At 44.3% G+C, this 72,089-nt stretch overlaps 3 long non-coding RNA genes across 3 annotated transcripts in view; all 3 read left to right on the top strand.

Moving 5' to 3' along the window:
- Window positions 1–8,350, top strand: part of LOC146058838 (uncharacterized) — a 19,170-nt gene extending 10,820 nt beyond the window's left edge. The window contains exon 3 of the long non-coding RNA XR_014469992.1: window positions 8,235–8,350. This is a non-coding gene — a long non-coding RNA (uncharacterized LOC146058838). The remainder of the gene's footprint in view (window positions 1–8,234) is intronic.
- A 39,596-nt stretch (window positions 8,351–47,946) lies between these two features.
- Window positions 47,947–51,517, top strand: LOC146058837 (uncharacterized). The gene is made up of 4 exons (XR_014469991.1): window positions 47,947–48,384; window positions 48,761–48,830; window positions 49,601–49,750; window positions 50,238–51,517. It is a non-coding gene; the product is annotated as an uncharacterized LOC146058837 (long non-coding RNA).
- Window positions 51,518–57,631: 6,114 nt separating this feature from the next.
- LOC146058836 (uncharacterized) lies at window positions 57,632–69,822 on the top strand. Its single transcript, XR_014469990.1, has 3 exons — window positions 57,632–57,660; window positions 61,135–61,228; window positions 69,681–69,822. It is a non-coding gene; the product is annotated as an uncharacterized LOC146058836 (long non-coding RNA).
- The last annotated feature ends 2,267 nt before the right edge of the window (window positions 69,823–72,089 follow it).

The following is a 72,089-nucleotide window of genomic DNA, read 5'->3' as shown; positions in this document are numbered from 1 at the left end:
CACTCATCTCCCGCCTTAATGCGGATGAGATTATAAGCTCCGCGTAAATCAATCTTCGAAAAAACCACAGCTGTACGCAACTGGTCAAAAAGAACGGAAATCAATGGCAACGGATAAGAATTTTTTACCGTGATATCGTTTAACTGACGAAAATCAATGCAGGGACGTAAGGTCCCATCTTTTTTTTTAACAAAAAAAAAACCTGCTCCAACTGGAGATTTGGAGGCTCTGATGAAGCCTTTTTCTAGGCTCTCCTCCACGTACTCCTGCATAGCCTTCTCTTCAGGCAAAGACAAAGAGTACAATCTACCCTTGGGTAATTTAGAGTCGGGTAACAAATTAATGGCGCAGTCATACGGGCGATGCGGAGGAAGAGAGTCCGCCTCTTTCTTAGAAAAAACATCCGCGAATTCCGCATACTGGGTAGGTAACCCAGCAGGGATGGGAGTGGTGAGAAGAGCTGGAAAACTGATACAATGCTCAAAGCACTCCTTACCCCACCGTATCAATTCCCCAGACCGCCAATCAAAGACCGGATTGTGTCTTTTGAGCCAGGGAAGGCCAAGCACAATAGGTGTAATGGGACACTGAAGAACAAAAAACTTTATGCTCTCCGAATGGGAGAGTCCAACTCGGAAATCAAATAATTCAACAAAATAAGTGATTGCTCCGCCGAGCAGGGTATTACCGTCTAATCCGCAAACGGTGAGCTGGGACGTCAACGGTTGCAGCGGTAATCCCATATCATTGACAATTTTACTGTCCAGAAAATTGGCTGCGGCGCCAGAATCCACTAACGCCTTACCCTCCCAGGAACGGAAACTAACTGGGATAAACAACGAATCAGATGGGGAAAACAATGAAAGGCCCGAGAAGATACTCCCCATTACTTCTGGGCTCTGCCGTTTCCCTGTAACAGGGGACATTTGTTCAGGATATGATCCTTAGATCCACAGTACATACATAGCCCCAGGGAACGTCGTCGGGCCTTCTCCTTGGGAGTGAGCCTAGAAAATAACCTGGTAGCCCCAAGCTGCATAGGTTCACCCAGGTCTGGGGGAGCCTCCTCTGGGAGCTCAAAACTGGGTAACGCTTGAGCCTCTCTTTCGCACCGCCTCTCCCTAATCCTCCGATCGATACGTATGGCTAGAAGGATTAATTTATCCAAAGAAGGAGGAGAGGGATATTGTACCAAGCCATCCTTAACGTTATCCGCCAGACCTAGACGAAACTGACTCCGTAGGGCTGGATCATTCCACCCAGAGTCGGCGGCATAACGTCTAAACTTGGCACTGTACTCTTCGGCAGACAGATGACCCTGTTTCAGGGCTCTAAGGTAAGCCTCAGCGGAGGCTGATCTGTCAGGATCGTCGTAAAGGACTCCTAATGCCTGAAAAAAGGCATCTACCGAGCGGAGAGCAGGATCGTCTGGAGCCAGACTAAAGGCCCAAGACTGGGGGTCCCCCTGGAGAAGGGAAATCACAAGACCCACTTTCTGTTGCTCGGAACCTGAGGAGTGTGGCTTTAACTGAAAAAACAACCTACAACTCTCTCTAAAGTTTATGAAATGGGGCCTATGACCTGAAAACCTATCAGGGAAGTTAACCTTGGGTTCCTGGTGAGAAACCACTGGTGGCGGAGCTGAGAATCTGGTCTCTACCTTAATCGATAACTCCTGTAACTGTTTGGTCAGGAGCGAAACCTGATTGGCCAGAGCTTGGGCCGCGTTGGGATCCATGACGACCAAGCAATAAAAAATGAAAAAATAGCGGTATGGGAATATGGACCGTTCACTGCGGGGGTGAATGGGCCCACAAAACTATAGGCTGGCTATACTGTTAGGCGCGTGGCGCCGTATACTCCAGGTGGTGGTGTCGACACGGCTCAGGCAGGCTAGGAACCCATGTAAGCTAGGAAGCCGAATGGTTCTAGCTGATAATCATAGCCGTTCGACAGATGTTATACCGACAAGAGTATGAGGGGTAAGTGCCGCGTAGCACGGGACACTGACGTGGACCGGTTACTGACCCGAAGGTGGGAGAGGTCAGCACCGGAGGGGATGATACTGTCCCAGCCCCTAACTCCGTTGCCACCCTGTATGTCCACCGGTAGGTGCAGAGGCCCTAGATCTTCTCGCACGGCAGCCACGTTTGAAGCACGGGTTAAGCCTGTGCAACTCCGGTGCCCTCCAAAGCGTTTTAGGTGGTGGCGACAACCTACCGACGGAGAAACAAGATGGACAAGGGGAGAGCTAAATGGGACCCCGGTGGCTGGGACAGGGGACACCTAAGAGACCTGGACAGGGACCCTAGAACAACCCCTGAACTAGGCAAGCTAGAGTAACCACAGAAAATAATAAACTACGGTACAGCAAATGAAATGATAAAAGAGATAATGCGTAAATAACGATACCACTCCAGTGAAGGGGAATGGGCAGGAATGGTCTCGAGGAGAAGGGAGAATGCAGGAAGCTGGGAAGCACTGCAGGTCTCTGAGCCAGAGGATCCACGAGCGGGAGCAGGGAAGAAACTGCAGCACTGAGAAGGGAATCCACGGTGAGCAGGCTGGAGACAAAATGCAGCGTTGGAGAGGACACAGTGAAGAGCACCACAGAGTCCAACGAGGACTATAGCCAGCGTCTGCCTGGCATCACTGGCCCCATTATAAAGGCAGAACGTGCGCCCAGCACGCTGAGGGGACGCGTCATGATGACGCGGACGCCGGGGCCTGCCGGGCGGCAGCGGGGATGTCGTTGCTAGGCAACGCCCCGCCGCCCGGCCGCCGGACGTGACGTCGCGGACGCTCGGGACGTTGCCTAGCAACGTTCCGATAGTCAGAGAGCCGCCCGCCGCGTACCCCGGAGGACGGGGAGACATATGCGCGGCGGCGGCTTCTGACACATGGGCATTGCGGAGTGTTATATAGTATGTAATGGGCATCATGTGTGGGCTTATGTGTAATTGGAATTACAGAGTTCACTAAAATGTCCAATGGGCATTACGGTGTGTGGTATAATGTTGGTCCCTGCCCACTTTTCACTGTGCAGGAGCCTCACCTACTACAAATTGGGGGGGAGGGGGGGGCGCGAAACATGCCTTTGCTCCGGGCGCCGTGGCACCTAGCTACACCACTGGTTGGAGGTGGCGAAGTCCTTAGCTCACTCAATGTAACTATTTGTTAGAGGGTGAAAACTAGCTTTGTTAATAAAAGCAGTTTCTCACAGTGCCTTGGTAGAGTTATTATTAGTCATTTTGACTGATGTATTTTGCAGTCAGCTTTCCGGGTAAGTAAATAGTTGGTTAGTTGTTAAATCTATTTCCTTTATGATGCACAATACAATATCTCTAAAGGTAAATGATCTTACCCGACTTCACTCCATGTTTGATCTTCCCCAATGCAATCACACAGGCCTGTGGGTTAATATTAAGAGATGTTGCTATCCATGTCCAGCATATAGGGGTGGACAATAAACAATACTTCTCTCTATGAAGCTAAATATACTTCTTTATCCTAATTGCTGCAGCACTTCTAGTTAAAACTATGAAAAATATATTTCTCAATTACTTTAATACACTGTACTCTATACACATATTCTCATTAAGGGCGGAATGTACTAAGGGGAAAATGCGGTAAAACCCCTGTTTTACCGCATTTTCCTATGTATTAAAACTCCGCCGCCACGATACCGCATTGTAGGGTATCGTCACCTTTTGGTGGCGATACCCTATAGAAGCCTATGGGCTTCTTTTCGCCGTCCGATGCCTCCGCCACAAACCCGCCGACCCCCCTCTCCCCCTCCCTTTGGCTTACCTTAGGCCAGGTCCTCCAGGACCTGGAAGGTAAGCCCTTCCTTCCCCTAGTAAAGCAGCCGGACGTCCTTCCAGCTGCAGGGGGGAGGAGGAGGAGGCGCCGGGGACAGCTTGTTTAGCTGTCCCCGGCATAAGGGGAGAAGCAGGCGGCAGGGAGATGACGGAGACCCCCCACACACCACAGTACAGGTATCGCGGGGGGTCATTGCACCGCGATGTTAGTACATATGCGCTGGCATCGCGGTGGGCGGCAATGTATTTTAATACGTCTCGCCCTAACACTTAAATGATGAAATAGCAAAGAAAGATAATTTCTCCAAATACCAGCAAAACCCCAGACTGATCAGTCATATAAAAATGTGTCCAATTATGTTGTTGCTGCAATGCATACTTATTGCGGTATACAACACCTGGCATAGTTGAGTATACTCTATTCATATGCTCCTGCTATGCATTCACATTAATCAAGCCAGAGGGGATATGCCTATTGATTACTATGGGACCTTGCACTAATGCGAACATGCAAAGCATACCATGCTGTGTTCGCATCACAGTCCTGGTATCAGTGGCGGTTCCTCACTTAAAGTGATGCCAGAAAACACACCTGCCCCTTACCACCGCTGCTCTCAACCAGTCCCTGATGCTACTGTGGCCCCGGCATCTGTACTATAATGACAAGCACCCAGACTGGCACATGCCTAGTACTGACCTTGATACTGCACATGCACATGCCCACCAGCAGGGCCGGTGCTAGGATGTCCGGTGCCCTCCTGCAAACCATACATTTTGCGCCCTTTCACATTGCCATTGCAACAAGCTGCAGCCCGATTGTGGGAATGTATGCAACCATGCGATCCTATGGAGGATCTCGGGTGCATGTCATGTATGCATACACCATGTCCGTGCTGTGTCCGCAAAATGTTGCAGGCACTAAATGTGCTCATACACGTGCGAGAATCGTGTACGTTATGGGCTAGATTGCATCGCATCACATCGCACGGCATGCATGCAATGTGTGTGCGATGCGATTCAAAAGCAGTACAAAAAGTATGTGCAGCACTCGTGACTAAGGGGGAAAGGAGGGGAGAGAAGGAGGAGATGGAAGAAGAGGGGAGGAGATAGAGGGGGCAGAGTGTTGAGGACTGGCAGCGGCACTGGCACAGCACACTGAGAAGAAGGAAGGGGAGGCAATGGGTCGGGGGCGGATCCTGACATGACATGTCATCCAGGCATTCACAGACAGCGCTACATGCCTCAGCGCAAGTGTCCGTGAGGAAGAGGGAGCAGGTCGCAGGAGGAGGACAGTGTGTGCGCGGTGCAGGGAGCTGCTCAGCCTCTCCATACTGCCGCCCACTGTTAGACAGGCGCTGTGGGCGGCATGCCGGAGGCAGTGACAGTAAGGGCTGAGGCAGCTTTAGCAGAGCAGGGAGGGAGACAGCGCCTTTTCAGCTAGTGCCTTCCTGCTTTGCAGGAGCTGCTGAGTGGGTATCGCCGGCCCTGCCCACCAGCTTCTATGGAGTTGCTCGGTAGCAGTTAAATCAAGGTCACCATGCCTATACAATACAGATGACATGAACAGGAATAGCGCATGCACAATACCGACCTACTGTAGGTGCTGCACATGAGCATGCCCCTGGTTCTATGGGCTGCTTTGGCTGCAGTAAAATGTAAATTGGCACATCATAACTTTCAGATTTGAAACATAGAATTCAGTTATAAGTTGCTGCAATCTTCTTTAAATGTGCCATTATAGAGGCTTAATATGTGTATGCTTTAGTTTGAGAACTTCCATATATACATACATATACTATATATATATAATATGTGTGGTGCACTAAGTGCTGCAACCTTTAAACAGTGACACGTAGTGAATTGAATAATATTGATAACTGAAATTACATATAAATAAAATTAATAACACTCAAAGAAGATACAAGTGGCTGCAAAATGTCTCAAATGATCACGTTTTTCCGACGTGACCGGTTCAAAAGTCAGTGGTAGACAAGTGCGCCTTCAGTGTTAAATGTAAAAGGAGGATATCCTTAAACAATAAAGTGATATGCATACCATAGCAGCGCACCTTATTACTATAGAAGCTTTTATATTTTGTTTAAATTGTACGAGTCCATTACATATGTCTTTTTTATTATTAAAACCTTTTAAAACGTTATCACACCACCTACTTCTTACCCCCGTTTATGGGAGGGTCTCTCTGTTTAAGGTACCTTAAGCTGGAAAGGTCTACAGCTGTCTCTGTCGGTATCAGACCCCTGTCTAGTGTGAGTCAGTCATTTATATATATTTTTTTAAACAGTAAGATACACTGGGTGAATTATAAGTTTTGACCACAAGGTGGCAGTAAACCATCACTAATCACCAGTTATACAGATGGAGCTGGGCTCCCTCTTGCTGGCGAATCGCCAGACTGTCACTGCTGGCGATCCGCCAGCAGCCCAGTTCTCCATCTGACTGAGACGCGCGTCTCAGTTTCCGTGCGGCGGGGCGACGGGACCCTATCCGTCTCTGCTTTAGGGAGACGGACAGGGTTAGGGGGAGTGCGGGGAGGCGGTAGGGACCCCGGGTGACCGCTGACAAGTCAGCGGGGACCCGGTGGAACCGTGCGAAAGGGGACGCGAGCGCATCTCGTGCGCGTGCGTATCCTTTCGCAGATACAGATGGCGGGGGATGGCGGCTGGCGTCACCATCGCCATCCCCTGCAAAGACGAGCCCGGTTCCATCTGTACCAAGCATTTCTGGATTCTTAACACAAATATATCCTCTCCTTTGGGCTCGTATACTCCATCCGAGTTCTGCACTGGCAGACGAGGAAGACCAATCAGGAGGCGGTCACAAAAAAGACACTGCTACAAGTGATCTTTTTCTTTTCTTCTGGTACGCATATCACTTTATTTTTTAAGGATATCCTCCTTTTATGTTTAACACTGAAGGCGCACTTGTCTACCACTGATATATATATATATATATATATATGTTGCAGGGTGGCACTCCAAGCATTTCAAAATAATGACCGGACATAGCAGTGTCAATCGCCAATGTTTCAAATCTTTACTAGATTTTTCTTCAGGGATGAAAAGCTAGTAAAGATTTGAAACGTTGGCAATCGACACTACTATGTCCGGTCATTATTTTGAAATCCTTGGAGTGCCGCCCTGCAACATTGTATTCTACAGCGGAACAATTTGTTTGGCTGAGGGAAGGCAACAGGTCCAATTATTGCTGGCACTCAGGCGACTTGGAGTAAGGAAGGCAGAGACCTGGCTATAATACAGGACTCGGTCTTCCTTACTCCAAGTCGCCTGAGTGCTGCACATCCATCTGCTGTGTGTGGGGAACCACCTAATCTTGGTCTGTCAGGGAGGGCACCTGGTGCTATATTAAATCACAGAGCAGCAGAGTGCAGGCTTACATCATCTATCTATCTCAGCTAAAAAATATGCAACACCTCAACCTGGTCTCCAGCTCTGCAACTCAGTATCTTGCTGTCTCCACTGAGTAGAGGCAACCATAAAAACCCTTTTTATTTACCAACTCTAATTAATGGAAATTAGAGGTAATGGGACAGTAAAGTAATATGCAGTAAGAGAATGTAAGGAAGAAAAACGGCAAATAATCCAAGGTGAATTAATCAGGAATAAATTTATCGTTTAAATGAAGGGGGTGCTAAATTGTTATTTTACATGATGTCTAAACTCACCTCTGACTTTAAGGGTCCCCAGATTTTGATAAATTACTGAATTGATTGCAGGTGGGTGCAGGGAAGTTAAGATTCTGTGCACCCATTCAGCTTTTCTAAAATGCATTGACTACAGTATATTGGTCAGCCATGACAACCCATTCAGACCACATGACTTGGCTGGTCATATCCAATGTCATGGATGAAAGGTCTGCAATTATAATACTTTCAACAATTTATAATGTGTATTCCTGGCAGCAATGTGTTTTTCTGTCAATGTTGGCAATACATATTTGAGACAAATACAAAATAAAGTGTCAAGTGTGAGACATACAGGTATAATTACTTATCTCCATTGTGCTACTAAGCCATGGGGGTAAATTTAGTAAACCATGCCTTGTAAATAATTGACCCTTTATAAAAATAGAGATTGGCAGCAATCCCACAGGGATGATTTAGGTCAGTTTAATGTTGAATATTTAGTAAATGTATCCCTCTTATGACAATGGGAGTGTCCTCTATACTTTTGTTGTCAATTCAAGTTTCTTCAAACATAATTTGTCATTTTAATTGATCCTATACTACTTACAAATACAAGTGTTACTTCACCAACAATTAGTCTCTATCTAACCTGCTGCTCGGAATTAGACAGAAATTACTAATCATGATGGTTTACATTACAATTAACTAATACTATACTTGCTGACAATAACATTTTCTCACTGGTGTAGGGAAGAAGAAGGCAACAATGAGAATGAAAAAAGGGAGCTACAACAGGACCGGGAAGAAATGAGAGATGAGAGGGGATTCGGTAGAGCTTTTGGCAAACTTGCTAAATTTGCAAAAAAGATGCATCAAGTTCATTCAGCTTTAACATCACAAAGTTAAATAAAATCTATCATTTTTACTAATGATATACATACATTTCTATATAATTATTGTATAACATCACTGGAAATGTTTTTACTTTGTGATAAATTGATCTATTAAAACATGAGCATAACTAACATGGCAATGTGTGTGGTTTTCATGTATTTGTTGAAAAGATATTGGGCATTAGGACCCAGGGAAGTCTTTCCTCCAGTATATTGTACTGCTGCAAATATTTTTCAGTACAGTGAGAGACTTTGGGGTGTATTCAATGCCGTGGGCGAGCGGTGACAACGAGCAGGGATTCCTGCTCGCTGTCACCACTCACCCTGTCAGTATTCAATGAACCCCCCTCATATGCCAATTCCCCCTCGCTCCATTTTTTGAGCGAGGGGGAATTGATGTATGCGGCTCCAGTAGCAGCGAGACTCGCGGCTAAAAACAGCGAGTTTTTTGCATTAGCCGCAGGTCTCGCTAATTTGGGGAATTCTCGCCGTCCTGTGATGGCGAGGATTTCCTCAGAACATTGAATAGGGCGAGCGGCTGGCGAGGGGTTTAAACAGCGAGGATCGTTGGTTTTCTGCAATCCTCGCTGTTTAACCCCCTTGCCGGTCGCATTGAATACTACCCTTTGTGGGAAGTGGGACAGAACTCTCCTGCTTAGCACATGAGACCCCAGTAATTACCTTTATGAAGCTGTTTCAGTATCCAGCACCACTACAGCCCAATAGGCATACATGGGTGGGTAAGCTGAGAACCCTCAAAGCTTTGATTAATGAGAACCAGTGTTTTTTCACAGTGACTATAGCTGTATCTATTAACTATAATAAATCAACACCACTGGTTAAGTAGTTGGAGTGTTCATAGTTTGAGTCATCCACTAATGCTTGCTTATAAACAACAATAACTGCATACTTCATTCCCCAAATCATATAACTTACAACAATGTAATATCTAGGCCTGGGTATGTGCACGGTAGCCCTTGGTCACTCTAATTTGTAAGCATAAACCTTCAAGAAGCTTACAGGGCCAAAGTACAGAAAGTAGCAACAAACACAAGCAACAAGTGTATGTTGAAATAAAAGGATGCAAGGAAAGATGTGACAGGTGACTTTCAGAAGCAGGTGACCTCTGGGACAGCTGACCCCATCAGATGTTAGTTCATATCCACAGTTAGAGCAGTGCCTTAGAAAAGTTGTATAAGCAAGTGCTTCAATTATTGGTGCTAGTTTGGGTGTAGCTTTGGGAAAATAACATTTACCATTAATTGTTTTTGAAATGACACGTATAACAATCTGAATTGTATATCATCATGCCAATTACTAATATTTTTGCCGACATCATCGAAATTCCAGAAATCAATCCTCCTATACCACTAAAGCAGGGCTGGGGAACCTTTTTTCTACCAAGGGGGCCATATAAAAATTATCAACTTAACCATTACTTTGCTGTATTATTATTATTATTATTTTTTAAATAACTCCCCCTTAATGCGATGGTTGGAATGCCGCTGACTTTGATCCAGGCGGAGAAACGCGTTTTGTTGCTGTGCCACAGTACCTGCACCCAGTGACTGCTTTAAAGGATTGCAGCAGAAAGCCACCCAGCAAAAATGGCTATTGATATATCTGAGGAACTTGCTCCCTCCCGATATACATCAGGAGAGCACCTCCATTGAATTAGAGGTTGGACTGTCCATCACAGGAGCCGGAGTTCCCAAGACAGCAGTAATTGTTTGATTATCTATGCAGGACTGGTAACTATATATATACTGCAGATGCCTGTATATTAAAAATCAATTTAATGGATGACTGATTAGTTTAAACCTCATACCAGATACTTCCAATCAATTGAATCAGCCTCTGTTTGTTATATGTTGTATGTCTCGTATAGTCTTGTTTTATTATTGAAGTGCACTTCGTATTTTGATATTGTTATCCCCCTTATTTTAAAATAAAAAATACATTTTTATTGAAATCAATTGTCTATTATTGTGCTAACACAACTGTGCCCCTTGGAAGCCCATATCAGTGCAAACTACGTGAGCTTTACCTTTCCTTGTTCTCTTTGATCAGGCTTTTGATGTTAGCTGGTACTGATGATGTTGCTAGTCGCAATTGATTTTCCAGGTTTGCGTCGGTCAGTCTGGAGTGCAGTCGACTCTTTGCAATAGTAAGTTTCGAAAATAACTGCTCACAGCAGTAAGTTGTTCCAAACAGAGATGCATATTTCAATGCATGTCTCCTCAAAGTGGGAAATTCTTCATTGCTTATGTAATGTTTATAGAACTCAAGCAGTGGGAAGTTGTTGTACCTAGCTTTCAGTTCATCATCGCTTTGTAGCTGAATGATTTCATGTTGTAGGTTATGAGGCAGATCAGCTGGTTCCACATTGAAAGGTGTAGCAAAGATGTTCAAATCCGTTTGTTTACTTTTCACATCCTTGAATCTTTCATTAAATGCCTTAATTCAATTTTCACATTCTCCAGCATATTCAATTGTCGAACAAGTCTTTTGTCCTTCCAGAGTTGGGAAATGCCCTGTGTCATTTCTTTCGACTTGGTCTTTCCACAGCCTTAATTTAGCTTCAAATGATTTCACGTTTGAAAGCAAGGCGCTGAGAAGCTGGTTGGGGCCCAGCTTGACGTTCAGCTCAGAAAGGTATTTGGTAATGTCCACCATGAACGCTAGATCACACAGCCATTTTCTATCATCAAGTTCACTGACAGGTTTTCCCTTCATCTCCATGAACTGCTTGACTTCATCCCGCAGTTCATAAAACCTCATAAGCATGTTCCCACAACTCAGCCACCGCACTTCACAGTAATAAACAAAATCACCATACTCCGAGTTAAGATCATTCAGTAACTCCTTAAACTGGCGGCTGTTAAGTCCTCTGCTTTTGATAAAATGTATGCATGAAACTACTGTTGACATCACACTGTTGAGCCGCAGTGACTGCGCAGAAACTTTCTTGGTGTATAATGCAATTGCATATAATTAAATCACTTGGATCAAGACTGAGATTAATCAATTCTTTATTGACAAATGCAATTAACCCTTTTTGTGAGCCAACCATGGCTGGAGCTCCATCTGTAGTAAGGTCACTTAACTTTTCATATGTTAGCTCAAGTTTTTTCATTGATAAAACAAGTCTCTCAAATAAGTCCTCACCTCTTGTAGTGCCATGCATGGCTTCCAGTGACAGCAGTTCCTCTCCCGTGTCAAACTCTGCAGTGATCCCACGAATAAAAATGGTCAGTTGGGCAGTATTTGTTATGTCTGTTGTTTCATCACAAGCCAGAGAGAAATATCACTACCTATCGAATATATTGGTTTATATAAAGCCCAACTTGCTTGTGCTTTACTGTGTGATATCGGCAGCAACAATAGTCGGCAATATTAGCCACATACTATAGCGATATGCCCCTGCATGCCTCTTAATACTAAATAGCGCAGTACGCAGTGGAGATAGTACACCACACCATTTTTGGACACTATATATATGAAGCCCAATCTGTTTGTCGTTTACTGTGTGATGTCGGCAGTAACCAAAGTCGGCAATATCAAAGGTAAGCTACAGTGATAAGCCCCTGCGTGCTTCTTAATACTAAATAGCGGCGGTACGCAGTGGAGTTGTTATCCCACACTATTTTTGGACACTATATTGGGAAAAAATAACAATGTGTTATACATAAATCCCAATCTGATTGTTATACCACACCATTTTTGGACACCATATTGGGAAATTATAACATTGTGTTATATATAAATCCCAATCTGATTGTTCTTCACTGTGTGACATCGACAATAGTAACAGCCGGTAATATTAGCCGCAAGCTGTACTTTTAAGCTCCTGCCTGCCATTTAACATAAACAGTGGCAGCACACAGTGTAGCTATTATACTATGTTACACATTGGGCTTTATATTACAACTATTCACCTGCTACTGACAATTTTCATTTTGAAATAAAAATTGTGATACATGTTAAATAAGACATACAGAATTGAAATTGTCTTGTCATATCACCATCTACTCAATCCACAAAGGAGGTTAAAATGAGAATTTGTTCCATTATTAAACCAGTAGTATAGCAGGAGGAACATATTTTTTGATATTACAGAAGAATAGCTCTGACACCGTTCCCATTATCTATAAACACAACCTAATGAGTTACCTGTAAATTACTTTATGCAGATTATATATAATTCAGTTCTTTTTCACAGGCCCGATAATACAAGGCCAATCTGTGGATAAAACACTACAGGCCGAAGATATAAAGAGGCCCATTATATATAAACAGTTGCGGAAGTGTTAATACACTGTGTAATCCTTTCTACAAAAACAGTGGCGTAACTATAGCACTGCAGCCCCCGCCACCGCGCGGGGGGGGGGGGGCGCTGTGCATATGGGGGCGCCGGGGGCTGCTGTGCTATAGTTACACCTCCCCCCAATCCCCCGCAGGCTTAACTATTTCGCTGGTCCCGGCAGCTCCGTTCTTCTGCTGAGGACCACCACAAAATGGCCGCCCCCATATAGCACACAGTTCTCTGAAACTGTCTGCTGTATGGGGGCAGCCATTTTGTGGTGGTCCTCAGCAGAAGAACGGAGCAGCTGGGACCAGCGCGAAAGGTAAGGCTGCGGGGGATTGGGGGGGTTTGAATGGGTGGCGGGGGGGGGGGCGCCCAAAATGTAGCTACGCCGCTGTACAAAAATACATAGAACCCTATTTTAACCACTGGCATGAAAATTAAGGCTAATTATATATAAAAAAATATCAATTTGGGAATATATTGCAACTTCAGTTTAACTACTATTAAGCAATATAGAGTCAAAAACTGCAAATTTTATTGCACAACTGACATTTTGTATAATAGGTCTACACTGATATACTGTAAAGAACTGAATTATAGCAGATGGCCAAAAATTAAAGGCCAACAGGCCAACTATATATAGAATAAACAACGATATATGGTGTCAACTCAGTCTAACTGCGGGCCCAGAAACTGAAAGGGGCTAAATGTAGCAGTAAACTGTGAAATCATCATCTAATACAGAACCTAATTTAATATGTAATATTTGGGGATATAGCGTTCACTCTGTAAGAATATAGTTAAATAAAATTCTCCCAATAAAAACACGACACAAAGACCCAAAGTACATTGACAATTATACAAAACAAATTAACATTTTTTTTTATTTCCAGTGAATATGGATATTTCACGTATTGGACAGTTTTTAAATATTACACATTAAAACATTGAGATTTTTAAATACATGTACATATTTTTATCTTTGTGCGCCAACAAAAATACATTATTTTCTATCTTTTCATTAGAGAGAAAAATTAGAAATCTTTTGCAGAATGTTTCAGCGTTTTTTCAACATCTTGTGCTAAATCAGTAATCCGATCGGAGACGGTTCTTCGAGACAAACTAACAGTCTGAAACAATTTTACTTTGTCTGGTGCTAACAACTTTGCAGCAGCCACCATGCACTCTTTCACAAAATCTCCCTCCAAATGAGGCCTCAGCCTCTTTGCGATTAGCTTGCTCACTACATAACTTGTCTGAAAAACGTTATCTCTGTCACAACGAGGCCTAGTGAAAGTGGCTTGTTGTGCTCCCAAACTCTGCTGAAGAGAATTGATTTTATCCAGAAGAATTTGGCCACTCAATGTTTCGAGGTTAGCATGTTTTGAGCTGTAATGACGCTCCAGATTGGCTTTTTTTCACTACTGCCAAGGAAACGCCACAAACTAGGCACACTGGTTTGCCTTTCACTTCCACAAAAAAATACTAATTTGTCCATTGCTTTTGGAAAGATCAACACTCTGCATCAACTTTTCTTTTCTTTGTAGTCGACAAAATAGAGGGATAATATAATAAGTACTGGTACTGAGTATGAGCCGACACTCACATCATGCCACACCACACAGTATGAGCCCAATGCACATTACGCCACACAGTATGAGCCAAATTCACATTACGCCACATAGTATGACCTAAATTCACATCACGCCACACATTAATACTCACTATTCCTGCCCAAAAAACATACTTCTCTTGTAAACAGAGGCATAGCAAGGGTGGAGCCGGCAGAGCGTGAGCTCCGGGCGCGAAGATTAGCAGGGCGCCCGGCACCACACTCCCTGCCCGCCGCTCCACCCTCTGGATGCCGCCCGTTGATGGCAGAGTGGAAGAGTGGGTGGATGTGATGGGTGGAAAAGAAAGGATATGCTTTTCAAGTTGCTGGTGCTGCTGTGCTGTCATATAGATTCACTGACAGGTGCAGCCAGGGCCGGCGCCACCACTAGGCAGCACCGGCACCTGGAGGGCGGCAGTTCGCCCCTCACCCCCAGCGAACTGTGTAAAAAAATTGCTGCCTCGGCGTCCCTGCAGTGCTGGGGCGGTCAGGGGTGTCCGTGCCGTAGGGGTACCTGCGGCGCCGTCATGTGTATAAAGCTGGCAGCGGCTGGCGGGGTCCCTGTAATGAATAGCAAATAACTAGCGCTATGCGCGCGGCGGCGCAGGAAGCGCTAGTTATTTGCTATTCACTACAGGGACCCCGCCGGCTGCAGCCAGCTTTATACACATGACGGCGCCGCAGGTACCCCTACGGCACGGACACCCCTGACCGCCCCAGCACTGCAGGGACGCCGGGGCAGCAATTTTTTTACACAGGTCCCCCCCCTCCCTCCCCCCGGCACCAGGGCGCCCCCACCCCGACTCGCCTGAGGCGCTCCGGTACCTTGCATCGGCCCTGGGTGCAGCACAGCCAGCAGCAACCAAGGACATGCAGAGCCTGCTGCATGTCCGTGGTTGCTGCTAGCTGAGCTGCGCCTGTCTGGTATCTATATAACAGCACAGCAGCACCGGCAACTTGAAAAGCATATCCTCCTTTTCCACCCATCACCCCACACCCACTCTTCCCCTCTGCCATCCACTCACCATCCTGCAGCCTATTTCCAACTAATGCTTTAGGCTGGCTGCCATGATTGGGACTCTCAGCTGGGATCAGGCAGCTTAGCCCGGACCCTACAGTAGCAAGTGAGGGCAACGGGGGGAGGTTTAAAATGTCTGCGGGAGGAGGGCTGCTGTGTCTGACCAGCAGCAGCAGCTCCTCTTCTCATTATGTTTTCATTGTAGCACCGCCCCTTCATGGCTATATGCCGCAAATCGCTGGTCTGTGAAGGGAGGGGGGAGGGTATGATTCAAATATGATGACACAAAGTCCCATTAAATTGCGTCATACCGTTGCTCCGGGCACCATGTCACCTTGCTACTGCTCTGCTTGTAAAACAATAGCCCTCTGTACATTAACATTATCTTCCGCAAATTGAAATGTCCCCTCTGCACACCAATATGTCTTCCCCCATTACAGCTTTTTTTCTTTGCCTTCGAAAAAGCTGATGCGAAATGCACATTGGCACACAGCTCACTTCACTACCTAAGGAGTGATGCTGTTTCTTTTCTTATTTTAAAAAATTGCACTGCGTAATGTGTGGGATTATCCTAATACTATGAATACTGTGTTATATTGTCCTGTCCCGTTGTCTAATAGCCGCAAAATAACTATTGTCTGATACAAGTAACCTACAACAAACTTGTTTCAACTATACGTGTGATCAATATCAAATTGTATGGTGTGTGCACAACACCATCACGACTTTTCTAATACCATAGTACTGACCAAGTACCGGTATGTTAAAATAGGTACACATGTGACACATAATTATTCATAGAATACAGTGTGACGTGTTCCGCCCAATAGTGCATTATATTCCTTTGGACTGCAAGTGTAATTAATGCACTCCTAAAATAACAAATATCACTATAATTAAAAAGTAATAAAATTACTTTATAAAGCGCTTAAGATTGCATACTTTGTGTGCCGGCCGGAGCAGCTAATTTATGCTAATTGATGCCTTGAGTAACAGAACATATACTGACATATAATACATTCCAGCACTGTTCCTTTGGTTTTACTTGTATCTGTCTTATTAGTACAGATTGATGTACTGAGTAATTGAAACAGTGTTGCTTTGTATTTTGTATACAATGTAGCCACAATTCAGTAACTGGATGTAATTATCTCCCTGTCCACAGCTTTGTAATCTTGCGTGTGGTTTACTGTGCATTCAGTTTTTTGTGTGTACAGTTCCAGCTGATAAGCTGAAAATTTGGGAGTTATTGGGCTGTATATTGCAGCCAGGTTTTTTATATATGTTTTTTCCTGCCAGTTTTTAAAGGTGCTAGGTTATGCTTTGATAGGTTGAAATGCATTTAATACAGATATAGGGTTAAATGTAGCACTGTTTTTTATCAATTATAACCAAGACTAACAGGTCTATTGTGTTACTTTATAATATAGACTGGTATATATTTAGATACACATTATGCCGCACATTATGATGCCCATTAGACCCCAAACTTTGATGCCCATTACACCCCACACTGTGATGGCAATTACATAATACTCCCCACACCATAATGCCCATTACACAATATGCCCCACGTGCCGCTGCAACATAACTGATGCTGATTACTAATATGCCCCCACAGTGCCATACACTGGAAGAGCCAGCCAGGCATGGGCAGAACCTGGAGCAACTCTACAGCTAGCCAGCCAGGCATGTAATGTGTGCTGGCGATGGGCATGATATGTTAATGTGTGCTTGGGAGGGGTGTGTGTAACATGTTAATATGTGCAGGAGAAGGGGGGTGACATGTAAATGTGTGCTGAGGAGGGGCGGGGACATGTAAATGTGTGCTCTATTGGCTGGCGGCCCATTGTGAGATTTAAAACAGCTGCAGGCCCGCTCTAAAGACAGCCAGGCAGCCCACCACTTCTGCCTGCCTGTCACACTGTTCCACAGCAGCCACTTTAGACAGCCAGACAGCACACTCCTCTCTGCCCGGCTGTCAGACTGCTTCCCCCTGGCTAGGAGCATGTAAACCCCCTTGGCAACAAGCATTAAACCTCCAGTACACTGAGTGGTATTAGTAACCAATCTTGAACACTACATGATAATAGAATTCAGAGATATTGGTTACATATACCTGCGCAGGTGTATGCTATGCCCCCAAGCCACGTCAAGGCTTCTCTGTATATTCGGGGTCCCTAGCGCTATATCTAGGTGCAGAGTGCGGCACCCCAAAAAACTATCATAAGCTAGGAAGCCCAGTGCGGCACGCCAGTGAGATACTAAGTGTTAATAATTAGTGATAAGAAGCCAAAGCTATATATAAAGAGAGAAAGAAAATAAAAAATGGAATGCAATTAAAATAAGAGAGAGATAGTGTTAGTGAGGGAAAAGTGTTATTAGAATTTAAGGGCATGCCGCACTAAAGCCACCCAGCCCAACCAGTCCAGGGGCACCGCACCCCACACCACCGTTACCCTAAATTGGGTCTACGATTAACCAGCAAGGAGCCACATGATAATGGCTCCTTACTTGATATATCTGAACTACGAGCTACCTACCTTGGAGCAACCCCAGACTACTCCATGTGGCATATCAGGACCTACATCTCCGCCTACTAAAAGCTCCCTTCTGCCTCTAACAATATACATACAGATAGTTGAAGATGCTCAAATTAGTTCAGTAATACCATTCAGGTGCATGCAAGGGAGGGGTTAATACTGAGTAAGTAACAAGACATTGGTTCCCCCAGTACACTGAGTGGTATTAGTAACCAATCTTGAACACTACATGATAATAGAATTCAGAGATATTGGTTACATATACCTGCACAGGTGTATGCTATGCTACCAAGCCACATCAAGACTTCTCTGTATATTGGGGATCCCTAGCGCTATATCTAGGTGCAGGGTGCGGCACCCCAAAAAACTATTATAAGCTAGGAGGCCCAGTACGGCACGCCAGTGAGATACTATAGTGTTAATAATTAGTGATAGGAAGCCAAAGCTTTATATAAAGAGAGAAAGAAAATAAAAAATGGAATGCAATTAAAATAAGAGAGAGATAGTGTTAGTGAGGGAAAAGTGTTAATAGAATGTAGGGGCATGCCGCACTAAAGCCACACAGCTCAACCAGTCCAGGGGCACCACACCCCACACCACCGTTACCCTAAATTGGGTCTACGATTAACCAGCAAGGAGCCACATGATAATGGCTCCTTACTTGATATATCTGAACTAAGAGCTACCTACCTTGGAGCAACCCCAGACTAATCCATGTGGCATATCAGGACCTGCATCTCCGCCTAATACAAGCTCCCTTCTGCCTCTAACAATATACATACAGATAGTGGTAGATGCTCAAATTAGTTCAGTAATACCATGCAGGTGCATGCAAGGGAGGGGTTAATACTGAGTAAGTAAATTATGTAGTACTAGGTGATTCATTGCGCCCTACGGGCGCTCTTCACACCGTCGTAAGGGGCTGCGCCCCCTTAATTTGTGAACGTTTGTATATGAGAAATATGGTTAGAATTGTATGAAAGATGCCCTGTATTGCAACTTGAGTTATAGGTGAAATGTGTTAAATAGCATATGACTTGGAAGGGGGTGTGTATTGTTTTGTTTAATTAAAAAGCAGTTACAGAGTAAGATGTACATTGATAGTGTGGATGGTACAGTGACATTTGTGGGTGTGGGGGGGCTGTGTGTGCGTGTTGTTTAGGTGTGTGTGCAATAGTATAGTAGGGTGTTTTTGAGTCAGCGGCTCCCCACTGGCGGAGGTCACGACACAGGAAAACAGGAGGCTGGGTAGTGATAGGGGTGTGTGGGCATAAGGGGGACTAAAGAGGAGGGTGGGAGATACTGTGCAGCTTCTGCCAGTGGGTGAGGGTCCAGTGTGGCAGTACAGGAGTACAGGATGGTGGCCCTGAGTCAGTGTCTCCTCCTACTGGGTGGGAGTTAGGGTACATGAGAGCAGGAGGCTGGGCTATGAGGCATGATAGGGGCATGTGGCCAAAACAGCGTCAGCGACTCCCCAGTGGTGGAAGTTACGGTTCAGGAGAGCAGGAAGCTGGGTAGTGATAGGGGTGTGTGAGTATACGGGGGACTAAAGAGGGGCTTAGGGGTGCCGTGAATTGTGGGAGGGGCGTGGGGGGTGCCGTGAATCAAGGGAGGGAGGGGGCGCAGGTGTCCGCGAATCGCGGGAGAGGGCGGGGGTCCGCAAAGCGTGGGAGGGGGCGTGAATTGCGGGAGGGGGGGTTGCGAATTGAGGGAGGGGGGGTGTGCGGGGGGTGACGTGAATCGTGGGAGGGGGCGTGAATCGTGGGGGGGGTGCGCGGGGGGTCCGTGAATTGCGGGAGGGGGGCACGGGGCGCGATAAATCACCTAGTTGGATATATATTCTTGTAGAAGGATGGTAGGATGTTGCTATCATTCAGAATGCATTTACATAAACAGTAATAGTAGCAGTAAAAGATCTGACTTAAAGCACCTACAGTAAAACAGAACAGGTGTTATATATTATACAAAGAATTGGTTGATGATGTGTAGGTTGACGCGCACATAGTTGTCACTGGAAAAAAATTGAATTGTAGGAGGGGGGGGGGGTCACAGGGTGAGGGGTGCCGCAAAATTGCGGGAGGGGGGGGTCGCAGGGGGGGGGTATGTGGGTGCCGCGAATCACGGGAGGGGGGGGAGTTGGGGGGATGTCCGAATCACGGGAGGGGGGTCGCGGGGGTGTGTGTGTGTGTGCAGCAAATTGCGGGAGGGTGGGTCGCAGGGGGTGGGTGTCGCGAATCGCGGAAGGGGGGGCGCGGGGGATTGCAACGAATCGCAGGAGGGGGTTTGCGGGGGCGGGGGGAGTTTGCTGCAAATCGTTGGAGGGGCCAGGGTCACGGGGGCGGAGGTTGCTGCAAATCATGGGAGGGGGGTCGCGGGGGGTGCCACGAATCGCGGGGGTCATGAGGGGGTGTGCAGCGAATCGATGGAGGGGGGGGTTCGCGGGTTGCCGTGAATCGCGGGGGGTGTGTGTTTGGGGGGTCCGCGAATCGCACGGGGGGCGGTGGCGGTGGTGCAACGAATTACGGACGGGGGTCGCGGGGGGGGTGCCGCAAATCGTGGGAGGGGGCGCGGGGGTTTATAGCGATTCGCGGGAGGGTGGGTCGCGGGGGCAGGGGGCCTCTCCTTCTGTACTCTGTTGTGCTGGGGGCCTCCAGGGAAAGCAGGGGACTTGTCCACCTTCCTGGGGGGCTGGGAGGATCCCTCAATTTTAGGGAGGCTCCCTGACATTCCAGAATGTTAGACAAGCATGCATTAAGGGATGGAAATGGTTATTGGTGGCAGTATGGGGGGGGGAGGGTTGGCAGTAGGTTGAAGTTTTGCCTAGGGTGTTGAGAAGCCTTACACCGGCCCTGGGACCCCGTAGAATCACAATGAGTGGCAGTCCAAGTGTATAAAAGACCGTTTCTTACACAATACAACGGAAAGTAATCAGATTAAAAAAATTCTGACTAAAAACTGGGATATCCTGCGAAAAGACAACATTCTAGGCCCGCATCTCCCTTCTAAGCCCAACATTGTCTTCAGAAGAGCCAACAATCTCAAGAGCCTTATTGCACCAAGTAAATTGAAAACAGCTCCAAAGAATAAAGAAAAATCAATTTTTTTGGAGAAAATTAATAGGTGTAATCCCTGCAACAAGTGCATTTGCTGTAAGTTTGTCGAAAAAAATACATTCAAATGCACCATAGACAAAAAAGAACGTACTGCAAACTCAGTCACCACATGCCATTCCATTTATGTGGTATATAGAATCACCTGTGGCTGCGGTAAAACTTATATAGAGAAGACAAAAAAACAGTTGAAAATAAGAATACATGAGCACATCCGAAACATTAAACACAAAGGTACCTGTGTAGTTTCACGGCGCCAGCATGGTGTTTCTACGCTCGCCACAAACTATGTTAAAAAAAAGTAACTTACTCCATGCCAACATGGATAGTTCATACCTTCACTATCCACGTTGGCATGGAGTTGATTTTAAATAGCGTGGCGAGCGTAGCGAGCAAAGCGAGTCCCGCAAGGGGACTCAGACGCACGGCGCCAGTATGGAAACTACACAAGTACCAACACAAATTGCCGATACACAGCTTGTCTAGACATTATCTAGAAAAACACAACTCCACAGTTGATACACATTATTTTTCATTCACGGTTCATTCCGAGAGGTGGCGACAGGGATCTTACCTTATCCAAAAGAGAGACCTTCAGGATTTACAGTACTTGTTCAATTCTTTAATCCCTGTAGGCCTCAAGGAAAGTGTTGACATTGTATCTTTCTTAGGTTAGAAAACCAGCATAGGTACTCCACTATTATGATCACTTCTAATGTATCTTCTTCTTTATTCTGCCTTTTTTCTGTCTTATGATGCACGTAGATTAAGCATATAACATTGTTCAATTCTATATATGTTTTAAAAAATACTGTCCGATATTTGTTGTATGTATATAAGTGTATAATCTTACAGAATAACTGTTATATTATGTACATTTATTGTAAATGGAGAGGGTTCCATTGAAACACATACTCAAGCACTAATACTCAGTGTTCTAATCACTGCACTATAGATTACACAAATATCCAGCCGGTATAGGAACCTATTATATATCTAAATATTTCACTACAGGACAGGATAAAAATGCAACCACTATTAAGAGGAGATACCTATTTATATCTACTATAGCACCAACACTCAGTGTTTTAATTACTGCACTATAGACTACACTAATATCCAGCCGGTTTTTGGCACCTCTAATATATTATATTCTACTACAGGACGGGATAAAAATGCAACCATAATCCATAGGAGAACACTCACACCCATTTATTTAATGGTAACTGTCAGAGGTCACCGCCGTGCACAGCCTTCCCCGTCCTCCGGGGCGCACGGCGGTCGGCTCTCTGACTCTCGTTGCCAGGCAACGTCTACGCTGGCTACTTCCTGCCCGGTGTCCGGGCGTCAGGGGGTTGCCTAGCAGCGCACGCTGCAGCCGTCCGGGTCTCTCTGCGGGCGCCGTCATCACGGCGCGACCCGGAACGCGCCTTGCGCGCGCTTCCCCTCTTCAAATACCGGCGTCTTTTTCCATTCAGACGCTGGCTATAATCCTTTGTGGGCGCCTTGCAGCTTTCTCACTCTGGCAACTCTCCGGCTCCTGACCTGCGTTTCCTGCGGCAGTTTCCTTCCTGCATCATCCGACTCCTGGTTACTTAGGAGCTGTTCCTGTCAGAATCCTGTGGTATCGTTCCATACCTCGCTTGTGCCTATTTTTGCTGTATCTCAGTTTGTTATTTTTGTTGTGTACATTTAGCTCAGTATATCTCAGGGTTATTCTGGTCACCTTCCCCTTTAGGGTTCCCCCTTCCCGGGGCCCCCTGTCTCAGCTACCGGGGTATTAGTTAGTTCTCCTCTTGTCCACCTGTTACCTCCACCGGTTGGTTGTCGCCACCACCTAAAACGCTTTGGAGGGCACCGGAGTTGCACAGGCTTAACCCGTGCTTCAAACGTGGCTGCCGTGCGAGAAGATCTAGGGCTCCTGCACCCTCCGGTGGACCTATAGGGCGGCAACAGAGTCAGCGGCTGAGACAGACTCTCCCTTTCCCCACTGACCTATCCACTCTGGTCAGTTCCCTGTCCACTCCTGTTGGCCTCATCGGGTCCTGACCTCTCATGCCCTTTAGTCTCGGTGTTGCGCCAATCGACCGGTAATGATTACCAGCTAGGACCTATTCCAGTCTCATGGTGGGTCAGGTATCCTAGCACGTCTGAGCCGTGTCGACATAGTACCATTGTATTGGGTGGGTGCTCAGCGCCTAACAGTATAGCCAGCCATTAAAATTTGGTCGGTATCACCCGGCTCCTTATTTTTTGCCCTGCAGTGGTTGCTTCATTTTTTTCCCCCAGGGTTAGCTGGGCATCCGGGGATCCTTTATATCTTTTGGTAGTCTTCAGCAGCTCCTGCTTATATGGATCCTAATGCGGCACAAGCCCTAGCCAATCAGGTTTCTCTCCTTACTAAACAGTTACAGGACCTGTCTATTAAAGTTGACTCCAACCTTGCTACGCATTTGCCCGAGCCCAAAGTGAATTTTCCTGAAAAGTTTTCCGGCCATAGGCCTCTCTTTGTAAATTTCAGAGAGAGCTGTAAATTATACTTCCGGTTAAAACCCCACTCTTCAGGTACCGAGCAGCAGAGAGTGGGTCTGGTAATATCCCTTCTTCAAGGGGACCCGCAATCTTGGGCCTTTAGTTTGGGTTCGGATGATCCGGCTCTCCGCTCTGTGGAGGCCTTCTTTCAGGCGTTAGGTATTCTTTATGACGACCCTGATAAATCCGCGTCGGCTGAGGCTTATCTTAGGGCCCTCAAACAGGGTAATTTCTCAGCCGAGGAGTACAGTGCTAAATTTAGACGTTATGCTCCTGATTCTGGTTGGAATGACCCAGCATTACGAAGTCAGTTTCGCCTAGGTCTGACGGATAGTATCAAAGATTGTTAAGTACAGTATCCCACTCCTCCTTCTCTTGATAAATTGATCCTTTTGGCTATTCGGATCGATCGGAGAATTAAGGAGAGACGCGGTGAAAGGGGGGTTCAGGCGTTACCCAGTTCTGAGCCCTTTGAGGAGTCTCCTCCCGATTTGGGTGAACCTATGCAGCTTGGGACAACCAGATTATTTTCCAGGCTGACTCCCAAGGAGAAGGTCCGTCGACGTACACTGGGTCTGTGTATGTATTGTGGTTCTAAAGATCATATTTTAAACAGATGCCCAGTATTGTCGGGAAACGGCAAAGCCGAGAAGTAATGGGGAGTGTCTTCTCGGGCTGTTCTTTGTTCTCCTCATCTGATTCTTTGTTTCTTCCTGCGAGTTTTCAAGTGTCTAGTTCTTCTTGGGAGGGTCAAGCATTAGTGGATTCTGGCGCGGCAGCTAATTTTATGGATAATAAAATTGCCAAAGATCTGGGGTTACCCTTGCTACCGTTAGCTTCACAGGTTTCTGTGTGCGGTTTAGATGGTAGTACTCTGGCCGCAGGAGCCATCACTCATTATGTCGAGTTATCCGATTTCCGGATTGGATTCTCCCACTCGGAAACTATATGTTTTTTGGTTCTTCTGTCTCCTATCGCACCGATTGTGCTCGGCCTTCCGTGGCTGAAAAAGCACAATCCGGTTTTTGATTGTAGGTCCGGAGAATTGATGCGGTGGGGTAGAGAATGCTTTGGGAATTGTATCAGGCTTCCAGCTCTTCTCACTACCCCCACTCGGGCTTACCGGTCCAGTTTGCGGACTTCGCAGATGTTTTTTCTAAAAAAGAGGCGGACTCACTTCCTCCGCATCGTTCCTATGATTGCGCCATTAATTTGCTACCTGGTTCTAAACTACCTAAAGGTAGATTGTACTCCTTGTCTCTGCCTGAAGAGAGGGCAATGCAGGAGTACGTGGAGGAGAGCCTGAGAAAGGGTTTTATCAGGCCGTCCAAGTCTCCGGTTGGAGCGGGTTTTTTTTTTGTAAAAAAAAAAGATGGGACCCTACGTCCGTGTATTGATTTTCGTCAATTGAATGACATTACGGTTAAGAACTCTTATCCGTTGCCTTTAATTTCTGTTCTTTTTGATCAGCTGCGCTCAGCTGTGGTGTTTTCTAAAATTGATTTACGCGGAGCCTATAATCTCATCCGCATAAAAGCCGGGGATGAGTGGAAGACGGCGTTCAACACTCACTCAGGCCATTATGAGTATCTGGTCATGCCGTTTGGCCTAGCCAACGCCCCGGCTGTATTTCAGGATCTGATCAATGATGTCCTCAGGGACTTTCTAGGTGTTTTTGTTGTAGTTTATCTTGACGACATTTTGATTTACTCTTCTTCTTTGGATATGCATCGTCAGCATGTCAGGGCTGTTCTCCAGAGGCTCAGAGAGAACAATCTATTTGCCAAACTCGAGAAATGCGAGTTCGAGATTGATACCATCTCATTCCTCGGTTACATAATCTCTCCCAAAGGCTTTTCTATGGACCCTGTTAAACTCAAAGCCATTCAAGAATGGGTTCAGCCTTCTAATTTAAAGGCCGTACAAAGGTTTTTGGGCTTTGCCAATTACTATAGGAGGTTTATTTCTCATTTCTCGGATCTTGTGGCCCCCATTGTTGCTCTCACTAAAAAAGGAGGGGATCCTGGGTCTTGGTCTTCTTTTGCTGTGGACGCTTTTAAAAGACTTAAACAGGCTTTCTCTTCTGCCCAAATCCTTCGTCACCCGTCGGATGGTAAATTATTTGTCCCTCAGGGACTTCGCGAACAAGTTTTTTCTGAATTTCATGCTTGTAAGTCCGCTGGCCATCCAGGGTTCTCTAAGACTCTTTCTTTATTATCACGTGCGGTATGGTGGCCAGGAATGAAAAGAGATGTCGAACATTTTGTCGCCAAGTGTAACACGTGTGCCCAGAATAAGTCATCTCGACTTTCCCCCTTGGGTCAGTTAATTCCCTTACCTGTCCCTGATAAACCCTGGACACACATCTCCATGGATTTCGTTACGGATTTGCCACCAGCTTCAGGTTTTAATACCATTTGGGTGGTGGTAGACAGGTTTAGTAAAATGGCACATTTTGTTCCTCTGAAGGGCTTACCTTCGGCGAAGATTTTAGCTTCTTTATTTATCACCCATATCTTTCGGGTTCACGGGTTGCCATCTGACATTGTTTCGGACAGAGGGGTCCAGTTCGTTGCTAGATTCTGGAGGATGGTATGTTCAGCGTTACAAGTTAAGCTGAGTCCTTCATCTGCATTTCACCCCCAGTCAAATGGTCAGACTGAGCGGGTTAACCAATCTTTAGAACAATTCCTGCGATGCTACGTCTCCAAAACTCAGCGGGATTGGGTTGAGAACTTGCCATTTGCGGAGTTTTCATATAACAATGCCTGGCATGCCGCCACCAAGAAGTCTCCATTTTTCTGCAATTACGGTTTCCACCCTAGAGCAAACTCTTTCATTCCCACTTATGCCAAAGTGGGTAATTCTAGGTGGTTGGCTTCTAAGAGAAAGATTTGGCGCATGGTTCGGGGAGCGCTCCTCTCTGCTGCTATGTCAGCCAAACACTTCTCTGACCGCCACAGGAGACCATGCCTGTTCAAAGTGGGAGACTGGGTCTGGCTTTCTACCAAAAACATCAAGCTTCGGCAATTCTCACGCAAATTGGGTCCACGCTTCATTGGCCCTTATAAAATCATTAAGAAGGTTAACCCGGTCGCATTCAAATTGTGGCTTCCTCGTTCTCTCAGGATTAAAAACACCTTCCACTGCTCACTGTTCAAACCTGCCCTCCAGCCAGTTATTCGTAGGCCGTTGCCCATCCTACGGCGGGGTCAGGAGGAGTATGTGGTCGATTCCATTTTGGACTCCAAAATTTCCAGAGGGAGACTATTTTTTCTAGTTCATTGGAGGGGGTTTGGACCTGAAGAGAGGTCTTGGGTCATGGATCAGGATCTTCACGCTCCTTACCTGAAAAGGAGATTCTTTCAGTCCTTTCCTGACAAACCCAGGTTTGGAGGTCGGTTGACCTCTCCTCGAGGGGGGGGTACTGTCAGAGGTAACCGCCGTGCACAGCCTTCCCCGTCCTCCGGGGCGCACGGCGGTCGGCTCTCTGACCCTCGTTGCCAGGCAACGTCTACGCTGGCTACTTCCTGCCCGGTGTCCGGGCGTCAGGGGGTTGCCTAGCAGCGCACGCTGCAGCCGTCCGGGTCTCTCTGCGGGCGCCGTCATCACGGCGCGACCCGGAACGCGCCTTGCGCGCGCTTCCCCTCTTCAAATACCGGCGTCTTTCTCCATTCAGACGCTGGCTATAATCCTTTGTGGGCGCCTTGCAGCTTTCTCACTCTGGCAACTCTCCGGCTCCTGACCTGCGTTTCCTGCGGCAGTTTCCTCCCTGCATCATCCGACTCCTGGTTACTTAGGAGCTGTTCCTGTCAGAATCCTGTGGTATCGTTCCATACCTCGCTTGTGCCTATTTTTGCTGTATCTCAGTTTGTTATTTTTGTTGTGTACATTTAGCTCAGTATATCTCAGGGTTATTCTGGTCACCTTCCCCTTTAGGGTTCCCCCTTCCCGGGGCCCCCTGTCTCAGCTACCGGGGTATTAGTTAGTTCTCCTCTTGTCCACCTGTTACCTCCACCGGTTGGTTGTCGCCACCACCTAAAATGCTTTGGAGGGCACCGGAGTTGCACAGGCTTAACCCGTGCTTCAAACGTGGCTGCCGTGCGAGAAGATCTAGGGCTCCTGCACCCTCCGGTGGACCTATAGGGCGGCAACAGAGTCAGCGGCTGAGACAGACTCTCCCTTTCCCCACTGACCTATCCACTCTGGTCAGTTCCCTGTCCACTCCTGTTGGCCTCATCGGGTCCTGACCTCTCATGCCCTTTAGTCTCGGTGTTGCGCCAATCGACCGGTAATGATTACCAGCTAGGACCTATTCCAGTCTCATGGTGGGTCAGGTATCCTAGCACGTCTGAGCCGTGTCGACACAGTACCATTGTATTGGGTGGGTGCTCAGCGCCTAACAGTAACATTCAGTAGGCAGGGCTATATGACGTTAAGGTGTGCGTTCATACCTGCCTGGCTGCATCGAGAAAGAGGAATACAAATCACACCTTTACCGATTCATTATTTTAGATCCTTATATATCCATGATCTGCCTAAGCACTATTATAGTGTGGAACGCCAGTGGAACGCAAGCTGTGTTCCAATACTAGAGCGGAAGAAGCTACACTACTACCAAGTGGAACGCAAGGTGCGCTCCAAAACACCGGTGAACATTCACTGGAAGCCGCATTACTATGGGGTGGAACGCAAGCTGTGTTCCAACTCCCGACCCATCTCAACCTCATGGACATCTGGAACCGGAAGTTTGTCATGGCTGCTATTGGCAGTGGATGACAGACTGGTGCTTCTTTCACTTCATAGAAGGTATGTGATCTTTTGAACTTTCTCCATAATTTTTTGTGGCTTATAAATCTGGAATGGTTGTTTCACTGAGTTACAGCCCTATAATGTGGTTGTGGTCCCTTAAAATAATCGATTGTGAAACATGTTCTTTTTTTATCATATTTTTTTTAATAATGGCTATATCATGTTTCTAAAGGAGGTCCCAGTACAGACCACACATTATGTATTTAAATGCCATATTTCGATGGAATTATGAAATCATGTATTTAATCAATGTTTTAGTTGAGACCACACATTATGTGTGCTAATGTTACTTTGTGATGGTACAGACCATACAATGTACGTGAATATTATCCATTGATGGTACTATGAAATGATATCCCGATACTGATGCTCCCCTACACTTTTCAATTCTTTAGGTGCTTGGGAGAATATTACTCTCTGTTCTTCTGCCGAACTATCTGGGTTTTAAAATATTTTATCAAATCTGGTATGTGACACCTGCCTGCACTACATCATTTATTTATTTTTTATTTTTACTATTTTTTATCTATTTATTTTATATTCTGTTCATAACTCTCCTCGCTGTGAAAGTACGCTCTCCTCCTTACATTAGTGTATAATACCTTTCTAGATGCTGCTCATTTGCACATCCCATTAGGATCCATAGAAAATCCCCTATTGTCGCTTCAATTGGAAACTGGTATACGTAATTCACGCGTCCAGTATATAATCTACATATTGGTATGTACTGTACACCTACAATGATTATTCTGATCCAATGGCGGCTGACACACATTGGCTAATATTATCTCTTCCATTCTTTGTCTTCACCACCTAGAACTGTTACCCCTGAAGAAGTTATTTGTTGACGAAACGCATTGGGTGTTTTCTGTCATTTGAAACTAACAAGGGTGATACTTCTGTTATATGAAATCGACAAATCATAAGAAAATTTTTTAATATATTGTTTTATATGACTATGTATTAAATTGGCAAATTGTAATATGCGTCTGTAATTATTACAGCAACTTTGGTGGTGAAGATTTGTATTAGTGGCGCACTCTGTTTCTGCTCTACTCATTTCCACTTTTTCCTCCACTAACAGGGGGGACAAATTGAGTTGCTGCCTAAACTTTTCTAAATAGCGCATTGAAAGGGTGTCCCATTGTTAGTGTGTATATATATATATATATATATATATATATATATATATATATATATATATACACTTTTACACTGCTGCTTGTTTCATTGTGCATTGTACCCTGAGGAAGGGGCACTGTCCCCGAAAATGTATACATTTGGTAATATCCACTTTAGATAAAATCTTTGTTTTTGAAAAAAACGTCTGGAGTGCCTTTTCTATTGAAAGGATTATATATATATCTATCTATCAAGAGATGGGGGGTTGTGACCTTTTCTGCGCTGAGAGGTTAGCTGCACCTCTAACTACCTTGCTGTTAATAGAGGTAGAAGATAGGCATAGAAAAAGGAAGAATAGAGGTGCGCTGGTGTAGGTTTCACCCAAATTTCATACACAATGGTAGAATGAAATAAAATAATTTATTTTGTACAATAATATAAAAACAGTTGATTCTCAGACAAATTATCGTGTCATATTAGATACCATTTTTAACAGGTATGTTTTCCTGAAAGACCCTACGCGTTTCGTCCTGGAGGGACTTCTTCAGGGGTAACAGGGTATCTAGAATGGTGAAACATTGCCGTTTAATACTACCGGAGTATAATTTACATAAAAAACAATATTTCATTAAAAAGCGAAGATCTGTGCAAACAGACATATATTCAATAAGGAGGAAACCAGGTTGGTAATGGAGGATGAGAATGAGGATGAGAGGGCGACAAATAGATTAAAGGAGAGGATATATATATATGTGTGTGTGTGTGTGTAGAAGTCCGGCACTGCCCTGCTGCCAGGTCAGTGTGCTGTAAACACCCGAGTGCTTGTCAGGACAAATGCCCCAATTGACATATATAAAGAAGAAAAGCGTCACTCCGGGACTTGTGCAAAAAAAAAGACAAAATGCCCGAAATGGCATGGACCGACAACAGTAAATTTGGCTTTTATTCACAAGTCCTGGAATGACGCTTTTCTTATATATATATATATATATATATATATATATATATATATAAAAATATATAATTGGAAGATTGGCGGCACTCGGACGACTTGAAATAACTGGAGACCACACAGTTTCAAGATCTTTCGAGATTTAATCTCGCCAGCACAAGGATACCTTGGTCAAGGATACCTCCACTAACTGGATTGAAAAAATCAAAATCCAGCTAGACAAATATACCAGAGAACTGGCAGCATATAAAAAGAATAAAAAAGACAAGGTTAACACAGATTATGACCGTCATCAGGTCTACCCCTGGCTTACAGGTGGGGGGCAGCCAGCACGCCCCTTTAAAAGAAGACCGTTCACTCGGCGTAACAGAATTGGCCGTGACACTGACTCCTCAAGAGAAGAATTATCTTCCCATAGCGATGCGGACCAGACTGGCACCACCCAGGGTTATCTCCCTTAAGGGGCACGGCCCAAAAATTTGGGCAAAAACGCGCAAGAAAATATACCCGGCGCGGCGGCCAAAATAAAAGGTCGGGAAGCCAAGACCAGGTTCCAGCCAAAGAGATACCCGAAGAACTAATATTTAATTTGTCCGATCACCAGATTACAGCCACAGAGCATAAAGTGTTGTCAAAGGGCCTCAATTTCGTTCCTGTTTCCAAAATGAACCGATTTACATCTAAAATCGAACATTATAAACTTGTCCGACAATTAAAGTTGAAAGAATTCTTTCAGGACAAATCTTCATCTGATACGACTCCCCTTGAGAACCTATTTCCTGTTTCCATCAAGAAAAAATCGAAGTTTGAGCCTATGTCAGCAAACCTGTCTATCAGAACCTTTGGTCGCATGTTGGACAAGGAGACCTCTGACCTGCATGCTGCCAGATCTGATCTTCATTCTAACTTCTCCCCTGACGAGTGGCAAGCCTTAAGAACTTTAAGCAATGATGCCACCATTTCCATCCGGGCAGCAGACAAGGGAGGAGCCACTGTTATTTTAAACACAGCGGACTATGTACGGGAAGCTGATCGACAATTAAGTGATATGGACGTATACACCACTCTCCCAAAAGATCCCACACCGTTGTACAAGACTGAATTGGACACTATTCTCAGCTCTGCTGTCATAGATAAAGTTATCACTGCATCTACCAGAGAAGTTTTAAGTACATCATTTCCCATTGTGCCACTATTGTACCTGCTTCCCAAGGTGCACAAGAGCCTGGTCAACCCCCCAGGGAGACCGATTATATCGGCCCGGGGGTCGTTGTACCAGGCTGTTGCTATCTATCTTGACCATTTTTTGCAGCCCTGTGTCCAAGGTATGCGTTCATACCTTAAAGATACGAATGACCTCATCCATAAATTGTCTGGGATGAGTTCCTTGCCAGACAACTGTGTGCTGGGCACCATAGATGTGTCCAGCCTCTATACATGCATCCCGCATGATAAGGGTTTAGAGGCAGTGTCTTTGTTAATGTCTGACAACCCATTGTACACAGGGCCCCCCATCTATTTTTTTCTGCAACTACTGTCCTTAACGTTGACACGTAATTATTTTACGTTCAATGGGCGGTATTATCTTCAGCGCAAAGGGTGTGCAATGGGGTCCTCTGTGGCCCCATCGTTCGCCAATGCATTCATGTACACTATCGACAAAACTCTGTTTATCGACAATCTGACAGTTGGGGACAACGTCATCTTGTACCTTCGGTATATAGATGACTTGTTGATCATCTGGGGGGGCAGCATTGATGAGCTCATTAAACTGCTTGAAGACCACAACAAGACCACATCACCGGTCAAATTCACATTTCATGTGGATTACCATCAGGTACAATACTTAGATGTCGACATCAGATTGAATAATGGGGTCTTAAAGACTTCATTATTCACTAAAAGCACTGACAGAAACAACATTCTGCTTGCGAACAGCCATCACCCCCTTCCCCTCAAAAAGGGCCTCCCCTTTTCCCAGATGTTGAGGGTTCTTAGGATATCCAGTGACCGCACAGATTTAGTAACATCGCTTGACAAAATGGTTAGTAAATTTCTAGTCAGAGGGTACAATCGTACAGAGCTCATTAAATCTAGGGATAAAGTCTTGAATATGAGCCGTGAACAAGCATTGAATCCTGTTAATACCAACAAGACCAGTAACAGGTTGATTTGGGTGAATTCTTTTCACAACAAAAGCCCACAATTGAGCAAGATCACCCGCAAACATTGGCCCATTCTAACCTCTGACCCCCAACTGCCATCATTACAGGACAAATCTGTTATGTGCGCTTACAAAAGGGGTAAGAATCTTAAGGACCATTTGGTCAAAAATGATATCAGATTTCCACCTCTGAAACAATCCACCTTTTTGGGGACACCTAAACTTGGGTGCTTCCGGTGTACCGGTTGCACCACATGCAGCTACTTAGTGCAGGGAGACACATTTTGTCACCCATTCTCCGGCAAAAAATTCAGGATTAAACACAGGGTCAGTTGCAGTACAAAATATGTTGTATACATGATCAGCTGTCCCTGCGGACGCCATTATATTGGAAAAACCGATCGTGCTTTTAAAGAGAGAGCAGCAGCGCATCGGTCCAATATTAAGATTGGCCTAGCTGCAGGTCAGAGTGATTTCCCTGTGGCCAGACATTTTGTCGAGGCGAGGCATCCACTAACCTCCCTGCGATACAGGATCATTGATCATGTCCCACCTCTATCTAGGGGTGGTGACCGATCATTGATGCTTGTACGCTTGGAAAGCAGGTGGATCTTCTGCCTCGACACTTTGTCACCCCGGGGCTTGAATGAGAATCTCGGATTTGCCCATTTCTTATAATTCTGTAACATGTATGCAGTAATACTATATACTGTGCCATACAGGGTTTTGAATTTACTCGTTATGTATCTGCAATTTATTGATCTGCCCATATTGAGCCCAGCGCTTGGCAGATGCTGTTTGACAGCCTTGTCTTATTTGCACTATAATATGCACTTTACTTGCTAGATTTGCTTGATCGCTGTAATGTCTCACTGGGTTTATGCTTTTAAGCTGTATATGTATTATGTTTTGTAACGCGTTGCCATGGCAACTTTTAACTGGTCTGTTATTTGTCTGCTTCAGTTCACGTGACTCCCTCCGTGCGTCCCTGCGTCGCGTCTGACTGAGATGACGTCATTGATACGCAACCCATCAGCGCCACGCCGGGCGGCATGAACGGTTCCAGGGGTATTTAGGTGAGTTATCACTGTATGTTTTTTGTTATTCACCAGCACCTTGATAAAGGGACAACACCGTCCCGAAACGTCGGTATACTTACCTGCTGTTTTGTCGTTTGTTCGAGTGCCGCCGCCCACACACGCTACATTACTGGCTGCTTTTTGCTACCCAGCACGGAGGGCACCGCATTACTCTCTATGTCCCTTGGTGGGACCTAATCGCACCAGAGATTGGGAGTGCCGTCTCAGGCTCATTTTTATATATATATATAGTAGAATAGATGAAGCGGCACTCAAGGTTAAAGTGAATAAAGAAAGGATCTTTATGTTTATGTCATTCTACGTTTCGGTTTGAACTCAAACCGTCATCAGAAATACAAATAAAGGTTCAAGACTTGCATTTATAGGTGCAGATAATACAGTGAAAAAAACTCGTGCAAACACCCGCCCCCGTGGGTCTGTGATGTCATTGGTAATGGACTCAGCCAGCATCTATGACAAAGATTACAAAGTGAATAATTACATCAACACAATAAGTGTTCTGCGTGTCAATTAATTAACGCTATGGAAATACAGAAAACTAAACAAGCAGAAAGTATCCCCAGTATAACAGCAACATATTGGAACACTGTATAATAAACATATAAACAATTGTATCCATAGTGCTTGTGACATTTGTAACAGTTACGCATTTGTTTAGGCAAGGTAGTTAAGACAGTTTGTTAGATAGTTAGCGGAATGACAGCACGTCAGTAGAAGCTGCTGAAAGATAGGTATTCGTTAAGCCCGTGAGGTTGGACCATATTGAGTTGTGAGATCCATTTGGTCTCTAATTGTAGAAGAGCTTTGTTGCTGTCACCTCCCCTTGAATTACTTTTACTTGGTCTATCATTTTGTACCTTAGTGGCGCCATACTGTGTCTGTGTTGTTGAAAGTGTTTGGCAACAGGGTGATCGCTTGGCTTGCCTTTAATGGCCGATTTGATTGCGCTCCTATGTTGTGCCATTCTTTCTTTGAAGGTACATGATGTTTTGCCCACATAATACTTATCACAGGGACACCTGATATAGTACACAACGAACTGACTATTGCAACCCAGTACCTGGCGGATACTGATTTTATTGCCAGTGTGTGGATGTGAGAAAGAGTCCCCTGTTTCCATATAGGAACAGGTGACACATCCCAGGCATTTGTAGACACCTGTTTTTTTTGGTTAAGAAATGTGTGGCCACTGTGGGGGTAAACTTAGAGATGTCTGAGTGTACCAGCATATCTTTAATGTTTCGGCCCCGCTTAAAGCAGGAGAGCAGGCGCTTGTCTTTTAAGGTAGTAAGTGCTGGATCATTTTGTATTGATGGCCAATGGTTTCTGGCTACTGTGTTTAACGCTGTACTGGCCGTGGAGAATGTGTTGACCCATATCATGGATGAGTCCACTTTATTGTTAATTTGGGGTACAGGATGTTTGGGTTGTGCTAACGCTTTGTTCATTGCAGCAAAAAGTAGTTTGCAGGAATACCCCCTTTGTAAGAATTTAAATCTCATTCTGTTAAGCTGCATCTGCTCATCTTCAGGGTCGCTACAAATTCTGTGTACTCTCAAAAACTGAGAATAAGGCAGTCCCTTTTTAAGTGGGGTGGGGTGGAAGCTTGAAGCTGCCAGAAGTGTGTTACAGTCTGTTGGCTTTGTGCAAATGGATGTCTGAATGGATGTGCCATTTTTAGAGACCGCTACATCTAAAAAGTGTAGACTTTTGCTTTGGATATCAAATGTGAATTTGATATTAGCATCCCCACTATTGGCATCCTGCATCAATTCAAGGAATTCTTCCTTGGTACCCAGCCAGATGACAATTAGGTCATCTATGTAGCGTGTAAAATAATGAATGAGATGTGCATACTTGTGTTGAAAGAAAAGAGCATTCTTTACAATGAACATAAAGGTATTAGCGTAGGCCGGCGCGACGCAACTGCCCATCGCACATCCCAAAACCTGTTTGTAATACACATCATCAAATACAAAATAGTTTATATCAAGAGAAAGTCTCAGTAATTAAAGAAAAAAAGGAATAAACGGTCCAGAGTAAATGTCACATTTAGATAATAGGGACTCAGTCGCTGCTAGACCTCTATCAAGAGGAATATTAGTATAAAGACTAATCACATCAGCAGTGCATAGTAAACTGTCAATAGGTAGCTTACCCAGGTCTTGCAGCTTGGATAGGAAAGTGTTAGTGTCTTTTAAGTATGTTTTTTCTTGCTGAACTACTGGCTGTAGGTAGTGATCCAGGTATTTTGTGACATTATAATAAACAGAGTCACGGGCTGACACTATGGGGGAAATTTACTAAAGGAAATTTGTAAAAAATAGGTGTATTTGTATCCAGAAATACACTTATTTTTGACATTTACTATCCCGAAAATACGGCAATTCATATTCGTATTGATAGCACATAAATACGACTACAAATTAACGTATTTTCGGGATAGTAAATGTCAAAAATAAGTGTATTTCTGGATACAAATACACCTATTTTTTTACAAATTTCCTTTAGTAAATTTCCCCCTATAGGTCTACCCGGAGGGTTGCTTTGGTCTTTATGGAGTTTCGGTATCGTATAGAATAAAGGTATTCTTGGATTGTCCTGTTTAAGGGCAGCTGCAGTTTTTTCGTCAATCCACCGTTGTGAAACTGCATTATTGAGGACCATGTCAAGTTCTCTGTTATATTCATCTGTTGGATCTTTGGGTAACACTCTATATACTGCTGTGTCCTCCAGTTGTCGTAAACATTCCATTTTGTAATCCTTAAGGTCTTGGACGACCAGGGCCCCACCTTTATCTGCTGGGCGGATCGTTATGTCTGTATAGCCAGCCAGATTCTGTAGCGCTGTCTGTTCAGATCTGCTGAGATTGCTGATCGCTGTTTGAGGTTCTTTGGCTAGGGTTTTAATCTGGTTGGAGACCACATTGGTAAAGGATTTAATGGCATGGTTGTTAGACACTGGATCGAACATGCTTTTCTTCTTCACAGGGCAGGTTTCCATTTTGGGGGGTAAAGTCTTTTGCGCAGAGAAAAACTCTTTCAGTCTGATTTGTCTGGCAAATCGGTTGATGTCGACCAGAGAGTCAAAGGGGCAGTGCTTATTAGTGGGTACGAAGTTGAGGTCCTTACCAAGGATTGTTTCCTCGGATGTAAGAGCTAAACAAGACCTGGATGCCATGGAAACCAAATTTAAAACCCGTGGCTATTCCAAAAAGATACTTGAAGGTGCAAGACTCAGAGTGGACAAAGTATCAAGAGAAATGGCTCTCAAAAGAATCCAAAAAAGATGTGATCAGATGGGTACATGCATTCACGACTGCTGATGACACAATTGTGTCAACCACCAAAGATCTATGGCCCACTATCCAAAATGACAGAGAACTCAAGACTCTTAAAAATTCGAGACTGATGACATGCTACACCAGGGGTAAAAATATCCGGGACTGGATAGTGAAAACTGACATTTCATCCAGACTACCTCCCGGAACACAAAGCAAACGTGGCGGGTGCTACCGATGTACAGGCTGTACCACTTGCAACGCCATGATACAGTCAAGTACATTCAACCATCCACACCAGGGATTCAAGATCAAGATTAAACCTCCGTTGTCCTGTACCAGTACGTTCGCCGTGTATCCTTGTGGACTTGGATACGTTGGAAAAACTATCAGGACATTTAAAGAAAGAATAGCACTCCACCGTTCCGCCATCAAGGCAGCCCTGAGCAGCAACAAGAAATCTATGGATCAACCAGTGGCGCGGCATTTTGCCAAAGAAAGACATCCTCTCTCCAGTTTGCGTTATATTATTATTGATCAGGCCAAAGACAATCTCAGAGGAGGAGATCGGGGCAAGAGACTCTTGCAACTAGAGGCACACTGGATACATAGACTGGACACAGTCAGTCCGAGGGGTTTAAATGAGCAATTAGTTTTTAGTATGTTTTCATAAGATTGTACCCTTACCACGGACTCTAAAGTTATGCCCTAGCGATGAACTGCTCTAGTTTATTGTCTATTCCTACACAGCACTATTTTGACTTTATTATTGTCACTTGGTTTTTTATATGTTCATGTATTTGTGTTTTTTTCTGTGTCCAGGTCCAGTGTCCGGCCGGGAGCTCTGTTGCTAGGTTACCACCGACGCTTTGCGGGGAACCAGAAAGCCTGAGACAGTGACGTCTCCGACAGGTGATCAGGAAGTGAAGGACGGTCACCGGCACACGGAGAGAGGCGGACCAGGGACGGCACAGAGCATATAGGTGAGTGCACTTCTGTGTTGTATTTGTTCTAGCCTTGACAAAGGAATAAACTTCCGAAAAATGTTGGCCGCACCGCCGGTGTGTGGAGCTGTTTTTTATACAAGTCCGTCACAAGTGCCACGACCACATCACGCATGTATATATATAAATATATATATATATATATATATATATATATATATATAGAAAGTGGTTTCTCTAAGACAGAGACACAGGCACTCGCCACTTTATCAAAAAAACAGTCTGGTTTTTGGTAAAAAATAAATAAAGTTTATTTCACCAAACTCCGACGTTTCGGTCCGTGAACGATGGACCTTTATCAAGGAGCGTTTCAGGTGAGTCATAGGAAAACAACAAAGCCATAGGTGAGCTGCATGCAAACCAGCATGGAGCAGTGGTGGTAGTGCCGTCGGAGTTTGGTGATGTGTTTAACCTTATGACCTGCTGGAGTTTGGTGATGTGTTTAACCTTATGACCTGCTGGCTTATTTGAGAAATAAACTTTATTTATTTTTTACCAAAAACCAGACTGTTTTGGATAAAGTGGCGAGTGCCTGTGTCTCTGTCTTAGAGAAACCACTTTCTATCAATTGGAGTTCGGAGTACCCTCTGCACCCCTTCACAGGACACCCCACCGCTGGCGTATTTCTTCTACAGTGAGAGTGCGGTCTACACCCTAACATTATATATATATATATATATATATATATATATATATATATATATATATATTTCTATCTGTAAAAAAGATGAGAAACAGCGCCTCCTAGTGCAGTATCTTCTAGTTGTTTGATACCCTTCACCACATGTGTGAGTTTTCACCCCAACAAATGAAGGAGTACCGTAGAAGGTGGTCCTCTACCACTGTGATTAGAGCCTGTTGTATAATGCCCTCCCAGACAGATGTTTGCAGTCCTGGTTTCCGATATTTCTAAGGTTTTCCTCCTCTATGGAACCTTATACATCCCACTGTTTTACTCCTCAACAAGTAGGTATGTATTAGAAAGCAAAAATGGAGATGATAGTGTAATATGTCAACAACAATTTTATTACACCACACAATTACAACACAGTTGCCCTTACAATGTTAAAGATGAGAAATAGCTTATCTGATGAGTGCTCTGCCAGCACCTTTGAGGTCAGTCAGTGTTCATAAAAGATATCCTCAATGCGTTTCGTCCTTCGCATATTACTGCTGGACTTCTTCAGGAGTGCACTCCTGACAAAGACAAAGAGGAAGAGGTCGTGGAACAAAGCCACCGATCCGGCCAGTGGCGTAACTATGAATTGGGCGCCCCCCGCCGTTAATGGGGGGCGCCCCCCCCGCCGTTAATGGGCGCCCCCGCAGTCTTACCTGTCTTGCTGGTCCCGGCACCCTTGCTGGCTTCATTCTTCTGATATGGAGATGGACCAACACAAAATGTCCGCCCCATACAGCAGACAGTTTCAGAGAACTGTCTGCTATATGGGGCGGACATTTTATTGTGGTCCATCTCACTAGCAGAAGAATGACCACCACTGAAGACAGGTAAGGCTGTGGGCGGCGGATTGGCAGGCGATGGGCGGGCGGAGGATGGGCGGAGGATGGGTGGATGGGAGGGGGCAAACTATAGCACCACAGCCCCCTGGCGCCCCCGCATGCACAGCGCCCCCCGCTACCGCCGGGGCTGCGGTGCTATAGTTACGTCTCTGGATCTGGCAAAAAACCTCATAGTGAATTTATCTTCATACACATTGTCAACAGCAGAAACCAATGTTTTTAATAAAGGACTTTCATTTATACCTTCTACAGCATGCAATCATGAACAGTGGACCATAGAAAGACAAAGATTACATCGCCAGCTTAAATTGAAGGAACATTTCGACATACCGTTGACACAAACGCCACTGCCGACACAACTTATTAAGGTATTACCTAAATCCAGTTTCGAGCCTCAATCATTCAACCCATCGGTTAGGACTTTCATGAGACGGGTGGATCAGGAAATTAATAGTTATTACTAAAGATCACAAAAAAGGATACAGTAACTTTAACACCAAGGACCGCAAAGCGCTACAGTCCTTATCTAATAATGATTCTTTAACGTTTAGAACAGCGGATAAAGGGGGAGCCCTTGTTATCCAAGATTCAAAATACCACCTTCAGGTGATGAAACATCTGGACGATAAGGATACCTATAGTCGTCTTTCAATGGACCCAACAAATGGTTTTAAGAAAGAGCTAAGAGAAATAATACAACGTGCAGTGGATCAAAAATATATTAAGGAAGACCTTATGGAGAAATTGATTCCCCAGTTCCCATTAGCTCCATCCTTATATTGTATCCCAAAGATACACAAATCCCTTGAAGATCCTCCTGGCAGACCCATAGTGTCTGGCAGAGATTCTTTGTTCCAGCGATCATCTATATTTGTGGATTCTGTATTAGAAGAGCACACCCTAGATACTTACTGGACACAACAACATTGCTTAATAAACTGGCCGTGATACCTAAACTAGATGATGACATGTGGCTGTTTACAATAGATGTATGCAGCCTATACACGGTCATCCCGCATACAGATGGTCTTAAAGCGGTAGATCAATTTCTGAATGACAACCCTGATTATGTTGGTCCTAATGTTTCTTTGATAATTGAGCTGCTAAGGTTAATTCTTACTAAGAATTTCTAATTATACAAAGATGTGTTTTATTTGCAGAGAGTTGGGTGTGCAATGGGGGCGGTGGTCTCCCCCTCCTTTGCGAATATTTACATGTTCAGTATTGTAGAGGATGTCTTTTTTTCAAATGTTAATGTAGCGGGGAGGATATTATTCTACACCCGCTACATAGACGATCTTCTATTGAACAGTGAAAAACCCATGTCGACCTTATGACCAGTCGACCTTCCTCATGTCGACCTTTATGCAAATTCGACCTTAAGTCATGTCGACCTTGGCCCATGTCGACCTTAAGTCAGGTCGACCTTCCTGCCAGTCGACCTAGTGGGGTCGACCTAATGACTGTAGACCTAAATGCAGTCTGACGAATGACCGCATCCCGCTATATCTAATTTAATTTAAAAATAATACTTGTGCTGTGTGGGACTGTAAAAAATAATTTCATGCTGCTGGTGCACTGACGTGTGCCACTGAGTGCCACTGCCAAGCAGTACCTAATAATAAAATTAATTATTATAAATTCTGCTGGTGCGCAATTCTAGTATTGCTGACGTATCTACCTGTCTTGTGCCTAGTACTGTCTTATCTACCTGTCTGGTGCCTAGTACTGCCATATCTACCGTCTGGTCTGGGGCTCACTGCCTAATACTGGCATATCTACCTGTCTGGTCTGGGGCTCACTGCCTAATACTGCCGTATCTACCATCTGGTCTGGGGCTCACTGCCTAATACTGCCGTATCTACCGTCTGGTCTGGGGCTCACTGCCTAATACTGCCGTGTCTACCGTCTGTTTTGGGGCCCACTGCCTAATACTGCCGTATCTACCATCTGTTTTGGGACTCACTGCCTAATACTGGCGTATCTACCGTCTGGTCTGGGGCTCACTGCCTAATACTGCCGTGTCTACCTGTCTGGTCTGGGGCTCACAGCCTAATACTGCCATATCTACCTGTCTGGTCTGGGGCTCACTGCCTAATACTGCCGTATCTACCGTCTGTTTTGGGGCTCACTGCCTAATACTGGCGTATCTACCGTCTGGTCTGGGGCTCACTGCCTAATACTGCCGTATCTACCGCTGCAGTGCCACTCTTACATGAGCCATGTGTTTGTGCTGCACACTTGTGTGGCTTAGCATAGCTATCCAGCTACCTCGGTGCAACCTTTTGCCCTAAAAACAATATTGTGAGGTGTTCAGAATAGACTGGAAATGAGTGGAAATGAATGTTATTGAGGTTAATATAGCGTAGGAGCAAAAAAAATAAAAAATCTGCGATTTTAGCAGTTTTTATGCTTTTTTAACAAAAAAAATCAAAACCCAAAACCCCAAAAATCCAAACACAAAAAACCCTTAGGAGGTGTTTTGCCAAAACCCATTAGAACCCAAAACCTCAAGGTAATCAGAACCCAAAACCCGAAAAGTGGCCGGTGTACATCCCTAATTGATATGGAAGGGTCCCAAAGAAGATATTGGGTGAGATTTAATAGGATGAGAGATTCAGAAAGTGAGAGATTTGGTAAGAAATCTCCAGTTTTTTTAAAGCGGTAATCATTTACACTGCAAAACCAGTTTGATTTTGAAGTGCAAATGATTGCCGCTTTAAAAAAACTGGAGATTTCTCACAAAATCTCTCACTTTCTGAATATCTCATCCTATTAAATCTCAGCCTATATTTCAGTTATTGAAGATTATAATAAAGGTGTAGGTACAATTAAGTTCACTTATGATTGTAGTTCCACCAAAGTACATTTTCTTGATGTGTGTATTGAAGTACAGGATGGATATTTGGTTACAAGTTTATTCTCCAAACAAACAGACCATAACAATTTGCTGCATCCAACCAGTGGTCACCCTAAAGGTACTATGTTGGGGTTACCTTACTTCCAACTGTTACGAGTAAAGAGAATAAATTCAGATCCGCAAATAGCTGAAGTACAATTAAACACCATCGTAGAAAAATTTGAGGATCGAGGATACAACAAATTACAACTGTCTGAAGTTAAGGAGCGAGTTTCAAAATTTGATAGAGGAGAATTACTCTCCCATGTTAAAAGCATTGATTTAGGTAATAACAAACAAAGTTTCCCTTGGGTAAGCACATATACTGATTCTAGCCCACAAATAGTAAAAATTATGAAGAAACAATGGTCTATTGTAGAAACTGACCCAGAATTAAAATTTAAACATACAAGGATCAAGCTGTGTTATAAAAGGTCTAAAAACTTGAGATTATTTAGTAAAAACCTATAGTCCGGCACCACCTAGAATTACTAGGAGTAAAATCATGGGGTGTGTAAAATGCACCTGTGTGACATGTAATTTCCTGATCCCAGGCTCCGTGTTTTACCATCCACACTCAGGAAAGGCACTTACCATCACACACACACTAAACTGTAATTCAAAGTTTGTTGTGTACCAAATACTTTGCCCGTGTGGCTTAAGTTACATAGGCAAGATGGAACGGTCTTTTAAAGAACGTATGTCTGCCCACAGATCGGCGATTAAGGCCGCCATTCAGACTGGCAATAGTATACAGCCAGTCGCACGTCATTTTGCGCTGGCAGGACACGGGTTAACTACAATTAGATATCGTATGAGAGATCATGTTGTGGCCTTGGTACGGGGAGGTGACAGAGGTTCACGTTTATTACAGTGTGAGGCTAAATGGATCATGCGCTTAGACACTATTTCCCTTCGGGGATTAAATGAAGCCTCAGGATTGGGAGCATTCACGTAATTGATTTCAGATATGTTGGCATTTAACCATTGTATGTAGATATTGTCGCAATATATGTGGATACATTATATTATGCACGAGTTAGTTACGGCATGACTTATATTTATACTATTATATCTTGATTATGTGGTTCATTATGTATGTATATGGTTTATTGTTGTTAGTGTAACTATTCTTATTATTGGTGTTGTGTATGTTGATTAATTATTTATGTTGGTTGCTATAGACGCCAATTGCGGAGACGCAAAGTTGATGACGTCATCACTAGCGCCACTGCATCTGGCGTGCACGCCGGGGGCTGGGACGCTAAGGGCATTGGTATAAAGATATGCTGTTTTCACTTGTGTAGCAGCCCGAGGAAAATACTGGCATATGTATTGAAACGTTGCTAAAGGTGAATAACATTTTTTCACATGTTTTCAAGGCTGGAGTGCTGCTATCCCCGTTTTTATATATATATATATATATATATATATATATATATATATATACCGTAAGGTTCCAGGAAAACATTTGTTAACGTTTTTGATAAAGCTCTTGCTTTTGAGAAGGGAGCATCCTTCCCACTTAGCAGACCCCGCCTCTCAGCAGACTCCACCTCTTAGCAGACACCGCCCCCTATTAGGGCTGCTTCCAAAAATTTCCTGGGCTGGTTTTCTAAACAATCTGCCCCTGTTTTCTAACATCGATCATCAAGTGTTTTTTTCCATTGCAGACCCCAATGGTGGTGAAACAACTCATAAGCTTGTGCCTGGTCATTGGGTCTATCTAAAAAGACACGTAAGTAAAAGTTTGACCCTAGATATGATGTCCTACTACACCAACATCTGTGAAAGTTGCAGGACAAGATACTTGGACACATGTATCACAGAAGTTGTTATATATCCTTTGTGTAATTGCTTACCTATGTGACATTGCTCAGAATTGGGCCCCAGTACATGTAATGGAGAAACAATACCAAACCAAGACAGCAAGGTTAAGTTAATGTTACTGTTTCATTGGGAATAATATACAAGGGCTGTAGGGTAAAACATAAGAATACTTATATACAGTGGCAAAGTCACTTTACAGTATACTAATTACACAGCAATCAAGTGTTGTCTTGCCCGTACAGATTATGAGAAAATCATATGGAAGTCAAAGTTAAAGTTGCATCTATCTATCTATACAGCAGATACAACATTTATCGCCATTGCCATCCCTATGCTATGTGCTAATAGCAGTGAGATAGTGAATAAAACACAATGGGTAGATGGCAAACACATTATAGGTAATGAACCAACAGTGAGAAATTATAGGCAGGGCCGGTGCAAGCGTCCCCGCCTGCCCCAGGCAAAAAAAACCTGCGCCGCCCGCCCGGGGGGAGTTGTGTGTGGAGGGTGCGGACGATACTTGCTGCGGCACGGCGGGGGGGATGGGGGGGGGGGTTTGCGGCCGATACTGCGGTGGGCGCCCGCACCCCCACCCTCCGGAGCGCTGTACCTGCTGTTACAAGCCGTGATATGCAGCTTCCGGGTCCTCACTGAAATCCCCCCCAGCACGGAGCGGGACAGCGTTGATTCACGCCGGGTGGGATGGGATGCTTTCTGGTACCTCTCTATGGTACCTCGGCGGCTCAGTACTGCCCCCCAGTGGCCGGCACCCTAGGCAAATGCCTAGTCCTGCCTAGTGGTGGTGCCGGCCCTAATTATAGGTACTTGTGTACTATCACGGCTCCCATCTCATCCCATCTCATTGCATACCATAAGACTTAAGATGGTATGCAATGAGATGAGATGTGCTGCGATGGGACCCGATCTTATACAATTTAAAATTGTATACCATTGTATATAGGTGCCCACACATGCACCGATCCCGGCGGTGCGATGCTATACGATGGGGTGCGCGCTCCCGCGGCACCCCATCGCACAGTACAAAAAGTATGTGCTGCACATACTTTTTGTACTAGCTTTTTCTAGCATAGCATCGCATGGCATGCACATCGTATGCACAACAATGTTAAATGCACCCCCACGCCACCCCCACTATCAACGCCAACCCGAAGCGTGGTGAGCGCAGCGAGCCCGCGAGGGGCGGCGGTACGCGTCCTCCGACCTTTTCATACCCCCACTATCCATGTCGGCGTGGAGTTGACTTTATATAGTGTGGCGAGCGCAGCGAGCCACCGAGCCCAAAGCGTGGCGAGCGGACGCGTAATACATGTAAAGTATTACGCGTCCGCTCGCCACGCTTCGGGCTCGGTGGCTTGCTGCGCTCGCCACACTATATAAAGTCAACTCCACGCCGACATGGATAGTAGGGGTATGAAAAGGTTGAAGGACGCGTACCACCGCCGCTCGCCACGCTTCGGGTTGGCGTTGATAGTGGGGGTGGCGTGGGGGTGCATTTTACATTGTAAGCACCCATTAGGGTGCTTATACAATTAAAAATCTTATAGGGGGGCCAATTGACCTTGAAAGCACCCATTAGTGTGCTTATACAATTTAAAATCTCATCTCATCGTATGCCATTGTATGCCATATACAATGGTATACAATTTTAAATTGTATAAGATCCCATAAGATGGAAATCGTGGGAGCCGTGATAATACACAAGTACCAAATTATATTCTGGTAAAGCTCCCTAGCAAATGTAAAAAGGTGGGGACCCAGAGATATAGAACCAAATTTGTATTTAATATTACCTTCCCACAGAATCCACCATCCATGAAAAGACAGAAGAGGGCATGACACCACAGGCACAGGAGTGGGCCCTTTGAATTCAGTAGATATAGAGACACTCTCTAACAAAATTAGCAGTGCTGAGGAAGACATGCACCAGGTAATAACCATGCAGGTTGATTGAATGCCCACTGTTTATACAGTAACCCCCTTTGCAAACTTATCGCATGGGACCAGTTGGATTTTGAAGTGTAAATGATTGCCGCTTTAAAAATTTGGAGATTTCTTACCAAATCTCTCACTTTCTGAATCTCTCATCCTATTAAATATCAGCCTCAATATATATATAATTAATTTATCTAAAGTGGTATCTTATTAATGGGGCCTAGACACATACAGTAGCAATATAATCTCTTTAGATAGCATAGAAAATGCCCCTACATCGCTGTGTGCGATAGCCCCTACACGGGATGCAGTAACAATCCCGGCGTTCAAAATCCCGATGCCGGAATCCCGACCCCCGAAATCCCGACACTTTCTCCCTCTGTGGGTGTCCACGTCCCCCCTTGTTGGGATTTCGGCGGTCAGGATTCTGGTGTCAGAATTTTGAACTCTGGGATTCCGACCACCGGGATATAGACCCACTCCCCCCTACACACATAGATATTGCTATCACCACAGGTGATTTATATGCATAGCTTTTGATGAGTGATCTGAGCATTCTGAAGATTTCAAGGGAAATTTATGCACACACTAGAACAATGTCCGACCGATCGGCAGAAAGATCGACTGATCTTTACCGATATTCGGTGGAAATCAACTGATATCAGTCAGATACGACCTCCTGCAGCTCTTTTTCTAAATCTTCTGATCTTACATGCTGCATTAAAGATCAGAAGATTTAGCAAAAGTTCCATAGGAATTCACACGGGATCTTAAGAGAAATCTTTGGTATCAGGTCTGAAGATCCTCCTTAAGATCCCCACACACTAGAAAGATCAGCGATCTTAAGATGTGCGCATACATTTCCCTTGAAATCTTTCGTCCATCCTGAACAAACAGCTTCAGGCAAGAGCACATTGAACGAACCTGGATTATTTTGCAGGTTGTCTTCAGTTTGCAGTGTTCTCAGCAGGGGCGGATTAAGGTCTGTGCAGGCCCTGGACAACAAAATTGTGGGGGCCCCCACAGACACCCCTCCCCGCAGACACATTCCCCCCACAGACACATCTCCCCTGCAGACACATCCCCGCAGCACTGGGGGTCCCTGCAGTGGTCTGAGCAGTCAGCGCCGTGGTCCCTTCAGTGTATGGGAAGTTAGCGGCGGGGTCCTGGCAGCAGATGGGAACTAGTAGCGGTATTGGCTACTAGTTCCCATCCGCTGCAGGGACCCCGCCGCTGACTTCCCATCTGCAGCAGGGACCCTGTTGCTGACCGCCCAGGTCGCTGCAGGGACCCCCTGCCCATCTGCGCTGCGCCAGCCGTCTGCGCTCCCCGATCCCACTGCCCAAACATGGGGGGGGGGGAGGGGGGTGACAGGAGCCCCACACACCAGCGGCAGTGCCGGTGTGGGGGCCCCTTATGTATGGGGGCCCCGGGGCGACTGCCCCTGTTGCCCTGTGCTTAATCTGCCACTGGTTCTCAGAATTCCTCAGCCTGGCTTCATTTGGACTGCATCTGCCTTGGTCTGCAATGCTTCGGCTCTAATTGTGCACCTGTGGTATTCCAGCTTTCTAAAGAGTATTCTAACCATCTATTAACCTCTCAAGTGCCTGATTGCTAGCTATGCAGCACCATTGGTTTTACAACACTGTGTCCTGCAGTAACACTCGCATTAATCATTTTTCTCTGTTGGCATACTGTATGATCCAGAATCCATAGCTGAGTTTACAGACACCGTCAAGAGCATGCATCTAATCATTGAAAGGCAGGGGATCTAAAAGCCTGGCTCAGACAGAAGCTGCTCTGAGCAATGTCACTATCGTGCTCCATTACCCAGCCTCTAGCAGCTCTCCTGATGCATCCTGTGATTCTGTTTCCGTCCGCACCCAGCATTCAGCGACTTCCAGCTCTCCGGTACCTCAGCAAATACCCAGTCATCCACTGCCAGTCATCAGCCACTCCTGGCTTTCCAGTTACGATTAGTCATCAGCTGCTTCCAGCTTCCTAGCCATACTAAGTCATCAGCCATTCCCAGCTACCCATTCACAGCCAGTCTTCAGCTGTGCCCTGGTTTCCAAGTCTCCCACTGGACCCACAACCACCATCTTATACTTTTGTCCCTCATCAGTTCCCAGATGCTACCTGCTATCCAGACTCTGTGTGCCTTCCTGTGGTGACCCTATATCCAGCCACCATCTGGTGTTTGGCTAACTATGGTAGCACCCACCTGGGTTCCGGTGTGGGTGCTCAGGTAAGTATGTAGGATTTATCAATACAGGTTAACAGTACTTTCACTCTGACAGCAATAACAAGTTTTCAATTAACAGAAACAAGTTTTATTATACTGGAATCTCATCTTTTCCTTTGAAACTGTATGAAAAGAGATTCAACAAATTTAAGTAACATAACAGTACATATATTGACAGAGTATCACATTTGGTGCATCACTGCATATAACCATACAATATATCAAATAATAAAAGTGAATATAACCCTTTCCGTGTCCATGAAATAATTATAGACAACTAAAGCTAGCAACAGTATGGTCACGGTATTATTGCGCAATAATGTCTATTCTGCTATTTTATTTCTAACTACTAAACAAACCCTTTTTCTTCCCTTTACAGAATATTTGCCCAATGCGTACAGCTTAATGGATCGTATAGCGGCTCAGCGATACATACAACACAACCAAAGGTAAGTTTCATATGGTCCAAAAGTACCTTACATTAGTCTCCTATACTTGGTTTAGTACAATAAATAGCAATCTTCCTTAAAACGAGCAAATTGCAACTTTGTAATCATCCGGCTACTCTCTCAGTCTCTACTGTGGCTGTTAGCGAGTGTACTGACTCGGTTTGAAATACTGAAATACTCAAGTAGTTTCACTGTGCACAGACTAGATATTGGGTTGACGAATAAACATTCACAATTTGTTGCAGCTGAAATAAATAAACCTTTGTTGACTTTTTCCTTGGTTATCTGCTCTACCTTCTGACAGGCTAGGCTGTCCCTCTGGCTAAATCTCAGGATATGTTCCTCTTCAGATGGGTGTCCCCTGACCCTAGTGGTCGGGTTTAACCCTCCTAATCTAGCAGTGGGATTCTTTTGGCAATGAAAGCAGGTGACGGATACCAGCAAAGGGTTTACTCTGCAAGTACTTTTAGGGGCGTCCCCTGACCTTGGGGGTCGGATTTAGCCCTGTTCCAATAGGATAGATGTTGATGGAGGGGCAGGGCAGATTTAGCTACAGCCACTAGGCTTCTCTAATTGTCCTCTATCCCTTCCCTGAAGTATCACTGCGGAGAGATCACTATCTGCAATCCCTGTCAGTTTGCCTTTATACTGGTCTGGCTGGATGCTGCTGTTATTTAGACGTGTACTGGAGGGGCGGAACTAGGCCTTGTAACCTCCCTTAGGGGCAGGATGTGCACTCACCACTCCCCGTTTTTCACTGTCTCTCTTAGGGAGAATCTAGACCACTCCTCCGAGTCGCCGCCTCCTTATGACAACTCCGTGGGAGGGCCTGTGCCGTAGCCGCTGCCCAAGTCACCGCCGGACGTTCTCCTCGGTACCGCAACCTGCAAGGACCTCCGTCACCGGTCGCAGGACCTTCGGTGAGTATCGCTCTCACTTCTAATTACTAGACAGCGCCGCCAATCCAGAACACCTATGCCGCACTTCTGCTCGGCTGCCCGTCTCCTCGGATCTGCGCCACAGCACTCAACAGCCTCGGGTAACGTCCCTCCCTGTCCAGCGGCTGATGCTGTACTCCCCTCTCTGTGCACGAGCTATAAAACTTTAACCACGAATTCTCAGTGGCACACACTGGTCTCCCTGCAGTAGTCTCCTGCATAACGATAGTTCATTTTCTGTGCGCACAAAGCACAGTTCACCACGTCTCTCCTATAGTATCATTGGATAACTTACTTAACAATTCACATTACACATACTATACACACATGTGGGGGGCACATACATGTGGGGTTCTACACTATCACCGGCCTACTACAGGTACTGACTTGCTACAGACTTCCAGTCCTAACATGCATCAGACCATTAAGTGCTATCAAGTTGCTAATTGCCACTGTGTCTCTATTGCAGCCGGATCCCTTATTTGATCACCGGCTGCTCCAGTTCCAGCTTGTATACCAGATACTGTAGGCTGCTTTCCCAGTGCTCCTATAGTGGACAGGAATTCTTGAACCAGAAGCACTACACAAGTGCCGGCAGACCATCACCAAGTTATTATCTCAGTTGTTGCCAAGTGGGCATTCTGACATTATAGCCGAGTAGGCATTCTTCATTTATTCAGTACTCCTGGATCCAGCATGCAAAGTTATTCTGGCATTCTCAGACTTGGGGCCTAATAAAATTCCATTGTCCTCAGATACAGTTCTCCTGTGTCTCAGGCATCCAGCACTGGTTCACTGCAGTCACGACTGGGTCCCCAAAACCCCTATCGTAAAACACATTTTCACAAAAGATTTTTCTTAAGATCTGATGTGCATTCATATAGATCATTTGCTAACTCTTCTGTTCTTAGCTGGAATTGCAATTTGCTGCAAGCTGCTCACCATCTAATGAATTTTCCACTGTGAGCAGTCTGTACGAAGCACAGGACTTACTCGGTGGCTGCAAAAGCAGCAGGTGAATTGGGGCAGAAGCGGACATCACGTGACTTCCCCTCAAAGAGCTACACATGCTTGTATTTTCCCTGACATTCCTAAATGGTCCAAAATGGTTGGTTACCTGTCAATCATTTTGTGTATGGGCATTGATCAAAACAGTAACATGATTTTTTTGCAGGACGGCTATGTGACACGTGTACTACAAGACCATAGGCTTGCACAAGGGGTTTGCCTGGGGTGCCCAGGCATATTATATTCCCAGCACATCCACACCCCCCACCTCCACTGCCTCTGGCAACCAACCCAAAGCCCACACACACAGTCTGTCCACATCGGCCCCTCCAAAAATGCAGCTTTAGAGTAAACAAACAGAGTTTCTGCCAGATCTCTATTGTATGTCAGTGTGGATTCCTGAAGCACTGACACAGTTAGAAAGGCAATGAGCATGTACCCCCTCTCCATCCTGGAAACTGCCATGTAAGTCCCCTTGGCAATGAGCATACAACCCCCCTCAACAAGCATATAACTCTCCCCTGGCAAATAACATATAACTCCCTAATGGCAATGAGCATGTAACCCCTCTGGAAATGAGCATGTAACTTCCCTTAGCAAGGAGCATTTAACCCCCCCAAAGCAATGAGCATGCAACTTCCCGCCCTCCGATGTGTGAACACACATGTTAATTAAACCCTGGGCAATGGGCATGTATTCCCCTATGGCAATGAGACTGAAACTCCTGGCAAGAAGCATGTAACCCATGGCAACCTCTGTAATTGAGCAATATATCAATTGCAATGAGCATTGCGTTGTGTGGTATAATATAGATCTATATATTTTAAGATTCTATAGATTGTAAGCTTGCAGCAGGGCTCTCCTGCCTCCAAGTCTGTCTGTTGCTACCCAGTTTGTTTTATCACTGTCTACTATTGTAAAGTGCAACGGAATCTGCTGCGCTATATAAGAAACTATATAAAATAAAATAATAAATAATATGTAATGGGCATTATGGTGTGTGATATAATTTGTAATGGGCATTACGGTGTGTGGCATTATGTATAATTGACATTATGGTGTGTGGCATTATGTATAATGAGCATTGCTGTGTATGGAATTTTGTGTAATGGGCATTATGGTGAATGGCAATATATTTAATTGTCATTACAGTGTAAATATTTGCAGTGCGCCTTTGGCAGGCACTGGTCCTATTTCTGGTGTGTGTGTTTGGGGGGGAATGATTTATTCTGAAATCTGTACATAAATAAGTCAACTTCTATTTAGTTGGCATTCATGCCCAGTAGACAGTGATAGACACGCCCAGTAGGTGGTTATAGACACGGCCCTTCAATGGTGCACTCCCTAATAAAATGTGCTGCGCAAGCCTATGGTGCAGACTCCTTTTTTAGGCCCCATCCTTTCTAGCTAGTAGTGCTCTAGACCACTACTGCTGTCTCAAAATGTACTGCCATGAACAGGTCTCCAGAGTCTGGAGGGAAAAAGTTGAAAGAGTGGGTGCAGGGCGTGCAGTGTGGGTCCGCCTGGACCTCAGGGGCCTTGTGTGCACTAAACACATTGCATCCACTATTAATAATATTGCTGTTATATAATTGTGTTTTTATTTGTATTTTTTTTTTTATAATTGCTATTTCAGTTTAATTTACATTTTTTCAGTCATCTCGTTGACTACCAAAAGGACCTGTGCATATACAGTTGTGCATGTAAGTTCCAGTGAGTAGCATCATGCACAGTGCACAGTATGCTGCATGCTGTCTGTTTCTTGTGGTTACTTACAGTAGCAAAAGGAACAGATCGGCGCTACTTCTAGTGTTATGATACCACATGGAACGGAATTCACTGCATATGCCAGGCAGACGGGCTGACCACCAACGGTAAGAGTCGGAACTTGTAAGTATTAATACCTTCTCCATTGCACTGTTCGTTTGTGTGTTCTGACAATGGGCTTCAGACCTTGAAATATTGATCACCATTTCTTAATCGAGTGACAGACTTGGTATGCCACTTGTCTCTGTAGATGTATATTTATAAGGGACGATCAGGTCCACTTCTCTGAGCATCGGACCCTCTGAACTCTGCAATCCGGACCAGGATCCCAGTGGGTATTGGGTTTCCACTCAGCACACATCCCACATCAAGGCAAAATGTCATCATCCTGTGGTCGAATTCTCGTGGGTTTTGGATTCTATGCATTTTCACTCCGGCATTGGAGAGTGCGGAGGAAAGACCTGTGTACTGTATGTCTGTCTGGGGTTGGCATGGGGCAGGTACTGCTCTGTCTGCTCTTCAGTTCAGGGGGTGCCCTGTCTGCTTTGCCATATCAGTCCAGAAGTGCCCAGTCAGCTCTGTTGTATCAGTCCTGGGATGCCCAGTCTGCTCAGCTGTGTCGGTCAAGGAGTACTTTGTCTGCTTTACTATGTTGGTCCAGGAGTTCCCTGTTTGCTCTGCTGTATGGGTCCAGGGGTGCCCTATCTGTCTGCTGATCCAGTCCAGGGGGTATCCTGTCCTGGAGTGCTGCCCTGTCTCATGTATAAGTCCAGAAATGTTGCCAAGTCTGCCATATATATCCAGGTGTTGCCCTCTCTGCTGTGGGAGTCAATGGGTGATGCCCTGTGTGACAAATTAGTAAACGAGTGCCCTGTTTTGGTTTAAGTCCAGGGGTGTTGCCTTATCTGATTTAAAAGTCTAGTGGTGCTGCAATGACTGCCGTATAAGTCACGGGGTGCTGCCTGTCTGCTGTAAATGTCCGTTGGTGCTGCCCTGTCTGCTGTAAAAGTCCAGTGATGCTGCCTTGCCTGATGTAAAAGTCCAGTGGTGCTGCCCTGTCTGCCATTTAAGTCAATTGTTGCCCTCTCTTCCATATAAGTCCAGTGGCTCCGTCCTGTCTGCTGTATACGTTAAAGGGTGCCCTGTCTGCCATATAAGTCAAGATGTGCTCCCTTGTATGATGTATAAGTCAAGGTGTGTCATGTCTTCCTTATGATTCCAATGTGCTGCCCTGTCTGATGTATAAATCCAGTGGTGCTGCAATGCTGCCTTTTAAGACAAGGGGTGTCCTGTCTGCCAAAAAAGTCCAGTGGTGGTGCCTTGTCTGCCATTTAAGTCAAGGGGTGCTTCTAAATCAAGTCTGCTGTATCAGTTCAGGGGTGCTTCGTGTTGAGAAATGCATTACAACTGAAAATTTCCAAGTGAATTAATTGCTTATTAGAGGGGGGATTCCGACTGGGTCATACATACTAAGCTGATTGCAGTTTAGAATATATGATGAACATATACTGCAGATAATAGACATGACCATCGCTTATGATATTCATCTGCAACTGTAAGCCTGGGTAAGTCTGACCCTACTTAGATTAGCAGTTGCAGGGGGCATTGCAAAGCCAAGAACATTACACATGCGACACATTCCTGCATTGCCACATCCAGGAAATGGTATACAAAGTCCCTGTTTTGACAAAGGCTGGTAGCCTGTGCCCCCCCCCCCCCCCGTTCCTCCCTGTTAAAGACTCTGCTTGTCAAATGCATTTCTATGATATGATTACAGGGCCCTTTCTATACATTTGTAGAGTGGAAAGTGTGGGTATATCGGATACATGGTTGAATCTAAATAACGATTCCAATTGAACGATTCCAATTGAACATACCCCTTAAAGCAATGGTTCCCAAACTTTTTTGAATTCCTGCACCCTAGAGTATCAGAATTTATTGCATCATACCTAGGCCAAAAGTTTATTAATGAGAAATTTTGAAAAAAATATAAAATGATGTACAGATGGAGCGCCTCTGATCCTTGGCCGGGGATCGCGGCGCAGAGGCGCTCCATCTGACTGGGAGGTGCTGGGGTGCGTCTGCATCTCACACGCATGAGCGTCACAGTTTCAGGATGGCTCTGATGCGGCACACGCGCCTGCCCCTGGCGAGAGCCGGACGCTGGCGGGGTCTGGCGATAGAATCGCCAGCCCCTGCAAGGAAGAGGCCGGCTCCATCTGTAAATTGTATTTATATGTCATCCTTAGATTCAGTTATGTGGTGAGGGACAAGATTGTCAGCCGGGATTGCCTATTAATTTGACCATAAATAATTGGAATAGGTCCTGGATCACCAATCCCAAGCATACTTGCAAGTGTCCCGATGCACCCCTCTTTTTTTGCAGGACAACTGAATCTTCATAGAGTACACAGTAATATCCTGTGAGAACCGGATAGAGCTCAGATTCAATATAACTTGACTTATCACAAGATTGTTTTAGATTGATGGTATCACTTTAGATGCTTGGGACTTGTATGTCTATATGCACTGATAAAAATAATGGAATACATGTGCGCAGATTCATACAGTTTGTACAGTGGAGCCGTCAATTGAACAATAAACGAAATTGTGATAATGCCGACAATCTGATTATATAACCAATATAGCACATGCTCCACACTATGTATTGCACCTAATAGGACTAATTCATATATTTCTACATCATACTGTCACACATTCGCGCTGTATGGTGAACATAGAGCCAATAGCTCTGTTAGATTTATTACTCTAACACAGGTGAATTGCGTGATTACAGCAACTGCTTACAGCAGTCGGTTCATTGAGATTCATCTTAGAATCAAATCAATGATAGTGACATAACAATGTGGCAAGGTTTAAATCCATCCTGGTAATTATACCAACTATTACTGGGGCACTGTGAGAACATTTCAGTGAGATAGGATAATTATAATTCGCATTAACAGCACGCTAATAAATATACACACTACTACCACATTTATACTGTGGGTTGTTCTCATTAACCCTATGAACGCCCCCCAGCATTAAGTCTCATACGGATGGACAAGCTATTAGCAATTTTTTTGCATTTTGATATCTAATCAGCAATAACATAGGCTGACTGCAGCAGCCATTTCTATCATCTGTAGATTAGAGACTCTCGATATGTTAGAGTCAACTTCTGACTGATATTACAGTCACTCAGCATTCTGCACGCAGCGGTATGTTATTACATCTGTGCACTATATTAATAGCGCAGTCAGGGGAATTGTATTAATACAATACAAGGTGGAATCCCAATCACCATTCACCTAATTATTATAATCGGTACTTGTTTCCTAGCACGGCCACACCGATTTACATCGGGGTGATCGTGTCAGAAAAATCGCGTCTGTCGCATCGTATGCGACCAAATCGCATGCGATGCGACCGGCGAGATCGACACGATTTTTACATTGAATCAAATGTGAATATGGTCCCTGGGACCCTATTTTACATTGGATTCAATGTAAAGTATTCCCCAGACCCCCAATTTTACCCTCTCAACGCCACCCCACGATTGACGCCAACCCAAAGCGTGGCGAGCGCAGCGTCCTTCGACCTTTTCATACCCCTACTATCCACGTCGGCGTAGAGTTGAGAATATAAAGTGTGGCGAGCGTAGCGAGCCACCGAGCCCGAAGCCTGGCGAGCGCAGCGTATAACTTCACAGGTATACGCGTCCCCTCGCCACGCTTCGGGCTCGGTGGCTCGCTGCGCTCGCCACACTTTATATTCTCAACTCCACGCCGACGTGGATAGTAGGGGTATGAAAAGGTCGGAGGACGCGCACCGCCGCCCCTCGCGGGCTCGATGCGCTCGCCACGCTTCGGGTTCGCGTCAATCGTGGGGTGACGACGGGGCCATATATAATGTGAAATGGGTCATATTGGCCCATTTCACATTGTTTCCTATGTGAGATGGAATTAATCAAGTCCATCTCATCTTGTGCCATTATAATGGCACAAGACCGACGCGATGCTCCCGATTTCAATGTTAAAAATATTTTAACATTGAAGCCTATGGCAAAATCGTGGGCATCGCTTCGATCGCGTCGGGGGCCATGTTAATGCACGCGACCGACGCGATGCCCCCGATTTTGCCTTTCCCGGCAAAATGGACCTGATTTCAAAGGAAATCGGGTCCATCGCGGGCATCGTGTACCTTAACTTTAAGGTACACGATGCCTGCGATTGTGGCCGTTCTAGGAAACAAGTACCTAAAGTTCTATTAAAACAGATTAATTTATGCCAGTTGCAGCACATTCATTTCTAACAGAAGTTTGGCTCAAATAAATATACTAACCAACTAAATTAGTCCTAACAATCATGGCATCCATATTATGACACATTACTAACATACATTGTTGCCAACCAACTCTGACAATCTTTAATACTGTAAATCCTGTTAATGAGAATAGAAAAAGTTGCATATTAATTATTCATTTGCAACATAACAATCTAATTTCAGCACCTACTGACGCAAGTCAGAGTGTTACAAGTGTCATATATTGGATTGATGGTTTTGTGACTGCAATACATAAAATTATAAGTGCAACAACTCACACATAGGCATCATTTTGAAAACTATAGGTCATTGAACCTTTATGAGTAACACACCAAACGAACAGCTCTATTTTAATTTTTTTCACACTTTAACACACGTAATTGCACTCTCACAATTGATTTTAACCATATTTTCACTGATTTTTAACTCTGATAACAATAAAAGTTAAATGTTAAATCTTTTTTCTTGGGACACTATACAAAATTTGAATGTGTTTGAATAGATGCTATTTGAGCAATCATTAGCCAAATCTGAGTGCCCCTTGTAGGAATTCTTTTTCTTCTTTTTTTTTGTCCAGAACCGGATAGAGCTCAGATTCAATATAACTTGACATATCACAAGATTGTTTTAGATTGATGGTATCACTTCAGATGCTTGTGACTTGTATGTCATGTTTACCTCAAACAGCTAAGGGTTGAATACTACTTACCTCCACACTATAAAAAGCTGAAAGGATTTATAGTTAGCACTCTTGGAGAAAAGGCTTGTGCTAACAAAAACAAGGACTTAAGGTGAGTACGTCTAATATTCTTACTGATCTTTGTATTTCATATTCTGGAAAATTGATTATTCTTCTACATCTATTTATTTGGCATCAGTATTAGCACATGTTGAACAGAATTAACTACATGTAATTTTTTATATATATTTTCTTGATTAAAGTAAAAAAAAAATCTAATATAATACTAAGATCTTAGCTTATAAAACAAATATCAATATGTAGTCTCTGTAGAGGGTCAATTAGAATATAATCAGCACAGAGATGACAGCATATTGGAATTTAAACAAGCTAATGAGCTCATCTAAAGAGTACATACTGTACAGATAGAAAATGAGATGTTCAAGAACTGAATCCCATTGGACACCTACTTTTAGTTGAAGGGATGTGATTTCAGGAGAGGAGACAAAGAAGGAGCAGCTAGAGAAGTACGAGGGCAGTATTATGAAGACCAAGATAGTGAAAGATTTGCAGTAGGAGATGGTGGTCCACAGTACAAAGATCTAGCAGCAGAAAGGTCTATAAGAGTAAGCAGAGAGTAGGTGCTCTTGGAGTTTGTTGCAATGAGGTGGTTACAGACTAACCACAGATGCAGTTTCAGTGGAGTAGATATGATGGAAGCCAGACTGAAATGTGGTCAAGCAGACTGGGAGGAAATGAAACCAGTTAGGCAGTTGCATACAATACAATCAAGGATAAGCTTTTAATAAAAGGGATGGTGAGGTCTAAAGAGATAGGTATTGTGGAGGTTGGAGGGGATAGAGTCTACTGGGGAGGTAGTGAGGTAATAGGTGGGGGATGATGATATGAGGTATGTGGCAAAGACAACTTACACACATGGAAGGGTGAGGAGATCCACTTGGATAGACCAAGCAATGATGTGAAGGTAAAGGAGTTTATATGCAGAGGATACTTTGGGGATATTGATTATGATTTTTTAATTACCTAATATAATGAAGGGATATCTATAGTCAGGAAGTGAGGGAGCTAGGAAGCAAATTTGTCATGGAATTTTGTAGGAGTGCCATGGAGCTAATAAATGACATCTACCCAAAGGTGCCCAGGTAATAAGAGATGAATAGCATGGAGAGCAAATGTAGATAATGGAAGGGATGACAGGTTCAACTATATGTTGGTAGTATTCCCTAGAGCAGTGGATCCCAAACTTTTTAAAATCACGGCACTCTAGAGCATCAGAATTTTTTTCACGGCACCCCTAGTACAAAAGTTTCTTATTCAGTACATTGATTTGTATGTCATAGATAGGTTTATTTATGGGTGAGGAACAGGATTAGCTTCTGTTTGTCCACATATTTTATTATCGGTAGCCCACCAGCAATGTTTTTGCCTTTTACAATGACCATAAATAATTTCAATTGCTTCTAGACCACTAATCGAAGGCACCCCTGCAAGTGTCCCAAGGCACCCCAGGGAGCCTAGGCACACAGTTTGGGAACCACTGCCCTAGAGCAGCGGTTCTCAAACTGTGGGTCCTGACCCCAAGGTGGGTCCCCAAACTTCTCAGCATGGGGTCGCGACTCCGTGTTGCTGACCATCAGGCTGAGGACTTTTCTAATCTCAGTCTGTAATTATTTTTATTATCTGATGGGGCCCCAGAGCAAAATAGTTTGAGGACCCCTGCCCTAGAGGATATAAGGACCTCAACACCAAAACTATCATGAAAACCCCTTGACTGGTGGTATGTGAGAATGTGAGGCCCCTATAGGAGATAAAAAGAGAAATATTGACGCTATATCCAATAGCACAATGTCTCTAGTAAAAAAAAAATTGGAGTGTGGACCATATACAATACTGCATGCAGACAAATTAAAATAAATATATATGTGTGCAGGTCGAAACGCAGGAGGTTCTAGCGGGGTTTACTTAGGGAAATGCCCATTCCCAAAGAATGAAAAAAATTGCATAAAACGCGCTGGAACAATGTATATATAAGAAAATATAATAAATTAATTATTACACTGAAATTCACTGACCAGTGATAAAAATACCAATATAAAATTATGAAAAATTAATTTGGAATAAATATAAAAGATAATTTTAAAAAAAATTCCACAACAGGGGATAATCAATAATCATAAAGGGTTAATCCTATGAAGTAAGTAGGGTTAATTTTTTGTTGTGGTGATGGTAAGTCCAAACAAATTAGATGTTACTTGTTGCCCCAGCAGGATTAGTAGTTGTAAGTGAGATCTGTATAAGAAACTGTTATTGTCCCAGGTTCTGTATTACCCTACTGGGGGGGGGGGAGGGTGGATAAGCAATGATTATGTCCACTTTATGGGAGATAGAGGTATACACTCTATATTCCCTTGTCTGGCCATACACAATTAATTTTTTAATTGCTTGTAGCTGAATTATCAGAATTTGGCATTGTATGTTCCAGAAGCCCAGGCTCCTCGGTTAAAGCTGTCCAAGGAAAAAACGGTACTTGTTTAGTTTCATGGCGGCAGCATGGCCACCCGCTACTTCCGGGTTCGGCGCTCGGAAAACTATCTAGAATAAAGTCCATGCCAACGTGAATTGGTTCATACCCCCACTATCCACGTTGGCATGGAGTTGATTTTAGATAGCGTGGATAGTCCCGCAAGGGGATACAGACGTGCCTCCGACTGACGCTGCCACCGTGAAACTAAACAAGTACCGAAAAAACATTGCTCAGTGAAGAAAACAAATATCAAATTACGCGTTTCCCCGTCTCCTTAGGGAATCAGCGGCTTCCTCAGATAATGAGCTCATTATCAGAGATAACAGTGGGAGAATTGGTGTCAGAGGTGGAAATACAAGTTTTAGTAAAGGCTTGGCGATGAATAGGTTGTGCGCAAGGACCATTATATTACAGACAGATCTGGCATTTCTGATGGTGAAGAAAGATAGTTTCATGGTTCATAAACTAGAAAGGGAATCAGCAGTAGGAGAGCAGTGTGATGTGGACGGCAGTGAGGTGACAGGGAGAACATTTTTTTTTCACTTTCTGGAATGTATTTGGATTTCAGAATAATTTGGATAAGGGACACTCAACCTGTATCTAAATGAACAATATAATTATAATCATATTTCTTTTAATGGGAAATGATGGTAAGCCTTGTATAGTAGTTGAACTGCATAATGGCCAGGTGAAAAAACAAACATTTTTATGAGCCGCCTGTTCATTTCATGAGGGTTGGCATTTATTATCTCACCTCTATGACACTAACATTGGGCAGGTAATGTCATGGTGGGGAACTGATACAGAGGATTGTGCAGTCAAACTCCCTGGAAATAAAAATCTTATGAAGAAAGTAAGTTGTCTGCCGACAAGGTGTAACTAGACAGTGGGTGTAAGTTTTGGTTTCTATTCTATCAACTTTTTAACCAAAAATAAAAAGGACACAAATTAGGATTAATAGTATTATTTGTATATATGATGAAACAATGTGTAAATGATGTCTGCATGCAGAAAGTCATTACAATGTATGTTATTGAACAGAATCTTAGAATCCCGAGAAGATGACCAAATTGGTAATTCTGGCGACAGCAGTTGTGGCCCTTGCCTGCCTTGTACAACTTGGGAAAGCGGAAAAGTAAGTTGTCATAATTATTTAACTACATTCATTTATATATATATAAATCATGTTATTTCATTTGACACTCATTTTGTTGACAACTTGCTACTGCTTATTACTTAACTATTGTTACTTAGTTGTATACTTTGGTATTACAGTATGATATACTTACATTTACTCTTAGTGAAAGTCACTAAAAGGTTTAGCAAGCGGTTACGGACAGCACCTAACATGTAAAATGCAGCTTTTAGGTGTCCGTGTCAGTTAATCTTAAAGCTTCCATGTCTAATTTGGTTATAACAATATATTATTAATGTAATATATGGAGTCAGTTTTACTGAAAACATTATTTTACTTCAAGCTTGATTTTAGGCAAAAGAGAGTGAGCATGACAGAGATGGTCAGGACATGATGAGATGGTCAGGACAAAGTAGTCCTCTCTCCTCCTATCATCCTCTCCCCCCTCCACCTGCACCCTTGACCCCTAGCAGCTTTGCACAACACACCCTGCTAGGGGGCAGAAAGCATGCAGAGTGAATAGGGAATGCGCAGGATTGAGGAGCCATGGCTCTGGTACAACAGTGTCGTGCAGAAAGATAGTGTCAAAATAGAGAAAAGAAAATAAGTGCAGAGTTAGGGTAAGTAGTGTGAGAAGCAGGTGTAGAGGGACATATACAGTGCGCAGAGAACTGATATGGAATCTGGCACACAGAATTGGATACAGAGAAAATATGACTAGTTATATTAGGGTGAACAGAAAGTACTGGCTATGAGCATAGGTCTTAGAGACCTGCAGGCAGGGAGTACAGTGACAGCGGTCCAGGCTGTACATTCAGAATGTGTTGGAGGTGGCGAAGTCCTTAGCTCACTCAATGTAACTATTTGTTAGAGGGTGAAAACTAGCTTTGTTAATAAAAGCAGTTTCTCACAGTGCCTTGGTAGAGTTATTATTAGTCATTTTGACTGGTGTATTTTGCAGTCAGCTTTCCGGGTAAGTGAATAGTTGGTTAGTTGTTAAATCTATTTCCTTTATGATGCACAATACAATATCTCTGAAGGTAAATGATCTTACCCGACTTCACTCCATGTTTGATCTTCCCCAATGCAATCACACAGGCCTGTGGGTTAATATTAAGTGATGTTGCTATCCATGTCCAGCATATAGGGGTGGACAATAAACAATACTTCTCTCTATGAAGCTAAATATACTTCTTTATCCTAATTGCTGCAGCACTTCTAGTTAAAACTATGAAAAATATATCTCAATTACTTTAATACACTGTACTCTATACACATATTCTCATTAAGGGCGGGATGTACTAAGGGGAAAATGCGGTAAAACCCCTGTTTTACCGCATTTTCCTATGTATTAAAACTCCGCCGCCACGATACCGCATTGTAGGCCTATGGGCTTCTTTTGGCCGCCCGACGCCTCCGCCACAAACCCGCCGACCCCCCTCTCCCCCTCCCTTTGGCTAACCTTAGGCCAGGTCCTCCAGGACCCGGAAGGTAAGCCCTTCCTTCCCCTAGTAAAGCAGCCGGACGTCCTTCTGGCTGCAGGGGGGAGGAGGAGGCGCCGGGGACAGCTTGTTTAGCTGTCCCCGGCATAAGGGGAGAAGCAGGCGGCAGGGAGATGACGGAGACCCCCCCGCACACCACAGTACAGGTATCGCGGGGGGTCATTGCACCTCGATGCTAGCCGCATATGTTAGTACATATGCGCTGGCATCGCGGTGGGCGGCGATGTATTTTAATACGTCTCGCCCTAACACTTAAATGATGAAATAGCAAAGAAAGATAATTTCTCAAAAGACCAGCAAAACCCCAGACTGATCAGTCATATAAAAATGTGTCCAATTATGTTGTTGCTGCAATGCATACTTATTGCGGTATACAACACCTGGCATAGTTGAGTATACTCTATTCATATGCTCCTGCTATGCATTCACATTAATCAAGCCAGAGGGGATATGCCTATTAATTACTATGGGACCTTGCACTAATGCGAACATGCAAAGCATACCATGCTGTGTTCGCATCACAGTCCTGGTATCAGTGGCGGTTCCTCACTTAAAGTGATGCCAGCAGACACACCTGCCCCTTGCCACTGCTGATGGAGGATGGAGGAGATGGAAGAAGAGGGGAGGAGATAGAGGGGGCGGAGTGTTGAGGACTGGCAGCGGCACTGGCACAGCACACTGAGAAGAAGGAAGGGGAGGCAATGGGTAGGGGGCGGATCCTGACATGACATGTCATCCAGGCATTCACAGACAGCGCTACATGCCTCAGCGCAAGTGTCCGTGAGGAAGAGGGAGCAGGTCGCAGGAGGAGGACAGTGTGTGCGCGGTGCAAGGAGCTGCTCAGCCTCTCCATACTGCCGCCCGCTGTTAGACAGGCGCTGTGGGCGGCATGCAGGAGGCAGTGACAGTGAGGGCTGAGGCAGCTTTAGCAGAGCAGGGAGGGAGACAAAGGCTTTTCAGCATGGAACCTCCCTGCTTTGCAGGAGCTGCTGAGTGGGTATCGCCGGCCCTGCCCACCAGCTTCTATGGAGTTTCTCGGTAGCAGTTAAATCAAGGTCACCATGCCTATAGATGACATGAACAGGAATAGCGCATGCACAATACCGACCTACTGTAGGTGCTGCACATGAGCATGCCCCTGGTTCTATGGGCTGCTTTGGCTGCAGTAAAATGTAAATTGACACATCATAACTTTCATATTTGAAACATAGAATTCAGTTATAAGTTGCTGCAATCTTCTTTAAATGTGCCATTATAGAGGCTTAATATGTGTATGCTTTAGTTTGAGAACTTCCATATATACATACATACACATACTATATATATATATATAATATGTGTGGTGCACTAAGTGCTGCAACCTTAAAACAGTGACACGTAGTGAATTGAATAATATTGATAACTGAAATTACATATAAATAAAATTAATAACACTCAAAGAAGATACAAGTGGCTGCAAAATGTCTCAAATGATCACGTTTTCCCGACGTGACTGGTTCAAAAACAAAGTCAGTGGTAGACAAGTGCGCCTTCAGTGTTAAACATAAAAGGAGGATATCCTTAAACAATAAAGTGATATGCGTACCAGAAGAAAAGAAAAAGATCACTTGTAGCAGTGTCTTTTTTGTGTCCGCCCCCTGATTGGTCTTCCTCGTCCACCAGTGCAGAACTCGGATGGAGTATACGAGCCCAAAGGAGAGGATATATTTGTGTTAAAAAAACAGAAATGCTTGGTATAACTGGTGATTAGTGATGTTTTACTGTCACCGTGTGGTCAAAACTTATAGTACACCCAGTGTATCTTATTGTTAAAAAATATATATAAATGACTGACTCACAATAGACAGGGGTCTGATACCGACAGAGACCCCTGTAGACCTTTTCAGTTTAAGGTACCTTAATCAGGGAGACCCTCCCACAAAAGGGGGGTAAGAAGTAGGTGGTGTGATAACGTTTTAAAAGGTTTTAATAATAAAAAAGACATATGTAATGGACACGTACAATTTAAACAAAATATAAAAGCTTATCTGGAGTGTGCTTCATGCACCATGGAGAGTGGAGTTAGTATCCAGAGTGACCAACGCGTTTCATCCCTTTGTTATGCTTGGGACTTCATCAAGGGTCATAAGAACCCGGACCGTGCACCTCCTGAGTATATATAGCCCTGTACCAATTAGTTTCCGGGTTTACCGGCATTTCCCTGGGTATAAACAGATGCTCCTGAGGAAGCTGGGTATTTATACCCAGGGAAACGCGTAGAGCTTCATAGCCTTTACACCCTTTTGACATATTGTACTCCTGGGGAATATCGCTTATCAACAAGCTCCACTGGATACGGGTCTCACTCTCTCTACCTGGTCATCCTGCTTATAATAGATTTGGATTGGGCCTGCATCTATTACTCCAAGCACACCAAGGTTTACCGGACTACAAATTCTATTGCTCTGCAAACTGCATGAGGATTCGGCCACCTTTCAATTACATGCTGCTATAATTAGAGACATTCCCGCAAGTGGAACAAAACATCCCAGATATAGGAGCCCCAAATGTCCTACAAGGGTATTGAATTATTTTAACCTTATTCATTATAGTTATTCTTGTGTCTTTACATTTACTATATTTATGTTTACTAATTTTATTAAATTTTTAGCTCGAAAGAAACCGTCACCTTATTGGAGAAACAAGCCAGCGCTGGTTAAGTCTTTGTCAAATTTGTCCACATATCAGAGTCTGACAGTCCCTTAACCAGCTGCTGTTAGCAGCGCACCTTATTACTATAGAAGCTTTTATATTTTGTTTAAATTGTACGAGTCCATTACATATGTCTTTTTTATTATTAAAACCTTTTAAAACGTTATCACACCACCTACTTCTTACCCCCGTTTATGGGAGGGTCTCTCTGTTTAAGGTACCTTAAGCTGGAAAGGTCTACAGCTGTCTCTGTCGGTATCAGATCCCTGTCTAGTGTGAGTCAGTCATTTATATATATTTTTTTAAACAATAAGATACACTGGGTGAATTATAAGTTTTGACCACACGGTGGCAGTAAACCATGACTAATCACCAGTTACACAGATGGAGCTGGGCTCCTTCTTGCTGGCGAATCGTCAGACTGTCACTGCTGGCGATCCGCCAGCAGCCCAGTTCTCCATCTGACTGAGACGCGCGTCTCAGTTTCTGTGCGGCGGGGCGACGGGACCCTGTCCATCTCTGCTTTAGGGAGACGGACAGGGTTAGGGGGAGTGTGGGGAGGCGGTGGGGACCCCGGGTGACTGGCGACAAGCCGGCGGGGACCCGGTGGAACCGTGCTAAATGGGACGCGCGCGCATCTCGTGCACGCATCCCCTTTCGCAGATACAGATGGTGGGGGACAGGGGCGGATCCAGGATAAAATGACAGGGGGGGCACCATGATAAAAAAGGGTTTGAGTGGGGGAGGGGCGGTGTTTTTGGTGCCAGTGTACATGCTAAGAGAGCGGCAGGAGAGGGTGGGAATGGAATTAAAAATATGCCCTGGCATTTAAAGTACGCAGGCCCACCATGGCGACAAAGTGAAGGATCTAGTTGTGCACGCGCCAAAGGCGCGCTCCAGAAAAGGGTGTGTGGCCACTCAACAGGGGGCGTGTCAACACCATATACAACTTCTACACATTATGCAACAAAATACTAGACCCCATTATACTTGCCCCATACACATGATGCCAAATGGAATGAGCCAAAATTGACATAATGCCACATGGATTGAGCCAAAATTCAAATAATGCCACATGGATTGTGTCAAAATTCACATAATGCCACATGGATTGAGCCAAAATTTACATAATAACACACACGGATTGAGCCAAAATTCACATAATGCCAAATGGATTGTGTCAAAATTCACATAATGCCACACGGATTGAGCCAAATGCATAAAATGCCATACGGATTGAGCCAAAATTCACATAATGCCACATGGATTGAGCCAAAATTCACATAATGCCACAAGGATTGAGCCAAAATGTACATAATGCTACACGGATTGGGAAAAAATTCACATAATGCCACACGGATTGAGCCAAAATTCTCATAATGCCACACGGATTGAGACAAAATTCACATAATGCCACATGGGTTGAGCCAGAATTCACATAATGCCACACAGATTAACCCAAAATTCACAATACACTTCATAAACAGGGACATTGTCCACCAAAGGTGCGCATTAAACATTTACACCATAATGTCCATTACACGTTAAGTTACACGCCATTATGTCCATTATGTGTTATGCCAAACACCATAATGCCTATTAAAAATTATGCTACATAAGAGCAGAGAAGTGCTGCTTCTCTACATCCTCATTGCCAAGGGTTCCATGCTCATTGCCAGAGGTTCCATGCTCGTTGCCATGTGGGATTACATGCTCATTGCCAAGGGGGAATACATGCTCGTGATAAATGGGGGACAGCCTCCGCCAGACAGAAGTTATAGCCACTGACAGTGGCAGAGCCTGGCTGTATTAAGAGCACTGCAGGTCTCGGCTATTTGAAATAATACCCCTTTCACACCAGAAAATGCATTCCCAGGTTGGCCCCTTTAACACCAGCCTAGTCCCGACATTTTCTGGTGTGAGGGGGAGAGAAAACCACTTTAACCAGTTATCTCATTTAACTGGCTATATCTTCGGAATAAACTGACCCATTTACATGTGACAATTATTATATTGAAGAACTTTTGAGTGGGCTTTGAATGATTTTGGTCCAGTGAAACTGGAACGTTTGGTTCCAGAGTAATCTGCCCTCAAAATCATGAACAGCCATGAAATTACATTTCAAAAATAAAAAAATCGGTTTATACGCAATATCTCTGGAACCGATTAACCGATTTGGACCTGCCTGGTATCATATTGAAGGCCCAGCGATTTGAAAATGAATGATATCAACCACAAGCTTCTGTGATGCCAGGGTGGGAACTGGCAGCTGTCGGAACCGGGTGGGGGTCAGAATTGACGGGTCCCATATTATCCTATGGGGAAAAAACGTTACAGGTTTGCCAGGCGATATCTCCAGTTTCCGGGGGGCTAGAGACACGGGGCTGGGCTCGTTGGAAAGCCCTGGTCCTCAGCTACAAAATAAATGACAGGGGGGCACGTGCCCGGGTGCCCCCCCCCCGAATCCGCCACTGGTGGGGGATGGCGGCTGGCGTCGCCATCGCCATCGCCATCCCCTGCAAAGACGAGCCCGGTTCCACCTGTACCAAGCATTTCTGGATTCTTAACACAAATATATCCTCTCCTTTGGGCACGTATACTCCATCCGAGTTCTGCACTGGTGGACGAGGAAGACCAATCAGGAGGCGGTCACAAAAAAGACACTGCTACGAGTGATCTTTTTCTTTTCTTCTGGTACGCATATCACTTTATTTTTTAAGGATATCCTCCTTTTATGTTTAACACTGAAGGTGCACTTGTCTACCACTGACATATATATATATATATATATATATATATATATATAAATATATATATATATATATATATATATATATATATAAATCTATGTTGCAGGGTGGCACTCCAAGCATTTCAAAATAATGACTAGGACATAGCAGTGTCAATCGCCAATGTTTCAAATCTTTACTAGATTTTTCTTCAGGGATGAAAAGCTAGTAAAGATTTGAAACGTTGGCAATCGACACTACTATGCCCGGTCATTATTTTGAAATCCTTGGAGTGCCGCCCTGCAACATTGTATTCTACAGCGGAACAATTTGTTTGGCTGAGGGAAGGCAACAGGTCCAATTATTGCTGGCACTCAGGCGACTTGGAGTAAGGAAGGCAGAGACCTGGCTATAATACAAGACTCGGTCTTCCTTACTCCAAGTCGCCTGAGTGCTGCACATCCATCTGCTGTGTGTGGGGAACCACCTAATCTTGGTCTGTCAGGGAGGGCACCTGGTGCTATATTAAATCACAGAGCAGCAGAGTGCAGGCTTACATCATCTATCTATCTCAGCTAAAAAATATGCAACACCTCAACCTGGTCTCCAGCTCTGCAACTCAGTATCTTGCTGTCTCCACTGGGTAGAGGCAACCATAAAAACCCTTTTTATTTACCAACTCTAATTAATGGAAATTAGAGGTAATGGGACAGTAAAGTAATATGCAGTAAGAGAATGTAAGAAAAACGGCAAATAATCCAAGGTGAATTAATCAGGAATAAATTTATAGTTTAAATGAAGGGGGTGCTAAATTGTTATTTTGCATGATGTCTAAACTCACCTCTGCCTTTAAGGGTCCCCAGATTTTGATAAATTACTGAAATGATTGCAGGTGGGTGCAGGGAAGATGAGATTCTGTGCACCCATTCAGCTTTTCCAAAATGCATTGACTACAGTACCATTCAGACCACATGACTTGGCTGGTCATATCCAATGTCATGGATGAAAGGTCTGCAATTATAATACTTTCAACAATTTATAATGTGTATTCCTGGCAGCAATGTGTTTTTCTGTCAATGTTGGCAATACATATTTGAGACAAATACACAATAAAGTGTCAAGTGTGTGACATACAGGTATAATTACTTATCTCCATTGTGCTACTAAGCCATGGGGGTAAATTTAGTAAACCATGCCTTGTAAATAATTGACCCTTTATAAAAATAGAGATTGGCAGCAATCCCACAGGGATGATTTAGGTCAGTTTAATGTTGAATATTTAGTAATTGTATCCCTTTTATGACAATGGGAATGTCCTCTATACTTTTGTCAATTCAAGTTTCTTCAAACATAATTTGTCATTTTAATTGATCTAATACTACTTACAAATACAAGTGTTACTTCACCAACAATTAGTCTCTATCTAACCTGCTGCTCGGAATTAGAAATAGAAATTACTAATCATGATGGTTTACATTACAATTAACTAATACTATACTTGCTGACAATAACATTTTCTCTCTGGTGTAGGGAAGAAGAAGGCAACAATGAGAATGAAAAAAGGGAGCTACAACAGGACCGGGAAGAAATGAGAGATGAGAGGGGAATCGCTAGCGTTTTTGGCAAAATTGCTAAATTTGCAAAAAAGATGAATCATGTTCTTTCAGCTGCAACATCACAAAGTTAAATAAAATCTATCATTTTTACTAATGATATACATACATTTCTATATAATTATTGTATAACATCACTGGAAATGTTTTTACTTTGTGATAAATTGATCTATTAAAACATGAGCATAACTAACATGGCAATGTGTGTGGTTTTCATGTATTTGTTGAAAAGATATTGGGCATTAGGACTCAGGGAAGTCTTTCCTCCAGTATATTGTACTGCTGCAAATATTTTTTCAGTACAGTAAGAGACTTTGGGGTGTATTCAATGCCGTGGGCGAGCGGTGACAAAGAGCAGGGATTCCTGCTCGCTGTCACCACTCACCCTGTCAGTATTCAATGCACCCCCCTCATACGCCAATTCCCCCTCGCTCCATTTTTTGAGCGAGGGGGAATTGATGTATGCGGCTCCAGTAGCAGCGAGACTCGCGGCTAAAAACAGCGAGTTTTTTGCATTAGCCGCAGGTCTCGCTGTTTTGGGGAATTCTCGCCGTCCTGTGATGGCGAGGATTTCCCCAGAACATTGAATAGGGCGAGCGGCTGGCGAGGGGGTTAAACAGCGAGGATCTGTTTTCTGTTTAACCCCCTCGCCGGCCGCATTGAATACTACCCTTTGTGGGAAGTGGGAGAGAACTCTCCTGCTTAGCACATGAGACCCCAGTAATTACCTTTATGAAGCTGTTTCAGTATCCAGCACCACTACAGCCCAATAGGCATACATGCGTGGGTAAGCTGAGAACCCTCAAAGCTTTGAGTAATGAGAATCAGTGTTTTTTCACAGTGACTATAGCTGTATCTATTAACTATAATAAATCAACACCACTGGTTAAGTAGTTGGAGTGTTCATAGTTTGAGTCATCCACTAATGCCTGCTTATAAACCTCTGTAAACAACAATAACTGCATACTTCATTCCCAAAATCATATAACCTACAACAATGTAATATCTAGGCCTGGATATGTGCACGGTAGCCCTTGGTCACTCTGATTTGTAAGCATAAACCTTCAAGAAGTTTACAGGGCCAAAGTACAGAAAGTAGCGACAAACACACAAGTTTATGTTGAAATAAAAGGATGCAAGGAAAGAAGTGACAGGTGACTTTCAGAAGCAGGTGACCTCTGGGACAGCTGACCCCATCAGATGATAGTTCATATCCACAGTTAGAGCAGTGCCTTAGAAAAGTTGTATAAGCAAGTGCTTCAATTATTGGTTCTAGTTTGGGTGTAGCTTTGGGAAAAGAACATTTACCATTAATTGTTTTTGAAATGACACATATAACAATCTGCATTGTACAGTATATTATCATGCCAATTACTAATATTTTTGCGGACATCGAAATTCCAGAAATCAATCTTCCTATACCACTAAAGCAGGGCTGGGGAACCTTTTTTCTACCAAGAACCATTTGGATATTTATAAAACCTTCGGGGGCCATATAAAAATTATCAACTTAATCATTACCTTGCTTTATTATTTTGTAATTTTTTTTTAAATAACTCCCCCTTAATGTGATGGTTGGAACGGCTTCTCTTTGGTCAGGCTTTTGATGTTAGCTGGTACTGATGATGTTGCTAGTCGCAATTGATTTTCTAGGTTTGCGCCGGTCAGTCTGGAGTGCAGTCGACCCTTTGCAATAGTAAGTTTCGAAAAGAACTGCTCACAGCAGTAAGTTGTTCCAAACAGAGATGCATATTTCAATGCATGTCTCCTCAAAGTGGGAAATTCTTCATTGCTTATGTAACGTTTATAGAACTCAAGCAGTGGGAAGTTGTTGTACCTAGCTTTCAGCTCATCATCGCTTTGTAGCTGAATGATTTCATGTTGTAGGTTATGAGGCACATCAGCTGGTTCCACATTGAAAGCTGTAGCAAAGATGTTCAAATCCGTTTGTTTACTTTTCACATCCTTGAATCTTTCATTAAATGCCTTAATTCAATTTTCACATTCTCCAGCATATTCAATTGTCGAACAAGTCTTTTGTCCTTCCAGAGTTGGGAAATGCCCTGTGTCATTTCTTTCGATTTAGCCATTTTCTATCATCAAGCTCACTGACAGGTTTTCCCTTCATCTCCATGAACTGCTTGACTTCATCCCACAGTTCATAAAACCTCATAAGCATGTTCCCGCAACTCAGCCACCGCACTTCACAGTATTAAACAAAATCACCATACTCCGAGTTAAGATCATTCAGTAACTCCTTAAACTGGCGGCTGTTAAGTCCTCTGCTTTTGATAAAATGTATGCATGATACTACTGTTGACATCAC

This window comes from Crinia signifera, chromosome 2 (assembly GCF_055691185.1).
Source record: "Crinia signifera chromosome 2, ASM5569118v1, whole genome shotgun sequence".
In the NCBI taxonomy this organism is placed as follows: Eukaryota; Metazoa; Chordata; class Amphibia; order Anura; family Myobatrachidae; genus Crinia; species Crinia signifera.
The sequence above is the reverse complement of the archived record's forward strand: the minus strand, read 5'-3'. Positions and strand labels throughout refer to the sequence as shown.